At 46.8% G+C, this 67,243-nt stretch overlaps 2 protein-coding genes across 16 annotated transcripts; one reads left to right on the top strand and one right to left on the bottom strand.

The window, feature by feature from the left end:
• The first annotated feature begins 7,974 nt into the window (after positions 1–7,974).
• On the top strand, positions 7,975–42,461 carry Lca5l (lebercilin LCA5 like). Of its 12 annotated transcripts, XM_063270689.1 has the most exons (13): positions 7,992–8,087; positions 13,354–13,560; positions 14,789–14,946; positions 16,391–16,492; positions 20,483–20,558; positions 21,735–22,066; positions 23,528–24,042; positions 27,263–27,400; positions 36,658–36,742; positions 37,837–37,940; positions 38,260–38,377; positions 39,451–39,561; positions 41,033–41,980. In XM_063270689.1, exons 5-13 carry the CDS (start codon positions 20,554–20,556, stop codon positions 41,827–41,829), a joined length of 2,205 nt encoding a protein of 734 aa, XP_063126759.1. In that variant the 5' UTR covers positions 7,992–8,087; positions 13,354–13,560; positions 14,789–14,946; positions 16,391–16,492; positions 20,483–20,553; the 3' UTR covers positions 41,830–41,980. The 12 variants fall into 12 exon arrangements, with proteins under 12 accessions (XP_063126760.1, XP_063126764.1, XP_017453532.1 ...); XM_063270690.1 differs by lacking the exon at positions 13,354–13,560 and having other exon boundaries at positions 7,975–8,087; XM_063270688.1 differs by lacking the exon at positions 16,391–16,492.
• An 891-nt stretch (positions 42,462–43,352) lies between these two features.
• Positions 43,353–57,290, bottom strand: Get1 (guided entry of tail-anchored proteins factor 1). Of its 4 annotated transcripts, none has more exons than XM_039088205.2 (6): positions 57,120–57,162; positions 50,362–50,429; positions 49,354–49,519; positions 48,277–48,344; positions 46,734–46,848; positions 43,353–45,243 (listed from the first exon to the last, which is right to left on the bottom strand). In XM_039088205.2, exons 3-6 carry the CDS (start codon positions 49,475–49,477, stop codon positions 45,170–45,172), a joined length of 381 nt encoding a protein of 126 aa, XP_038944133.1. In that variant the 5' UTR covers positions 49,478–49,519; positions 50,362–50,429; positions 57,120–57,162; the 3' UTR covers positions 43,353–45,169. The 4 variants fall into 4 exon arrangements, with proteins under 4 accessions (XP_038944133.1, XP_038944132.1, XP_038944136.1 ...); XM_039088204.2 differs by having other exon boundaries at positions 50,358–50,429; positions 57,120–57,137; XM_039088208.2 differs by lacking the exons at positions 50,362–50,429; positions 57,120–57,162 and adding an exon at positions 52,633–52,657.
• Positions 57,291–67,243: the final 9,953 nt, after the last annotated feature.

Here is a 67,243-nt window from a genome sequence, read left to right as displayed (position 1 = left end):
CATTAAAAAAATCAGAGTACAAAACTAGTAAAGAAGTCCAAATGTTGAGTTTCAAAGCAAGGTCAAAGGCCCATGGGATGGTTCAGTGGATAAAGGCACTTACCTCCAAGTCTGAACATCTTCCTGAGTTTCATCCCTAGAACTTCATAGTGGAAGGAAAAAACTAATACACATACAGACTCACACACAGAGACACACAGACACACACATGTGTGCACACATATACACACAACACATACACAGACACACATGCACACTCAAATATAACCTAGAACTTCATAGTGGAAGGAAAAAAACAATACACACATATACACGCAGACAGACACATACACACACTCGTGTGTGTGCACACATATACACACAATAAAAAACTCATACATGCAGACACACGTACACACACATACACATACAAATACACACACACACACACTTGAATATGCACAGGTGCACACAGGTGCATGTGCACATATGCACACATTACATACTCATACACGCAGACACATGCACACACATACACACAAATCCACAGAGACATACATGCATGTACACATACACACAACACACACTCAGACACACATGCACACACACATACATACACACATGAATATACACAGACATACATGCATGTACACATATACATACAACACACACTCAGACACACATGCACACACACATGTGTACACACATATACACACAAAAGCACATGCACACTCATATACACAGACACACACATATATATACACAAATACACACATGCACACACAGATAAACTCATACAAACATATACACAATACATACATACACACTGACACATGCATATACACATATATAAACATACATATACACACACACAAATACACACATGCACATATGGATACACTCATACACATGTGTGTATATGTGCATGTACGCGCATATACACAATACACACAGACACATATATACACACATAAATATAGAGATACACATGCATATACACATATGAATACAAACACAGACACATACACGTGTACATATATACACACACATACACTCAGACACACATGCACACACATGTATGCACATGTATACAGACAGAATACACAGACATACAAACACATGTGTATACATATACACACAATGCACACACATACTCAGACACACATGCATACCATATACACATGTTTACACACGAATACACGCAAACACAGGCATGCACACACTGATTGAGAAATGAGATCACTAGCATTAGGGGCAAAGGCCTGTCAATTAGGAAATGCCCTGAGCATTTGCCTCCTTCTGGTACCAGACCCTCTCCTCCCTGTTATTCATCACAGAGGAGAGAGGCTGGTGTTCTAGAGCAGGGTGGGACCTCTTTGGTTCCGGCGCCTGCTCTTTTCACCAGTGTCTCAGAGATCCTGAGCCTGGTCCCTGTGCCCAAGTGGTTGTTATGATGGGAAAGAACACTCCCTAGAATACAGCTGAAAGTTAACTAATTCGCAAGTCAAAATTTAATTGAGCAGCACAAACCCATAGAAACAAACATAAATAATTTAGAAGGCAGATTGACAACATGACCATTTAGAGAGACATCATCAGTAATTTCTCCCCTAGAACCCGTGACATCCCTAGGCCCAGGACTGAACTTATTCCTGTGGAGGATGTGTCACATCCCATCAGGAGGACCAGGTCACCCCAGACACAGTCTAACCACTATTGCTAGTGAACCCCTCTTGCTGGGCATACCCATACTGTAGCATCCACGGCTCAGCGCTGGATGGACCACTGACGTCTTTTTCCCCTACAGCACCCTCCAACACTATGAAAGCTAGCTGGAAGCAGAGCACACAGTCTCCTGGTCAGCTCAACATTGATTTCCTCTGTACAAAGTGTGTGGTATCTTCAGCAAGAAAGGGAGTCTTACCAGTTACTTCTGGAACGCAAAAAGTGCATTAGCAACAGCCTGCGTTGTCTGGGGAGCCTCTTGAGTCTCTCTAACCAGTAACTCACAGGCAGGTAATCTGTGTCTGGCACTGAGGCTTTATTTATTACTTTTTATATAATGCAGTTTTATTATTTATTTATTTTACATATATAAGTACACTTTACTTCAGACACACCAGAAGAGGGCATCTCATCCCAATACAGACTGTCTTAAGGCACCTTGTGGTTGCTGGGAATTGAACTCAGGACCTCTGGAAGAGCAGTCAGTGTTCTTAACCACTGATCCATCTCTCCAGCCCCTGGAACTGAAGTTTTAATAGCCCAGATCTTCAAGGTGCAGTATGGGTCACTAATGTGGAGAACTTCTGTTCAAACTCCTTTAAAGATTATACTTTCAATCAGCTTATTAATGAATGGGGTTTCAGAAGGCTATTTCGTACATCCTTGGTTTAGATAAATAATTCCCTACCCTCCTCTCCACCCTCCTGTCCCCACCCCCCCCCTTATTTAGTTGCCAGTGGTTACCCCATTCTTTATCAGTATATAGTAACTTTGTATTATAGTGTGTACTGGCTAAATCAGAGACACATTACTGTTAAACGTGTGGAAAATGAACAACTGGGAGACTGGAACATGGCCGGAACATTTATATCGGCCATCTTGCCAAGACTTGGGGAACACGAGAGAAGAGGAAAGAGAGAGAACATCGGGGAGGATGGCTGTGAAAGGCTGTCTCTGGACTTGACATGACCGTTACTGCTGTGGCTCCCCACATAAAACTTGCACAGGACCAAGCCAGTTACAAGGTCTAGCCTGCAGGGCAGACGGGCTCCTGAGGCCCATCCTTAGCTGACGAGGGTTGGGCGGTGGTAAGGGGAAAGACACTTTTCTTTACATGGGATTCCCCATGTCCCAGTGGGTGACCCACACCCACTGCCTCAATTCAGAGGAGTGGAAAACCAGTCATAAAGTGGGAGAGATATGTGACGGGAAGTCTGGGAGGGGAGGGGGATATAATCAAGATACTTTAAATCCATGAAGGTTATAAACCAATTCTACATTCATTCTTTCCTCTGTTTTCAAAATATCTACACTGTGTATGGACTGTTTCTTTCCCTACCCACAAAAAAATACCTTTCCCACCATAAAGTCTGCTACATGAACCTTCTAGTTTTCCTCTCTCCGAGGACTATGTAAGACAGTAATAGGCTCATTTTCTGACTGCCAGGTGCACGACAAATCTAAACTGTGACTGCGTTCTTGTGTTCTGTGGAGAAGACGCAGGATGGAGCACACGTTCACTGATGGCGTTCCCTCCCGCTGTGATCTGTGTGCCCTACAGGAAAGCGAGAAAACACCTGCTGGCTAAAGGAACGGCTGCCAGGTTTTTGGAGTTCGTCATCAACCAGCTTCACTCTGGGCACTTTGCACAAACTGTGCTTTGCTCTGGACAGCCCTAACTTAGTTTCCACTCAGAGTGGGGATATTGATCCGGTTCTCTTTACATGATACAAATGAAAGTCTACAATGCTTCCCTCAAGTTCCCAGTGCTTCCTTTTGCACTGTGATTTTTTTTTTTAAGTATATTCTTGTTTTGGTTTGGGTTTTTTTTTTTTCTTTTGTTCAGAGCTGGGGACCGAACTCAGGGCCTTGTGCTTGCTAGGCAAGCGCTCTATCACTGAGCTAAATCCCCACCCCCTGGTTTGGGTTTTTGTTGTTGTTGTTGTTGCTGTTGTTGTTGTTGTTGTTTTGGTGCTGGTGCTGCTGGTAGTGGTTTGGTTTGGTTTGGTTTGGTTTGGTTTTGGTTTTTTGAGACAGGTTCTCTCTACATAGCCCTGGCTCTTCTGGAATTCTCTATAAAGACCAGGCTGGCCTGGAATTCACAGAGATACCCCTGCCTCTGCCTTCCAAGCACTGGGATTAAAGGTGTGCACTCCCACGACAGGCCCAGGTTTTTGTTTTTGTTTTTTTTTTAATAACCATTAAAATGTATAATCAGGACTCTGAAAAGTCAGGCTGAATTTATGAAACGTCCTATTGAAATTGCTGAGCTTGGAGATGACACACAGAATGGTCAGATAACCCAAATAAGTTTTAAGTTCAGTATGTTTCTGAATGAATCATTTTCCACCTCCAAAAGCAGCTGTGTGGCCAGGTAAACACTCAGGGGTGAACCACTCAGCACCTGTGCTGGATGAGAATAGCCCCCAGAGGCTTGAGTATCTGAGAATTTGACCCCCAGCTGGTGAAACTATTTGGAAAGATGAAGAGGTGTGAGGTGGCCTAGCTCTCTCTCCCTCAATCAACTCCCTCTCGCCTCCCCACCACCCCCTGCTTCCTATTTCTGCCTCAGGATGTAAGCTACCATGCTCCCTGCCATACAGTCATCACCTAACCCTCCGAGACTGTAAGCCCCTAATAAACTCTCTCTGCTATAACCTGCCGAGATCACAGTGCTTTGTCATGTGTTATGGGGTTCCTGGCCCCAGAGAATAGGCTATAGACTTACTCCAATTATAATTAAAAGATTTATGGATTAGTGTGAGCAGGGCAGCAGTCTCCGAGCCAAACTTGAACTGAGGGAAGAATTTTTAATGGTAAAAATCACAAGAAGACGTTGTCCACACAAGCAAGCCAAGGGCTGCTCTGCTCTGCCAAGACTAGGTAGTCAAGGCAACCTCAAACTAGTCCTTGAACGTCTGCATAAGCAGGTTACAGGAGCCAAAGAGCAGTTAGTCATAACATAGCAAGTATGGACATTTCTGGGTTGGGAGGGTCACTGAGTCAGAGTTACTGGGAACTTATCTTCCAGGGAAGAAGCGGTGGCTGAATACCAAGATGGACGCCCAGAATAAAATGGAGTTTGTGAGTCCAACATTTTGTTGGTGGGAAAAGAAGATCAAGAATTCAGGTTCCTGGAGGGTGGTAAATATCTCAAGATACGTCATATACAAATAGAAAATTGTCAGAGATTACATAAAATATTCTGGTTTTGTTGTTAGGTGTTCGCGTTTGTTTGTTTTGAGACAGGGTTTCCTTGTGTAGCCCTGGCTATCCTAGAACTAGCTTTGTAGACCAGGCTGGCTTTGAACTCAGAGATCTGCCTGCCTCTGCCTCCAGTGCTAGGGTTAAAGGTACATATCACGATGCCCAGCAAAAGATAAAAATATTCTTTAAGAAAACAAAAGTAACTGTGCGTTGAGGAGCCAGTTCAAGGCTACCCTGGTCTATGGAGCCGGGCCAGCCAGAGCTACATAGTAAGAGCCTGTCTCCAAACAAGTAGGCGCTGGAGAGATGGCTAAGTGGTCGAGAGTACTTGCTGCTCTCACAGGAGACCTCTACTCGAATCCCAGGTCCTTTTCACAGCTGAGAACGGTCTTTAACTCCAGTTTCAGCCTTCTTCTGGCCTTCTCAGTCACTGCATACATGCGCCTGGTACACACATACACAACACAAGGAGTAAAACACCTATTGTTGGCATTTTTGTCTAGGCTCTGCCCCACAGTTACCTGGCAACAGCCAGGTATGGCTGACACTATAAAAGGGGCTTCTTGCCCCCCTCCTCTCTTTCTTGCCTTCTTGCTCTCCGTCTGTCCTCTGGCCCTTTACCCCCCTCTCTCCGAATTCCCCTCCCCCGTCTCTCCCTCCAAGTGCTCATGGCCGACCTCTATTCCTCTACTCACCCTTTCTCTGCCTTTCTCTGTCTCTACTACCCTCTCAACTCCCTTCCCCATGCCCTGAATAAACTCTATTCTATACTACACCATCATTGTGTGGCTGGTCCCTCAGGGGGAAGGGATGCCTCAGCATGGGCCCACAGAGGTATCCTTTCCCCCATACCTGACTGCACATCCACCAAACATATTCTTTCTCTCCTTTATTTTTATAAAACACAACACCTATACACATAAAATAAATCTTCAAAAAATAAACATTTTAATTAAAAATGTAAAGAACATAAAGTTCATACTCAGCTACATAACAATTGTGGGGCCAAACTGGACTACAAGAGATCCTGTCTCAAAAAACACAGTGCTTAAGAGAATTAATAGAAATCTGCCTATTAATTTATCTTTTACCTTTAATCCCAGTACTCAGGAGACAGAGACAGGCTGATTTCTATGAGTTCAAGGCTAGCCTGGTTAGTCACTGACTGTAAAAGATATAAAAAAGTGATGGGCAACCTGAAGGAACTATTTACAGCACAAATCACAGACCAAGTTTTGATACTTCAAAAGTTCGTCCAAATCAAACTTTACAAAGACTCATACCAAGTTTAAAAGTGAGCTAAAAGGCCAGGCTTGTAAGACTCTCAGAGAGAATCTTCCCTCAGGAGGGAGATCCTCGAGCCCAATGACCAGTCCGAGTCCACAGGCTGCAATCTGCAAGAGGATTTTTATTGATCAGGATACACAGGTATCTGTGGGCGTCCCAGTCAATTCGGAAGACTGGCGTGCCTAGCAGAACCAGGGACGGGTTTTTATAGGGCATTGGGGAGCAGAAGCAGGCTTACAGAAGCAGATGTATGGTTACAGGGATGTGATTGGTGGAGTAAATGAGGCATACGTGTATGTTACCTATTTTGGCTATAATCATAACAGTGAGTTAGCAAAAAGTACATGGTGGTTAGGGCTTCCGGGGAGTCAGGGGCTGTTTCTTTTTCCTGCCAGGTGGCCCATGGAGCAATGTCCATAATTTAGTCTGGTTTCTGTATTTTGTTTTCTTTTATGGTCTGTTTCATCTAAATGATGGGTCAGCTTGTCCCACAAAGCTTGGACACATCTGAACTTTCCCAGGCTTATTTTAGTTCTGAGTCTGTGTATCTAAAAACTTACTTTTTACTTCTATAGTTGAGGGCCTTGGGTTTGTACAATTCCCTTTCTGGGAGGGGGTCTTTCAGGCTCACCCTGGTAGACCAAGTCACTTGAGAGGCTGCGTTAAGAGGATCACTTAACCCATGAAGCTGAAAGCCATGGCGTCTGGACCTCGGGGTAAACATCAAAATCCTTAGGCACTGGGGTCCACCTCTAGTGCTGCCAAAATAAAAGGTAAGTGAGGGAGAGAAATTACATAATAAAGCTAACAGGCACTGACCTGAAAGCCCAAAGAAGAAAGCCACACCCATGTAAAAGATCCTAAGATCTGATTCGCTAAATAGATTACAACATTGTGGCCAGAAGGAATGTGACCAGTTTGGAGTCAAATTACCTTGGGCTATCTCTAGTTTCCTTAGTGGACTGGCCACTGTACAGGCCCGTGGTTGATATAACATATCTGGCCATCTGGTAACTCCTTTTAGAAAGCACCAACAAATCCTCGCTTCCACCAGCCTGAAGCACCTGGGGCCTATAGATTTTCCTGGTTTGCTGTAACCTGCTTGGTATCTGACGGCCCCGCCTACATATTTTACAAGTGACTTGATTTGTGACTTATTTTGTTTTCTATTAAAACTTTATGAAACGTTTACCATGTTGGAACATGATATTAGAGGTAAGGTAACTCTGCGCTCCAGGTCATTCATATTTAGCTCCAGAATAAACTCTTCGTCCCTGGGTTGGTTTTTTTTGTTGTTGTTGTTTTGTTTTGTTTTGTTTTTTGGCTTTGTTTTGTTTGCTTGCTTTTTGCATGACACCAATAAAGCTATTACAGCTGCCTACCCTTCTTAGAAACAAGGAATTTACAATTAAAAGTGCCAGTTTTAACACTCGAACTCAAAAATATCAGCTATAATTCTACCACCTGAGTGAGTGACTCTGCCTGTTGTCGGTTTGGAAATACCGTACACCAGTTTTTGTGCTCACATTTAGTTTTAGCAAGAAACCCCACCATGTATAAAACCAAGTTAACAGGGACACTCTGTTCTCAGTCCTCTCCCTTCCTGGCACTGCGGTAAGGAGCAGGGTCAGCTGTAAATTCCTTGGTCGCCTGGGCTCCAGCTTCTCTGCCAACAAGACCTCCCGGACCCGACCTTGTCCCAAGCACGCATGCGCGCACCTGGTGCCCCGCCCCCTAGCCCCGGCCGGCCCGCCATCTTTCCCACAGTGCCAAGTACGCATGCGTATACACAAGCTAGAGGTCCCAGGAGGCCCTGCGTGGTTTCCATGGCGACGCCCGCGCTTCCTTAGGTCCCGGGTGGAGGCAGCTGCTGTAGGAGCGTGGAGCAGGTAACGGCCTTGGCGCCGCCGCCGCCCCCCCACAGCCCTGGTCCGGTCAGCCGGTGCTGGCCTCCCAGGAGCCCGGCGACGCGGGTCTCTCGGTTCACTCAGGCCTCCGACCTCGCCTTGCTTTGGCGGAGCTGGTAACGTAGCCCCGGTGCCTCCCAGCCCGGGAGCAGCGCACACCCACCCGGGAGCATGCGCCGTCGGTGGGGGTCGCTGGTCAGTGTTCCCCTCCACCTCCAAAGTGCAGAGAGCGGGAATGGGGGCCCAAGCCTCGGTGCTTCGGAACCCCGAATCTCTGTGGTGCATTCACCACCTCGCAGGTGTGCTTTTCCTTCCACCCCTGGCACCTCACCGTGCCGCCCCATGGAGCGTTTTGCATCCGTCTGAACCGCCTTACTAGTTTTCTCGCCCACAGCTCAGCCTTGGGGCTCTTGATCAACCAAGCTTACCCTGAGTGCTTTACGATTTTGTTGTTTCCCTGACAACAGTTAATTCGTTTCGGGCCAGCCTTTTTTCCGAGCGTGACTCCGAACCTGTTTTCTGTCTGCACAAACCACATAGATGGAGCCATCCCGTTCCAAAGACTCAACGCCCAAATAAATGCCGCTGAGCCCAAAAATGTGTGTATCCAGCTCACGGCCCTTCTCCGAACGCCAAACTGTGGCTCAGCAGCCTGACCCTGTCTGCCAGGTGTCTAAGGCGTTTCCATGCCAGCTTGTCCGAGAAGGTGCCTGATAACCACGCAGCCAGGCTCCTCTAAAATGCATATATAATCCACCCGGTTGCTGAAAACTCCATTTTTCTTTCACCCCACCCCACCCCCAGAAACTTTGTATCTAGTTTGACTTTATCAGCACACCCTTTCAAAATACATTCGGAGTAGATTTCGAAATACATTTCTCCCAAACTGCACGGTCACCACGTAATTACCCGGATTATTTCAGAAATGCCTTGGGTTTCCCTGATAATCCCCTTTCTCTACTTGAGCATGGTCGTTTTATACTAATAACGTTCTACAGGACTGGGAAGTCCGTGTTTATTTATACTTAAAAACTCCAGTTTTTAAGGCAAGACTACATACATAAGCCTGTGTGTAGAGTTGACAAATTAAACCTCGATCGAGTCCCTGGATTCACAGTATGGTGAGTACGGTGAAACAGACCGTGCAGAAGAACAAAAGCAGAGTTGTCTTCCAACCCTACCCTCTGATTCCATCCTCATCCCTTCTCTCCCAGGATCCTTAATAGCAGAGGCCCTCAAAGTACGGTGTGTTTCCCACTGTCTCCCTAGACCTTGACGCCAAGCGCTCATCTGTCCCAACAGCTTTACCCACAAACCATAAACACTCAGCAAAGTGATGTCACTTTTACTGTTACGGAGATACACCCAGCTCACCGTGCATGAGCAGGTACCTCGAAGCATACTGAACAGGAACCTCTTCCACTGTAATTCAGGACTCCCCTAACTGTCACACAGCACCCAGTAAACCACCCAGCCCTAGTGATGAGTCCTGAGTGTTTTTTTCTTCCTGCCGCCACCCACCTTGGTTCAAGCTGCCACTTCCTGTCATCTTACAAAAACCAAAGGTTTATTTAAAGGTTTGAGTCAATGGTCAGTTGACCCTGTTGCTTGAACCTGTGATAAGAACCCAGTCGCTACTAAAGGCAAGTTCCAGGGATCTAAATTCTTCATGGTATAACAATTTGTATCTTATCCCTTTAAGACAGAACTGTGATTAGTTTCTTGCCAGCATAGGACTTTGCCCCAGAACATGCCAATTTATTTACCTTTGTGTCCATCCTGGTTCCCTAACACATCACAGAGTGAGTTCCTGTCACATGACAGGTTGGAATAGTGAGTGGAAGGAACATCCAGTACAGACAAATTAGTGTGAACTTCCAGGTGTCCTAGTGCGACATCATTGAAACAGAATGAAATTGTCAGTAAGAAACACTAGGGGAAAGTCGGGGAGCTAGAGATACTCACCTATGATGACCTGTCAACTTCCTCTGAGCTGCAGTCCACTGCATTTCCGACCACTTAGTAGGAGCAGACAGGAAGCAGACAGGCACGGCCTCCCATCCAAAGGCAGGACTTTGCCATATCCAGGGACTGGAAACTAAGTAAATGTATGAAAATGATAAATGATCAAAACCCACAAAAGCTAGTGTGTAACCATCCAAAGGTTGGGCTGACACTTTCACATTACAACTCTTGAAGGTGTCTGTCTGTCTGTCTGTCTGTCTGTCTGACCGACTGACTCAGAAGAGAGAAATGTGTGTTTCGCTGGTGGATGTCTTTTTCTTTCTTAAGATAGAATCTCAATATATAATTCTGACTGACCTGAAACTTAATGTGTAGACAAGGACTGTGTAGACAAGGCTGGCCTCAAACTTGGACACACACACACACACACACACACACACACACACACACACACTTCTAGAGAGCTGGGATTAAAGGTGTGCTTCACTGTGTCTAGATCACTTGTAGATTTTTAGAGTAGGGCCCCAGAACTCATTGAGGAATCATCTAATTTCTCATTTAGGCAGCTGAGGCCAAATGCTGACTACACTGACAAGGTAGAGTATAAATCCAGACAGCTTGCCAGTCTCACTTTTCTTGTGCCTCTCCATCAGTGTTGATTCTTTTCGTCTCTAAACAGTGTTCTACTGTGTAGCCTGGCTGTCCTAGAACTCACTGTAGACCGTGCTAGCCTTGAATTCAGACATCTGTCTGCCTTTGCCTCGAGAGCACTGGGATTGCAGGTGTGGACTGCCCAGCCATCAGTGCTACATAATTTCCCTTTGTCAGGATTTAGAGGGGTCAAATTTCTGGGTCAGAAATTAGGTAAGTATCAGAATGCATTGTTTCGAACCGCTTTCTGTCAACCCCACACCGTCCAGTGCACATGAGCCAAGGGAAGAATGTGTCTGACTGCACTGGTTCCAGCAGGTGCTGTGCCTTCTCTCTGCCTTAGTTAGGAAAGGGCTCCAAGAGCGCTCTATAAACCTCCCTGTTTGTAACTTGGTATTCTTGTTTGTTATACAGAAGTTTTCATTTAAATACATCAGTTTTGTTCACTGTGCCTCGCCAAATCTTGTGTTTTCACCTAAGATACTTTTCTCAACACATGCATCTCAAGCCATCTGACAGCGTTTTAGAGTAAGGAATGCAGTAAGGATCCACTTTGGACTTACAGATGACCTCTGCCCCATGTGGGGTCTTCTTGTCCCTGTGTCCACCTTTATTCTGTCCCAGGCTTCTGTCTGTGTGGACCTGTGTGCACCTCTATTTCATCAAGCTTGCAGCTCTGCCTCGCCCCTGTCTGGTGGGCGTGTCTGTGGGCGTGGTTCTTGTCACCTGTTGTTTTTCAGTTTCCATCTTCTTCTATGCTTACTGCATGCACTTCGGTATCATTTTGTCCAATTTCCAAAAGTTAGCCTTGATGCTTTGCCTAGGTTATGTTAATCACATTAGGGACAGCTACATCTTTAGAATCTTTGTCATTATGATATAAGAACAAAATGATTATATAAATCTTTTAGTGATTTAAAACTCTCTTCATAGTAATCTTAGTTTACATGTAGAAAGGGTTTTATATCCACTTCATACCCTACACTTTTATTTCATTCTCTTTGGGGAGTCTGTGTGCAGGCATGTTCAGGTACATGTGGATGTGGCCGTGTGTGCAGGCCAGATTATTTTTAAAGAACTGCTGGGTTTTTTTTTTCAGTTGTATGTGCATTGTTATGTACGTGTGAATGCAGGTACTCATGGAAGCTGAAAGAGGGCATCCGATCCCCTGGAACTGGAGTACAGGAAGTGATGCACCTAGGACTCCAGTCCTCTGTAAGAATAGCAGTTGCTCTTAGCGTGAACATCTCTCCAGCCCCATCTCCACCTTAATTTCAGGAGAGGACCTTCCACTGAACAGCTAGACTCATCAACTCACCCAGACTGTCTAGCCACCACGGATCCTCCTGCCTCTGCCCTCCCGGAACTCGAGTTTCAGGCGTGAGCCGCAGGGCCAGCCATTTGAACGAGTGCCAGTGATCAGAGCTCAGGTTCTCATACACCTGTGACACATGTGACAACAGCTAAGCCACTGCCACAGCCCCATCTTTTTAGTGTCTTATGAAGTTTTCTAAGGATGCATTTGTATTCTCTGCAGTTAATAAGTAAGCTGCCTCTCATTAGTACCTTTGGTTTCCTTCTCGTGTGATGTTCTGGTTGTGAGCCTTGCCTTTAATGGTGGAACTTTCTCTCTAACCCATTTTTTCATGTCTGATTTCCTTGGCCAGTGCCAACAGTATTAGTTCCTAATAGACGGTTTCCTTATCCTTATCCTTTTAGCAGCTTGATATTTCAGCGTTAGCATGATACTTGTTCACTTTCCATGCTGAGGAGGAGTTCACTGAGAACATTCTCCACTGGGTTTAGCAGTAGTGAAAAGAATATGACAGTAATGGGCATGCATACAGAATAAGGGGCACAGAAAACTTCTCTGAGAAGAAACTTCTTGGGATCATGTTTATTGAGCACTCGGAATCCCTGTGAGTTTTTCAGAACTCTAGAGGTACATTAGACAAAGGTGTCATCATGTCAGCCACAGCGAGACATACACTCACATACAAGCTGAATGAGTAAGGTCTGAGCACTCAGCATGACAGGCGGTGCTCAGGAGGAGAGCGGTAAGGTGGGAATCTGGTCAGGAGTGGGTAAGGAGAGGAGAGGTGTGCTCATACGACGTTTCCCACTGACAGATGTGGGAGCTGAGCCACAGCAGGCTGGGCCAGGGATGCAGACCACTAGCCCCTTCCCTGGGTAGAATCCAGAGCAGTGCTCCTGCCGAGCTCACCTGCTAGGGCGTCTGACACAGGAGTCTGCAGAAAAGGCATGCAGTCCTACAGGCAGGACGGGAATCCACTCAACTCGCTGCAGGATAATCTGGGGAAGAAACACAGTCATTACCATTTAAACCATATATATGAATTAGTTATACTTCAGTGTGCAATATTTAAATTAGGAATTCCCTCACAGGGTCCTGGGTGGATCACAAGCACTGGGGAACAGAGGAGGGGTTATGACTGTAATATCAACAGTCAGAAATATTTTATGCTGTGAGACCAACTGAGGACCATGTGTAATAGTCAATATCACTGCTTAGATCTAAGATCAGGAGCCTACCCATCAGGCCCTTCCTTTTAACACTTTGTAATTTATAGTAACACATAATGCAACCACTTTATTTCTTGTGGAACACCAGAAAAAGAAAGGAAGAAAGAAGGAAGGAAGGAAGGAAAGAAAGAAAGAAAGAAAGAAAGAAAGAAAGAAAGAAAGAAAGAAAAGGCAGCTAAAACACAGGCGCTTGTACAACTCCTTCAAATCTTACTTAAGCACAGCTGTCTGACGGTCACAGCCAAGCTCTTCCACTCAATGCAGTGTTTCTAACAAGCAGCTTAAGAGAAGAGAGGTTTGTTCTGGCTCGCAGTTTGAGGGTACAGCCCTTACTGGGGAAGCTGTGGTAGCAGGGAGGGACATGAGGCTTCTTCTGTCATGCCACATACAACCAGGAAGCAGAGAGAACTGAACCGTGGTCTGTTAGCTCTCTCCTTATCCACCCCAAACCCTAACTTAGTTCTCTCCTTCTTATCCACCCCAAACCCTAACTTAGCTCTCTCCTTCTTATCCATCCCAAACCCTAACTTAGCTCTCTCCTTCTTATCCACCCCAAACTCTATCCTGTAAGATGGTGCTGCTGACAGCGAGGCTGGGTCTTCCCACCTCAGTGAACCTAATCTAGAGGCTCCCTTCCCAGTCACACCCAGCACCTTGTCACCTGTAATCACAGCACTCAGGAGGCACAGGCAGAGGCAGACAGATCTATGAGTTTATGAGCCTGGCCCACTGAAGGAGTTCTAGAACAGCCAGGGCTACAGAGAAACCCTGTCTCAAAGCAAAACAAACAAACAAAACCAGTCAAGTTGTCAATTAAGAATAATTGCAGTTGGAGACTGGACGTTAGGAACACTGGCTCCTCTAGAAGAGGACCCAGGTTCAATTCCCAGCACTTACAGGGTAGTTCACAACCATCTGTAACTCCAGTTCCAGAGGATCCCACATCCTCCAAAGGCATCATGCTCACACATGATGCAGGCAAAACATTCATACACATGACAGATTTTTAAGATAAGAGTAACTGCAACTGCCAATAGCTGACTACTCTTTGGAAGAAAAAGGGGGCCTTGGTATGTGTTGTATACAGTAATTTATATTACACACAAGCACAGTATTTTAGTTATTTCTCTGTTGCTATGAAAAGACACCATGACCAAGGCAACTTATAAAAGGAAGCATTTAATTTTGGGTCTTAACAGTTCCAGAGAGTTAGAACCCATGACCACCATGGTGGGGAACATGGCAGCAGGCAGACAGGCATGGCATTAAAGCAGTAGCTGAGACCTTACATCTGATCCACAAGTATAAGGCAGAGAAAGCTAATCTCAAAGCCCACCCTCAGTGACACCCCTCCAGTAAGGCCACACCTCCTAATCCTTCCTAAACAGTTTCACCAACCAAGTATTTGAATATATGAACCTGAGTATAAACATTCTCATTCAAACCACTGCAGATAGAGAATAAATACTGTTCTTATACAAGTGTCTCTGAGAGATTAACATTTGTCTTTTATAATACTTTAGGGTTTTTTGAAATATAGTCTTTGTGTAAAAAGAGACTAGAACATGTCAAAAAGTCTTACCTTGGAAACTTCATGAGTCCCACAGTGAAGAGTGATCCGCATGCAACATACAGTTCATCTCCAGACACCTTAGGAAATGAATTTGAGAAAAAGCAACAGGTATGCAATAACTCATCTTTAAATACATCAATATATGCTTTTTTTAAAAATCTGCCTTATTTCAAAATCAAGATTGAAAACAGGGTGTAGAATCTTGATAGATAATTCAAGTGTACACCTTGATCTAGACAATTCTTATGCCTTCCACTATAATAATAACCAAAAGAAAGGTTTGCTGTTGTTATGGGCAGCCATCCCTTAGGTCTGGTGCAATTCATGAATGACATCAACCAGACCAGATTCTCCACTGTAACAGCTGGCTGCATTCCGGACCGTGTCCCTGAGTCACGACAGCAGAGAAACAGCTGTACACCTTGCACTACAGACAAAGCTGCTGCGCTTCAAGTGAATAAAGACACCATGGTGCTGTAAGCACCAATGCTTCCAAGTGTAAACACTGCCAAAATGAACCTGAACTAGACACCACCTCAGACATGACCGACCAGAGGCTGGTGCAGGCCAGCACCGACTGACTCTATCTCAACGTCAACGATAATTTGCTTTTATAACCTGGCACCTAACAAGCACTAAAGGAAATCTCGGATGTGCGAAGTAATGAAGAACACTGAGCCAGGCCATTACATGCCACACAATGAGACATTCACATGCAGAAACAGCCTAAGTATTTGTTGAGAACTGTGAAATGCTGCCTACTCATGTTAATCCACAGATACTCTAGAACAGCTTAATCAGAACACATTCCTCCTAATATTAGCCATCAATCAACTCGTAACAGATCAAGGAAGAAATTTGAACTGCAAAATTGGAAACTGCAGAGAGCACTTGATGCTGTGCAGGGAGGGAGCCTTGGCAATATCACCACTGCCTGCGCTTGTCATGCCAGTGTCCAAGCCTGCTCTTCCTGAGTTACATTGCCCATGGGAGGTCTCAACCCTGTCTTACAACCCAAGTGAACCCAAACAGCCACATTCAGCAACAGAGGGAGAAAGTCTAGTGTAGCTCTGGGTCCTAAGCACTTCAGAATACTGGTGGGTATAATTTATGCTAAGTACAGGAAGTACTCTCCAACCAACAACAGAATTATGGTCACATAAACTTATCATCAAAATTATGTTTTGCTGCTGGGTACAGTGGTACATGCCTTTAATCCCAGTACTCAGGAGGCAGAGGTAGGAAGTTCTTGAACTCTGTGAGTTCAAGGGCAGCCTGGTCTACAAACTGAGTTCAGGACAGCCAGGGCACTGTTACACAGAGAAACCCTGTCTCCATAAATGGAAGAGAACATTACACTGTTAGCATGTAATGGGTTAATTTGAAACACCCCTGATCTCCCTGGGCAGACCTCATCATCCAGTTCAGACTGAGCTCAAAAAATAGAACTAAGTCTGTGGGGAGAGAGAAACGGTGCTGCTCTCCTTGTAGCGTCTTGTAGTGTCCAATGGGACGCCCACTGCCACAGCCTAAGTAAGAAGGGCTTTTCCAGGTGGAGTCTACAGACCTGCAGTGTGACCCATGCATGACCCTCATTCCTGACACCATCTCTGTCTGCTGAGGAGGGACTGAACCTTAGCCTCATGCCACCCAGGTAAGTGTGGTAGCACTTAGCTGTGCCATCCACTCCCTCGCTCTCCCCACTCTCCCTGCTCTCCCTCCACCGAGTTTCCACTTTTCACTAGCAGTCTCCTTAGTTCCACATCCACAATCCAACAAAGAACATCTGATATATATATATATATATATATATATATATATATATATATATATAAAGATATCTGATATAAAATCGAATATGAGAGACTTAGCTTTCCTCCTAAACCACAAAACCAGACAAGGACATCCAGTTGCCATGCTCAGAGGTTCTGCCCAATGCAACCAAGCAAGAAAAGGCATAACAATACATATAATAAGATAATTGGACTTTATGTACTGACTGGAGATCCGTGGAGATGATATGAGAGGTTGGGATGGCAGGACTGGAACGAGGGCTCAGTGGTTCGGAGCAGGATACTCTTACAGAGACCCTGGTTCAGTTCCCAGCACCCACATGTCAGCTCACAACCATGTATAACTCCACTCCTTTGAGATGTGATGCCCTATGTTAACCTGAGTGGGCACTGTACTCGTGTGGCGCCCATGCATACATGCAGAGGAAACACCCCACCCCACACAAATAAATAAATGCAGTTTTGTTTGTTTAAGAACCACAAGACACTAAAACAGTGAGTGAACTTAGAAAGGCTTCACAGGCCATGTCAGTGTGTGCTCACTGGCAGCCTGGCCACTGGCAGGGAGCCAGCAGAAAGTGAAGTTAAAGGGTGAGACCAGTCATGGCAGCCGTGCTTGTTCCTATAACAAGTGTGAAACGGAGTAAACCCAACACAACCCAAAGACTTCTTCAGACTGGCAAAAGAAACCCAGGACAACCTAAAAAGAGATGCACAGTCCCATGGATTGGATTCTCAGTGGTGGAAGGTTCCGGAATTTACCCACAGATCGTGTACAATCTACCAGACCATTTTCTAAGCATCAGCAAACCAATTTAGGAGTTCATATGGAAATTCGAAGGACAATACAGGTAGAATAGCCTTGAAAGTGGAGATGAGAGTTGGAGGATTAACATGGCCTTACTTCAAGATAAGCTTCAGTGTGCATATGTGCTGGTCAGTAGAGCAGTGTGAATACCTGAATTTTGACAAAAATGAGAGTTCTATGGAAAATATACTTTCAAAAAATGGTGCCAGGCATGGCAGCACATGGTTTTAACTCCAGCTCTCAAGGGACAGAGGCAGGTGGATCCCTGTAAGTCCAGGGCCAGCCTGATATACACAGAGTTCCAAGACAACTTTGGCTACATAGAGAAACTGTCTCAAAAAACAAAAACCAATGCTGGAACCACTGGCTGCTTATCCATGAAGAGGGAAAGTGTTCTTAGTGCTGTGACTCGCCCATCATCTCAGTGTCATGAAAGACTGAAGGGACAGTGAGTGGTCAAGCAGGCCACCCACACATGTGCACTTACATTCCACACATACTACACATGCTACATGTGCATACACCACACATAATACTGCTCTCATATACACTACACACACCACACATAAAGGCACCACATATGCATAAACTACCTCATTTTTTGAGATGAGGCCTAGAATTAGCTATGTGGACCAGGCTCGCCTCAGCTCAGAGATCTGCCTGCCTCTACCTCCCAAGTTTTGAGGTTAAAGGCCTGCCACCACATTCAACCAAATACATACAACTTTTTAACTGGATTACAAACATTTGGGAATGCCTCTTTTCATAAAAACATGTAGTTTCAGTAAGCCAAAGAAGTTGGCCTATTGAGGTTCTTCAAAATTATGTGTGTTTTAGGCCAAGCGTTGTGTTAGACTGAAAAGAACTCTAATGCAAATAGAGCTGGGTCCAAAACTCAGCTGTCCATTCTGAGCCATCAGTTCCTAAACTACAGAGCAGCGTGGATAATTACCATCTCACAGAACTGCCTCCTGACTGGGTAAACTAATGCATGCAGAGCCCCCACTTCTGCTAGACACAGAGTGGACAGGGCAGGGACAGTAACCATCAGTGGAGGCTGTCAAGTGTTGGTTATGACAGCAACTCGCTAGGCCTGAGTTACACAGGCACAAGACAGAGTTTCTGTCTTCAAGACTTTTTCAGTGCAGAGGGAATTTTCTAGCAACCTCTCCTGATAATATCAGCAGTGCTCTTGACAGTCTTTGTCCTAGAATCCCTCTTCCAGGATAGAAGCTAGTCTCTGTTGATGCACAGCATGCTGTGTTTTTACAGACACCATCAAACACACAGGCACACACGTGCACACACACGCACATGCGGACACATGGAACTGTGGATTTCTGGTGTTTGTTTCATTGTTTAGACAGCTGGGTGCAGCTTCCAGTCTGTCTACCTCGGTGCAATCTATCATGCATCGCTCCAGCACTTCCTGCAGTTACCAGACTTGGTAGGCAGTCTATGAGAGAAGCATGAAAAGTACTTTTCAACCAGGCATAACCAGTCATACTGGTGCTCCCCGGAATCTTAGCACTAGGAGATAGACACAAGGTGATCAGAGTTAAGAGTCATCATCAGCAACATATCTGAAGGCTAGCCTGTGCAACACAGGACCGTGTCTTTAAAAAAAATAAAAGCACTCACTGTTGAAATCTGAATTCAGTTTCCAGAACCCACTGTGGATGGACAGAACTCAGAACTGACTCCTAAATATAGCCTTCTGAGCCCCACCCCCAAACACACACAAAAATTGTGCACACAAAAAGATTTTTAAAGTAAAAAATTTTAGAAGTTAAACTCTGTTGAGTTCATTCTTTGTGTAACCAAACTAGTTGGAAAGATTTGTTTTCCTCCATAGAGCTGAGGGGCTCATGAATGCTAAGCACATGTTCAAGACCACCGAGCTGCATTCAAGCTCAGGGCCTCTTTAAAGAGTGTTCTAAATTGGGGGAACCTTTTTCTTAGGGGAGCCAGAGCAACAAACAGACAGACAAGACAGACACTCTGTAGCCCAAGCTAGTCTAGATCTCACTATGAAAAAGCTCATAGCAACCCTCCTGCCTTGACTTCCTGGGAGGGGGAGGCAGTTGCAAGCACAAGACACCATGCTCAGTCAGAGAAGAACTTCTGTTGAAGGGATCATCAGGGACAACTGGCCAAACATGTGTCCTCTGGATGAGCAGCCACTGTTGAGGCAATTTGGTTTTATCAAGATGGGCAAGAAGTTAGGGGCTAAGCTGTACAGCTACTGGTGGCAAGGCCAAGCAAGGCAGGAGTGAGGTTGCAGGGCTGCCAGAGTAGTTTTAGCCCTTTGGCGTGTCCTCACCAACATCTGGGATTCTTTTTTTATCATGTGCATGGGTGTTTTGCCCATGTTGGCCTCTGCACCACATGTATGCCTCGGTGTTCATGGAGGTAAGAAAAGCGTGTGTCGGATCCCCCAGAACTGGAGTTACTGAATGTTGGGAGCCTCAGTTTGGGTCCTGGCCACCGGGAAGAGCAACGAGCACCTGTAGCCTCTCCAGCCCCGACACTGGGATTCTTAATCCAGAGGCTACGGTTGAGGCTACGGTTCACAAAGCAGGACCTCTGCCTGGAGTCCTGTCCACTGCTACCCAGAAGAATATGCCTGAAAAGAGAATTCTTTGTGCTGGGACTGTGTTAAGTTCTACAATCCACATTGTGAAGACGGAAAAGGACCCAGGCCTGAGCTTCAAAGCCAGGATAGTCACCTTACTTCTGACCTGTCTGAGCCTCCCCTGTACAGTAGGGAATGCTGCTGCAGGCACGACTTGTTCATCATAAAGGCAGCAGTTAAGCAAAGCTAGTATTACTAGTCAGGTCGTGTGGCTAAGATTCTTAGTGAGAAAATACGAATTGTAGAAGACATTCCATCAGCCGAGGAGAAGGCCTAGAACACTAAGCACATGCAGCAAAAGGCAGAGACCAACTCCGGGCACTCAAAGCTCCCAGTAGAAAGTGTTATGTTGCTGTTGCAAAGGATCTTACCCCAGCTAATGTCTCTTTTGCTTTCTTGATAAACCAGAATCGAGAGCTGAATAAAAGAGCCATGCATTTAAAGACACCTGCAATGGATTGGTTTGGTTCATCCTACTGATGAGGTAAGCTACTGTGCAAGAGCTTCCCAGGGCCTGGTCTTTCCCAATGTAGAGCCTCATGAGGAAGTGTTGAGTGTATTCACGGGGGGGGGGGGGGGTTCTTGTCTGTTTCAAATAGCTCACACCCAGAGAACCCAAACATTTCTTCCTTGAATGACGTTGAGTCCACCTCTCAGGTCGCTCAGCAGCTCCTAACAAACCATATAGACCTGCCTGAGCATGGCCACATGCCTATAATCCTAGTGCTGGGGAAGCTGAGACAGGAGGATTAGAGTTTGAGGTCAGTCTGGTCAGAGATAGCAGGTTCAGTAGATAAAGAAGCTTGCGGCCAACCCAGACAACCTGAAGATGCCCAGATGAACTGGTTCTGGTAAGTTGACCACTGACTTCCATGCATGTGCACCTCCACCCCATAGATAAATACATGTAAGAAAATGTATTCTTTTTTAAATAATGCTAGACTGGTTCCAGATCCCTTCAGAACAAAGGAAACTCACTGCTTTCATTTTCCTTTTCTCTTTTTAAACATAAATTGTGTTTAAATTGTGGCCAGCTTGGGCTGTGCCTTTAAAGGGGACAGTGGCTCCGCAGGTGAAAGCACTCGCTGCCCTTGCAGAGGGCCTGGGTTAAGATGCCAACATCCCTGTGGCAGATCCAAAGTCTGTAACTCCAGTTCCAGATGATCTGATGCCCTCTTCTGGCCTCCACAAGCACTGCACACATGTGGTGCACAGACACATGCAGGCAAGCACTCACATACATAAAAATATATCAAAAAAGTTGCCAGTGTTTTTATTTGATATACTTTTATATCTCCTGTAAATATTATCAAAATTTGACCCCAAAGGTCCTATATTTCATGTAAAAAATAATATAAAACCAAATAGAGAGTGTTCCAGAAATGCCTTTTAATAATGTGTTGTTTTGAGCTGGGCATGATAGCACAGCCTTTGATCCCAGCCCTTGGGAGGCAGAAGTTGATGGATCGGTGGATCTCTATGACTTTGAGCTGGTCTACACAACAAGGTCCAGGCTAGCCAAGACTGAACAATGAAACTTTGTCCCAAACAAACAAACCAAAAAAAGTACTGTTTCCCATTCTTAATTTCCCATTATAGTAAAGCACAGCCTCATTTAACTCCAGTGACCACAGGCCAGAGTGTCCTTTTGTTTCCTCAGGTTGTGGACTATGTCTTTGGCTGACACAACAGAAGCACACACGAATGAGCATTTCCCCAGTCTGGCATTAGGAAGCAACAGGAAGTCTGCAGAAGGCAAGCATAGCCCTGGTGCTGGCGGCCTGTCACGGAACAGCCGGGCTTCCAGTGGGAGCGTGGACTACAGCAGGTCCCGGTGCTCCTGCACAAGCCTGACTTCTCGCTATGACTACTCAGAAGACTTTCTCTCTGAGTGCTCTGAGACAGCTGTCAGCAGACATCAGCCAGAGCAGCTTCTGGGGAAAGAAAAGGAGAAAAGAAAGTATAACACATGTAAATTCCCTCAGCCTAAAGGTAAGAAGCCAGACTTCCCAGCCAGGGTCACTGTAGCACTGGTCACAGTGCTGTCTTTGTTTAACACTAGTGGCCACAACCAGTTATGGGTGTGTCTTCCTGAAAAAAGAAGAAAAAATATATATATATGAAATTTTGGAAGGACTTGGAAACAAAAATTAAGGAAATCATAAAATAATAAACTGTAGCGTCATCCCCACAGAGCTGGCCCCCTAAGCCTGCTACTAGGGAGAGTTCTGTTCTAGTTAACAGGTGCTCATCAGGTACTCGGTACACAGGTACTCAGTACTTGGTTTCACCAGTTTTTTGCCATTGGCCTCAACTAAAGAATCAAAGTTTGAACTGCCAATGAAACGCCTTGTCTTGACCCCAAGAAGACAGTCTCCCAAGTCTGGTAAGGATGGTGGTGACCTCCATCACCCAAAAGGCCTTTTCTTTGTGGCCCCTTGTTTTATTCCTATTTTTCTGAGACAAGATTGCACTGTGTAACCTTTTTAGACCAGGTTGGCCTTGAAATCCACCTGTCTCTGCCTCCAGAGTGCTGGGATTAAAAGCTTATGCTTCAGCACCCAGCTGAAGGCATTTTCTTATTTGAGGTTCACTCCTCTCAAAAATGACTTTAACTTCTGTCAAGTTGACATAAAACTATCCAGAACAATGGGTTTTAATATAACTTGTTGTATTAGAGTTCATTGCTGTGAAGAGACACCATGACCAAGGCAAGTCTTATAAAGAAAAACTTTAACTGGGGCTGGTTTACTCTTTCCCAGGGTCAGTCCATTATCATGGAGGGAAGCATGGCAGCGTGCAGGCAGACGTGGTGCTGGGACAGCCAGAGTTCTGCATCCTGATCAGAAGGCAGCCAGGAAGAGACCGATTCTACACTAGGCAGAGTTTAAGCCTAAGAGACCTCAAAGCCCACCTACACAATTACACATTTCTCCAACAAGGCCACACCTCCTAATAGTGCCACTGCCCATGGGTTAAGCATATTCAAACCACACCAGTGTTCTGTTGTGTTTGAAGCAGGGTCTCATTTAATCCAGGCTATCCTTGGACTCCTAATCCTCTGCCTCTGCTTCCCCAGTGTAAGGATACAGGAATGCGCCTCCACACCAGGCATGATTCTCAGAGTAACTTTTATAGCAGATATCTAAACACAGGCTTTAGACTTCCAAAGAAGTAGTGTATAGTCCGTTCTGTGTCACCTGATGGCTCTCTAGCCTTGGATGACTTAAAATGACTCTCAGATGTAAGGCAGATGAGCCTGGGCTGAAGAGCTGTGTCTGGGAGACAGTTGTGTGTGCAGTGCCTACGTGCAGCAGGCACGTCCAGTGAGCCGCCTCGGCCTCTCAGTTTCACGGCATTTATGTTTATGTGTGTACTGGGGGTTGCTACACACGTGCATAGTTGCATGCCTCTGTGCACTGCTGTAACAGCCTGCACTGTCTGTCCATGCAGGCCAGAAGGACATCCCAGCTGAGAAAAGGCACATCTGGAACGCTTCATTTTTCAGTTCTCAAATCCAAACGATTGCCAAGAGAAGAGACACCATGACACACCGGATACTGTCAGCCAGGCTCCATAAGATCAAAGAGCTGAAGAATGAGCTGGCCGATATACACCGGAAGCTGGAAGCCACTATCCTAGAAAACCAGTTTCTGAAGCAGCTTCAGCTCAGGCACCTGAAAGCCATAGGGACATACGTGAACTCTCAGAACAATCTACCTCAGATTACAGTCAAGCACCAGAATGAGGTGAAGAACCTTCGACAGCTCCTCCGGAAATCCCAGGAGAAGGAGCGAGCTGTGTCCAGGAAACTCCGAGAAACCGACAGCGAGTTACTGAGGACCAAAGATGCCTTGCAAGCCCTGCAGAGACTCTCAGAAGACAAAAACCTTGCAGAGAGAGAAGAATTGACTCACAGGTTGACCGATCTTACAGCCAAAATGGAAGCAAATGACAAAAAAATACAGGTTTGTGTCTCAGGAGTTCCAGTACTGGGTCCATGGGCTGTGCCCAGCTCAGCACACAGAGTAACTGTGTTGAGTAGCGAGTGGGCAGATGGGGGCTGGAAGGAGGCAAACAAGTGTCAGAGCTGGGAGTCTGCCCTGGAGTGGGCAAGACTGCCCTGCAGCAAGAGTGCCCAGCCTGTCTGGAAGCAGCTGGTCCAGTGGCCACATGGGCATGTCCTGTGAGTCAGAGGTCGCCAGTGTGTTGTGGGCGTCTTCCTTTGAAATGATCACCTGCTTTCAGCTTCTACTGAAAGGCCACCTCCTCTTGCCAGAGTATTGTGTCTGTCATTCCAGCCCCTTTTCTTGTATTGTCTCTCTCCTCAATCTGACAGATTAGACTTGTTTCCACACAGTTTTCGTTATTTAAAAATAATGTTTTCTGGGAAGAAGAAAGAAAAGGGAAAGGAAAGGGAGGAGAAGACAGGGGAGAGAGGGAGGGAGGGGAGGGGGGAAGGAGAGAGGGGAGAAGAGAAGGGAGGGGAGAGGGAAGGGAAGGAGGGAAGAAGAGAAGGGGGAGGGGGAAAGGAGGGAGCAGAGAAGAGAAGGGGGAGGGTAAAAATGGAATTAAAATATCTGAAGAGATGGATAGATTTTTCCTCAACAGACCTTGGTTGTTCATTAAAAGGGGGAAAAGCTTCACAGTAGGGGAGCGGGCACTAATCCCACAGACTTCTGACTGTTTTACATGATCCTGATGGACATAAATACAAATGGACTGTTTAATTCTCTGATACTTGGTGACAAATATTTTCTGATAAATATTCGATGGTTTCACCTGAATTTTCATGATAATATTTGTTATGGGTACCTGGGGGTCACGCCAAGGAGTCCCCTGAGAAATTATTCTATGGAACAGATCTGGTACAAGGCAGTTTATTTGGGGACAGGATGGGGAGTGGGGACGTGGAGAGGAGATAGAGGCAGACATGTAGTCAGCAGACAGTTGGGAGCAGAGCCATCAGGGTAGAGAAGAGGGACAGGAAAGGACAGAAAGGAAGAGAGACCAGCAGGAACACTTGGAACAGAGAGAGAGCAGGAGTGCTGGGCGGGCATTTTACATACAGCCCACAGCTGATGCACCTGATGGCAGATGCTGACATAAGCTCCTGTAGGTCCCTGAGTGTAGGCCCCTGTAGGTCCCTGGGAGTGTAAGCCCCTGTAGGTCCCTGGGAGTGTAGGCCCCTGTAGGTCCCTGGGAGTAAGCCCCTGTAGGTCCCTGGGAGTGTAGGCCCCTGTAGGTCCCTGGGAGTGTAGGCTCCTGTAGGTCCCTGGGAGTGTAGGCCCCTGTAGGTCCCTGGGAGTGTAGGCCCCTGTAGGTCCCTGGGAGTGTAGGCCCCTGTAGGTCCCTGGGAGTGTAGGCCCCTGTAGGTCCCTGGGAGTGTAGGCCCCTGTAGGTCCCTGGGAGTGTAAGCCCCTGTAGGTCCCTGGGAGTGTAGGCACCTGTAGGTCCCTGGGAGTGTAAGCCCCTGTAGGTCCCTGGAAGTGGCCTAGTGGAATAGCTTGTAAAACAATTCTGCAGGAAAATCTCTACTGTTCAAGAAAATTGTCTTCCATAGAATAGGCAGTAGACACTAATAATACCGGAAGCCCCTGTCACACTGACACCTAAGTCAGCACTGGGTGCTGGTGTGTCTGGCCTGGCTAAGTCAGCACTGGATGCTGGTGTGTCTGTTCTCACCTAAGTCAGCACTGGATGCTGGTGTGTCTGGCCTGGCTAAGTCAGCACTGGATGCTGGTGTGTCTGGCCTGGCTAAGTCAGCACTGGATGCTGGTGTGTCTGGCCTGTCTAAGTCAGCACTGGATGCTGGTGTGTCTGGCCTGTCTAAGTTAGCACCGGATGCTGGTGTGTCTGGCCTGTCTAAGTTAGCACTGGATGCTGGTGTGTCTGGCCTGTCTAAGTCAGCACTGGATGCTGGTGTGTCTGGCCTGTCTAAGTCAGCACTGGATGCTGGTGTGTCTGGCCTGTCTAAGTCAGCACCGGATGCTGCTGTGTCTGTGTGTCTGACCTGTGTAAGTCAGCACTGGATGCTGCTGTGTCTGTGTGTCTGACCTGTCTAAGTCAGCACTGGATGCTGCTGTGTCTGTGTGTCTGGCCTGTCTAAGTCAGCACTGGAAGCTGCTGTGTCTGTGTGTCTGACCTGTCTAAGTCAGCACTGGATGCTGCTGTGTCTGTGTGTCTGGCCTGTCTAAGTCAGCACTGGAAGCTGCTGTGTCTGTGTGTCTGACCTGTCTAAGTCAGCACTGGATGCTGCTGTGTCTGTGTGTCTGACCTGTCTAAGTCAGCACTGGATGCTGCTGTGTCTGTGTGTCTGGCCTGTCTAAGTCAGCACTGGAAGCTGCTGTGTCTGTGTGTCTGACCTGTCTAAGTCAGCACTGGATGCTGCTGTGTCTGTGTGTCTGACCTGTCTAAGTCAGCACTGGATGCTGCTGTGTCTGTGTGTCTGGCCTGTCTAAGTCAGCACTGGAAGCTGCTGTGTCTGTGTGTCTGACCTGTCTAAGTCAGCACTGGATGCTGCTGTGTCTGTGTGTCTGGCCTGTCTAAGTCAGCACTGGAAGCTGCTGTGTCTGTGTGTCTGACCTGTCTAAGTCAGCACTGGATGCTGCTGTGTCTGTGTGTCTGGCCTGTCTAAGTCAGCACTGGATGCTGCTGTGTCTGTGTGTCTGGCCTGTCTAAGTCAGCACTGGATGCTGGTGTGTCTGGCCTGTCTAAGTCAGCACTGGAAGCTGCTGTGTCTGTATGTCTGGCCTGTCTGTTCTCCCGTCTTACGGTCCACCACTGTGGAGGGGCGGCATGAAGCCCATTACAGCCTTCCTGTGTGCTCTCTGGGGATCCCCATCCTCATGGCCTGTACTGAGGCTGGGCCCTTCCTCTAGGGAAAGGAGCCAGAAGATTTACTATCTGCAAAGACAGCAGAGTAATGCATTCGGATCCCACCATTATGCATGCCCCTGGTTGTACTTACTGGTTTTTCAGGATGCATTTGAATATTTGTTATCAGGGTCCAGGGTTTGTAAAGAACACTGGGGCACTGGGCTGGAAAGATTTATTTACTCTCTAGACCTGAACTCTGGGACTTTTTGGCTGTGGTTTCCTTTTAGCATAAATGTAACTTGCTTCATCATAGTTAAGCTTGTTTCATCATGCTGGCTACAGAGTAGTTGAAATATATACTGTTTTCAGAACTTGGAAAAGCAGCTGCGGCTGAACAATCGGTCCTTTAGTCGGCAGCTGGCCAAAGAAAATCGGAAGACGTTAGCAGCTCAAACAGCAACCAAGGCCCTGCAGGCAGAAGTGCGACAGCTGCAGCAGAAGCTGAAGGTATCTCCCCCAGGCCAGTGTCCCAGACACAGAGCTGCTCACACATGATGTCTTCAGGCGGTGTCTTTGCACAGTTATGCAGATGCAGTGTCTGTAGTTAGCAGAGACTGAGCAGCCGGGCCATAAGTTTTCATTGTTATCTCCCAACAGCGAGCAGCAGTGCATTCTGACAGCAGCATTTCAGTGCAACTCAGAATCCATTTGTAAACTTAGGAGTCGAAGCCTGGTAACCTCCAGAGTACATTCCAGTAGCCCGTAATTACTTAAGGTCTTACTTGTGACTTGAGAGCAGTCCCGACCCAATTCATTTGTACTGTATGAACGAGGCTGCAGATTCATACACTGACAGATGCGAAACACATAGTTTGACTTGCACAGCCAGGCGTGTTAGAGACAGGGGGTCAGTAGATGAAAGTCACCCTTGGCTATAGAGCAATTTTGAGGCCAGCCTAGGCTATGTGGGACTGTCTCCAAAAGTAAGGACTAGCATAGAGAACCCTGGGAGCCATATAGCCAAAGGGGAAAACCAACTCCCCCAAGTGGTCTTCTGACCACCACATGCATACAATGTCATACATACATACATACATACATACATACATACATACATACATACATACACACACACACAAAAAAACATACACATGAAAAAAGGTGGTGGCACATACCTTTTATGCCAGCACTCACTCGGGAGGCAGAGGCAGAGAGATTTCTGAGTTAGAAGCCAACCTGGTCTACAGAGACCCTGGCTGGGAAAACTGGGAGAGAGAAGGGGGGAGAGAGAGGGAAAGAGAGGGGGAGGAGTCGGGGGGGAGAGATGCAAAGTACCAGGGGGTTCCACTCAACCCAGTTAGAATGGCTGTTTCCACAGGACAATGCTGTTAAAGATGTGGAAAGAGAAGATCACCGGTGGGAGTGGGAGTTAGTTGAGCCACATGTGAAGCTGCATGATGGTTCCTCAAAAAGCTAAAATTACACAACTGCATGACAACACTGATCCATGCCTGAAGAATATGAAGTTGACATACAAAAAGCATGCATATACACATGAGGGCCACCCCACTGTGTCATGTACATATTCACAGAGGGCCATTCAACTGTAAAAATGAATGGAATCCTGTCGTTTGCAGTAGCACAGATAGAAATGGCAGGCAACATGTAAGGCACCATGACCCAGACCCAGATAGCAAGTACTGCATGTTTACTCTTGTATGTAAAGGGAAGAGATGAGAAAGAGGGACTGCGAGGGCCTTGGAACGGGGCAGGGCTGCAGGAAGAGAGGAGGGAGGGAGGGAATGGAAGAGCAGGTATGAGTGGCCAGTGTGTGGAAACATCATAAAATAGCGAGTCGTATTACTTTCTACATTACTCTGTTACAGTATTATAACAAAGTTTTTTAAAGATTTGTTTTTATTCATTTTAATTGTGTGTGTGCATACACACATGCACATGTGCCCATAAATGCAGTGTTCATGGAGGCTACAGGTATCAGATGCCCCGGATCTGAGTTATAAGTGGTTGGTTGTAAACTGCCTGACTTGTTGGGAACTGAACTCAGTCCTCTGACAGAAGCCAGAAAAGTGGTGAGTGAAAAAGAGGCAGAGTAGCTTTATATGCTGTGACCACCTTAGAGGAGGATGCAGAACAAACTACATGTTGGTTAATATTTACAGACGGAAATGGCCAGATATGGTGGCTAACATGGTGGTGTTGGCACGTGGAAGGCAGAGCAGGAAGGTCATGGGTTCAAGGCCACAGCTGAGCTAGATAGGATGATATATGCCAACTGGGCTACACACGCCACACACACGCATGCACGCACACACGTACGCACATACACACACTCCAGTGTGCAGAAGACAGAGCAGAAGGGCTGACTGCAGAACCACATCTGGAACCACAGAACTGTTGTGTGTCATTATACAGCAGGGTTGAGTATAAAAAAAAATCCTGAAAAGTCACTGAAAACCCAAACTAAGATTTTTAAAAAGAACCAACTATATATTCCACTGATGATATAAGGTTATGGGGAAAAAGCCATTTTAGGTGACTTAGCACAGTATTTCGGTTAACTCTAGCCAGTCACCTGCCAAGGATGGAATGACTTCACACACAAATGTAAATGGTTCCAGAAGTGATATATATTTTGTGTGTGTGTGTGTGTGTGTGTGTGTGTGTGTGTGTGTGTGTGTGTGTGTGTGTAGGGGGAGGTAATAGGGTGCTTTGTGATGTGGTGCTTTGAATACATTGTGTATAATGTCGGTGCCCTTCTGAACAGGGTTCTAGGGGGATGGTAAAAAGAAAATACACAGGTAAGACAAGGTGAAATAAGTCCACAGGCCTGATTTTGATCTGAAGTAGAACTATGACTTCACGCAACATACTTTATTTTAAAAGCTAAATATTGTCAATGTGACTGAGAACAGTGGACACCTCTAATGTCCCCTGGTTCAAAAAGAAACAAGACATCTTAAAGAATCATACAAGAGAAACTATCACCTTGTAGGAACATTCAGAACCAGTTCTTACTGGCCAAAAATGATCAAAAAAGATAGTCAGGCATGATAGATACTCCTGTAATCCCAGCACTCAAGAAGCTGAGACAGGAAATTCAAGACGAGGACTGCCTAGGATCTATATATAGCAAGACCCTAACTTGAAATTAGTAATAAAAATAAATAAATAAATAAATAAATGAATAAATGAATAAATGAATAAAGGAAAATATATGAGAGTAGAATGGGGTGAATATGATGGTCAAAATACATTATATATGTATATGTGTATATTATAGTATATATATACATGTGTATATGTATGTGTATTATATATCTATATGTGTATAAATTGTATGTGTATGTATGTATATTATATGTGTATATGTATGTGTGTATGTTATATGTGTATGTGTGTATATTAAATATGTGAGTTATGTATATATGTGTATTGTATATGTGTGTATTATGTGTGTATGTATATATTATATATGTATGTATATGTATATATATGAAATTGTCAAAAATTGGCTTTTTAAAGATTTATTTTATTTATATGAGTACACTGTCGCTGTCTTCAGACACACCAGAAGAGGGCATCAGATCCCATTACAGATGGTTGTGAACCACTATGTGGTTGCTGGGAATTGAACTCAGGACCTCTGAAGAGCAGCCAGTGCTTTTAACTGCTGAGCCATCTCTCCAGCCCCAAAGAATAGTATTTTTATATAAAGAAAAGTAATAATAAAATTTGTAGTTCTTAGACAAAACACTTTACCTGGAGAGATGGACAGCAAGAACATTTGATGTGCAATCTTGAAAACGGGCTCAGATCCACGTAACAGGCTAGGAGCCCCATGCACACCTCAGCTCTGAGGGAGACAGGGACAAGAGGATTGCTGGGGCTTGCTGGTTTCCAGCCCAGAAAACAGAAGCCTCAGGTTCAGAGAGAGACTCTGCCTCAAAGTAATAGGCAGAGAGTGCTTGAGGGGAACCGTCCTAGGTGGGTCTGAGTTGGTTGTTGCCAGGTATGGAGATCAGAATCTGCTCTAGACCACTCCACGTTGTAGAGCACAGTGGCTTTAGGCTGTACCTCATTCTGGGTGGCTCCCCTTTACTAAGCAAAAGTTAAGCATGTCCCATAACACACAGAGTGATGATACTTACTGCCACGGCTAAGTTATTGGTGAGGAGTGCATGGGCATTCATGTGTGCATAATAAAATCAGTCATGAAGCCATGCCTAAGAACATCAACACAGGAGACCAATGAAGGGCATGAGAGCCTCACCATAATGAGAAGTACAGCAGTCTGTAGAACCCCACAATGAAGGATACCTGCCCTCAATCCACTGGCTGCCCATCAGGAGATGATGGAAACCCTGTCTGTCACTTTCATTGGGGCTTTAGTTTAATACTACCTACAGATTCCCAATGCTTGACACATCCCTCTCAAATTATGTCCACCTGTCCAGCCAGCCCTCCAGACACAGCCCTGGACCCTGACCCACTGGTCCTGTGTCTTGGTGGTGGCTTGCTTGACTCTGCAAGCTTCCAGCTGGTCTCCTCTTGGATTCATTAATATACAAACAACCACCTGTAGTGACTGCCAACCTCTGAATTAACTCTGTCTTTGCCTTAAGATTTCTGCACTGGCGTGCATGCACACACACAAATGGGAGCAGAGACCAGAGTTCAACACTGGGTGCCATTCTCTATCTCTACCCATCTCTACCTTATTTTGGGACAAGGTTTCTCACTGAACCTGAGGCTTGTCTAGACTGGCTTGGTCAGTGAGCTCTAGGGTCCTCCTGTCTCTGCCTCCCAGTGCTAGGGTTACAGGCTGTACCACTGTGCCTGGCTTTGTGTGTGCTGCACACACACACACACACACACACACACACACACACACACACACGTTTGAAGTGTGATGTGTGACCTGAGAGTCAAACTAATAATTAAGACGGCAAAAAGGACCCATGAGTGTCAGCAGCCATGATATCCAGAGGAATGTAGATAATGTGGTAAACCACAAAGCAAGGATAGCTAGCTTGTGGAGTCACCAGTAGCTGATACATTCTGACACTGACGAGATACTTTCTGTTCTGTAGCTGATACATTCTGACACTGACGAGATACTTTCTGTTCTGTTCTAATGGAGTGGTGCTTGTTGATAGGTCATTTCTGCACTGGCGAAATGAGCCAATATGGAGAGGGAGGTAGGGAAAGAGGAGAAAGAGAGAAAGGGTGCACACAGAGAAGAGGAGGGAGGGAGGGAGGGAGGGAAGGAGGGAGAGCACAAAATGCCTAGATTATAGAAAAAGGAGCCTCTGGGGGAAGGGCAGCCCAGGCCCTGGGCTGGAAAGTTCAGGGTTGGGGATAGGATATGCCAAGTAGGGACTGAGGGATGCTGGGAGAACCTGGAGGCCAGGTCTGCTTCGATATGTAAAATATGCACCTCAGTCCCTTGTCCTGGGGTCTGAAGCCAAACACTCATGACCCTTGGTCACTACCAGTGGCAATCACTGGTGATTCCTCCTGCATCTGGGATCATCTCCCCACTGTAGATAAAATTTCGTATAAGCATCACCTGTCAATAAAAAGCTATGGCCAATGAATTGAAGCAGGAAGTAGGAGGTGGGACATCCAGCAGGGATAGAGAGAATTCTGGGAAATAGTCATAGGCACAAAGTACTCACCATGAAACACTGAGGAGATGGACTAGCAGGTAGCTGAACTCAGGATAAAGGGGAGATTTGCCCCAGGAGCCCCGGGGAGACAGACGAAAGAAAACGAGGGGAAACCAGCCATGTAGCTGAACCCAAGTTAGAATAAAAGGGAAAATAAGTTAGGAGCAAATCTGAGAACAAGTCAAAGCTCGTGGCCTAGGAATTTATTAATAATTAGTCTCAGAGTCATCATTCTGGGAGCATGGGCTGGGAGGAAAACCTGGATGTATTTTTTACAGCCACCAATACAAACATCTGGACAAGTGAGTTTGATCTGTAGGCTTCTCCACTGTAGCCATCCCTGATAATGAACCAAGGGCAACAGAACAGAAATTTTAAGAGTGTTATATTCTAGACCATTCTCGTTATGATGTTGAATAAAATTACTTTCAGGCACTAGAGAGATGGCTCAGGGGTTAAGAGCACTGGCTGCTCTTACAGAGGTCCAGAGTTCAATTCCCAGCAACCACATGGTGGCTCACAACCACCTGTAATGGGATCTAATGCCCTCTCTAGCATGAAGGTGTACATGCAGATAGAGCACTCATATACATAAAATAAATTACAAAATCATTTCTAAAAATTATTTTTAAAAATTACTTTCAAGCACCAATGACTGAAGGAATGACATAAATGTTGTTTACAGATCTATAGTTTAGGCAGGACTTGTCAGACAGCACATCTGTGCCCCTCCTGGCCTGAGTAAGGACGGTTCCTAGGCTGGAGGATAAGCATGCCAGAGGGCTCTCTCCTGTGTCTGCAGCGAGTGCCAGTTAGCAGCCAACACCCTTGGTGGTTGGTGGGATCGCGCCAGCGGCCTTCCTCACAAGTTAGTGGCTGAGAGAAGAGGGATGGAGGTGTGGGGAGGGACGACATGCCATTCTGCCCATATGAAGTAGCCTCAAGGTCACAGAGCCTTCCATCTGCCTCCATCCATGAGTTGAGATGGGTAGCAAACTCCTGCTGTGGAAGAACTTAGGGACCAGGAAGTGTGCCAATTTCAGGGCACTATAATGTACCACATAAACCCAAGTTCATATTGTCTGGTCCTAAGATCCTGGGATATCTGTTTCTGTACATTAGCCTCATTGGCAGAGTCATTTCCACAGATCAAAGCCCATCACTGCAGTGTGGGACTAACTGTGAAGACAGAGGCCAGTCTCCACAGCTCCCAAGTGAGATGCTGTAGCCTGGGCTTACAGATAAGCCCCAGGGAGCACCGACCAAGACACTGCCTCCTCCTTTCACCCTTAGTTGACAGGATTCCCTGTGAGCTCAGGATAATCTTTGCTGTGAATTCATCCATGGGCCCCTTGTGCTCTGTGGTCTGTTGCATGATCACACTGTGAACCCCAAGATTGTGTATAGTGCGGTTCAGCCCTTAGCACACACCTTTAATCTCAAACAATAAGGGTAAAGTTTAGTTTGTAGAAGGAAGCACCCATGTTTGAAAGTGATGTCTAATTGAGTGGCAAGCAAAGTGACGAATCAGAGAAAGATTTGACAGAATAGGATCTACTTAAGGAGCAGTACAGAGAGGGGTTCAGTTTTACTGTGAAGTTCTGCAGAGACAGGTTGCAGAGAGGACTTGCTAGACACAGGTGAAGACAGAATGAACCAGAGAATGAGAAGGAGCCAGAAGATTAGAAGAGATTGCCAAAGTTAGTATGAAGCCAAGCAAAACAATTCAGTCAGAGGCTGAGAGAGAAGCCAGATTGAATCAGTCAGATTGGAAAGGAGTTTGAGCCACAACAGGTGAGTTAACCAGCCAGCTAGAATTCAGAAAGAGCTAGAAAGGGAAACTTACTAATTCAGCAGGAAGTCTCAGAGGCTGAGAACATACTAGGTCTAGATAAGATTGAATAGAGGCTAAAAGCTTCCAGGACTAGGCCTAAGTTAGCAGATGGAGACAATAGGTCTCAGAGAGGACAGTTATATCAGGTGAATAAAAGTTATTTTAGGTCTTCCTGTAAGCTGCCAGAGGTGACCTGTGAAGATGGTTCACTACTCTTTTGACCCACAAAATTCCATAAAATCATGCAAATCAAGATGTTCAAACCTTCCTGTTCACTTTAAGAACACCCAGGAAACTGCTCAGGACATCAAGGATAGTCAGAACAGCAAAGCCACCGAGTATCTGAAGGATGTCACTTTAAAGAAGCAATGTGTGCCATATTCCAGCGATATAATGGTGGAGTTGGTAGGTGCACCGAAGCCGAACAGTGGTGCTGGACACAGGGACAGTGGCCAAAAGAATGCTGAATTTTTGCAGCACATGCTTAAAAATGCAGAGAATAATGCTAAATTAAGGATTTAGACATAGATTCTCTAGCCATTGAACCCATCAGGCCGGATTAACCCATACATGAGTTCCCTTACCACACTGAGATGATCCTCACTGTGACAGAACTGATTGTTCCCACGCCGAGAGAGGAGGTTGCACAGAAGGAAAAGATATCCCAGAAGAAACTGAGGAAATAAAAACTCATGGCACGGGAATGAGTTGAACATAAAATAAATGCAGATAAAGTAAAAAACAAAAAGTTATTTCAACGGTGGCCCATCTTTCTGTTTCTCTTGACTAACCACACACATGCCCTGTATTGTTACAAACTGTTACCTTAGCCCCCTTTGGCCCAGCCCAAGCTCTGTTCTATGCTCAAAGGAGGTTCTTCCTCATGCTGCTTCCTTCCCACCCACTCAGCCCTGCATCCGCTGTCAGCAACCACTCTATCTGCTGCTGAGCCAAATACCAAACCACAGGCCAGGACTAAACTTTACAGCAACCAAAACACATCCTTGTAAACCCTGAAGTCTTCATTGAAAACAGTGTGAGCGACAGTCAGCCGGGCTGGAGAGGCGGCCCAGACGCTGTGTGAGTCAGGTTTGGCTCCCAGCACCCACGTGGCAGCTCTCAGCCATCTTAACTGGCTCTATATCTGGTACCTTCTCCTGGCCCCCAAGGCCTTGGAATGTTATAGTCACAAACTGTCAGCGTTTCTAGTCTCTGAGCTAAATGTTAAAATATGACAAAGCCGGAAGGGGCAATGGGAACCACAATGCTTTGTTTCTGGAAACATATTCTAGAAAAGACACTTCTCATCCACATCCATACATCTCAAAATAAAATTATGATTAAATGAAGCATAAAAAATAAAGGACAGGAGGTAGGGAGGACTGACAGCTCTTCTAGAGGTCCTGAGTTCAATTCCCAGCACCCACCCACATGGTGGCTCACAACCATCTGTAATGGGATCTGATGCCCTCTTCTGTGTGTCTGAAGACAGCTACAGTGTACTCATATAAATAAAATAAATTTTTTAAATATAAATAAAGGACTGGTTTGATTCCTGAAAGGTTAGCAGCACCAGCTGCTCTTACACAGGACCCAGGGACCCAGGTTCAACCCAGCACCCACTTGGAGCTCACACTATCTAAACTCCACTTCTAGGGATCTGATGCCGTGTGTGTGTGTGTGTGTGTGTGTGTGTGTGTGTGTGTGTGTGTGTGTCCAACAAAACACTCTTAGGGATAATTTCTAAAATTTCTTTAAGAATATAAAGCCCTCCCTCTACAGCTCAGACGCCAAGGGGTCTGTAATGTTTCCTTCAGTGACACAGAGATGACCTCAGAGACAGCAGTGGAGCCCAGAAGCCCAGTAGGCCTGTCTCCATGTAGAATGCCAGGATTACGGCTTAGTCCTTTTCTACCACCCAACAAGTTAAGACCTTCGAAGCTTTTGTTTTGTCATGACTTAAAACCATTATTGTCAGGGTTTAAAGCAGAGTAGTGGCCTTGTTGTCCGCCTTACCCGTGAGTGTTGCCTGAGTGGCAGGTGCCAGGATAAAGGGCTTGATCTCTGTTATCCAGTGCTGTGGTCACTAGGTTGTGGCCAGAGTGACTGAGGACTGGATTTTGATGTTATTTCACTTTTCCATTACAGCCTGTGACCATTGGCTTCCTCTTAAATTGCTCTTTTAAGTCTAGGTTTATAAAGCAATTGTTCCTGGGGAACTGACGTAGTGCTCTTTTTAGGAGAAGGATCGTGAGCTGGAAATCAAAAACATCTACACTAATCGAATACTTAAAAACTTACATGATAAGGAAGATTACCCGAAAGGTACGTCTTAGTCCCTTTTGCTCAAAATCTATTTTTAAGTGTCTGCAGATATTTTCCTAACTTACACAGGCAAAGCGGTGGGATCCTGAACAGGTCCTTGACTAGGCACGGGCGTGCGTTCTGTGACTGTAGAATTATGGAGCTGTAACACTGTCACAAAGAACTGAGCTCCTGCTGGGCTCAGTCCCTTCTGCCCCACCCCAGGTGAAAGAGCCACAAAATGACCGCCGAACGGAGCTCTCTGAGGAGATCTGTAAGCCAATGTGCAGCTTCTGAATATGAACGTTGTCTGAGGTGCACTATATACATCAGCCTTCAGGGTCAGTGGATTTAGGCAAATGCTTACAGCCATGTAATCATCACTCTGGTCAAGAGAGCACCTCCCACCCACATAGCCCATACCCAAGAAGTCCCCTCAGGCCCTGTCCAGCTGCCTAAGCAGTCTCTGGCCTCCTTGTACAATGGCACAGTTGTCACTGTAGACCCCAACACAGCCCTGCTCTGTCCTAGCCAACATTGTTCAGCACGGTGGCTCCAGGCTGGTGCTCCAGTCCTGCATTTTGCCCTATAAGATAACAGGTACCCATATTCACTGCGCCCCTCCCAGCCACAGGGTCTTCCCAGGTAAGGCACAGCAGAACCCTCATGGCTAACACAGTAGGAGTAGCCAGGTCTGCTTTCAGGGGCATCGGCCCCCAACTTCTTGGCCTCCACTGACTCTGAATTATAATCCTGAGCAACGCCCAGCAGACAAGATAGTGACTGCCATGGACAAGACCGTTTTGGTGGTCACACTGTGCTGCCGTGGATGTGAGACCGTTTCGGCAGTCACGGCTCTTGTTCACGTCATGGACCACCTCCTCACCAGGCCTCTGGAGCTCTGGCATTGTGTGGCAGCAGCTTAGTCTCATAACTCTGCAATCATGTGCTCATGATCTCTGAGACTGATGAAGGAAGGTAGGAAGGAGAACTCTGGCCGTGCATGGCCTGTTTAGAATGCTCCCATACAGGGCATCGTCTGTTAGTGTGTGCTTGAGAGCAGTAAAGCCTCTGAACACAAAAGGTCTCTCACATATAATCTACCTATCTTACAGTTTCTTCCACAAAATCAGTCCAAGCAGACAGAAAAAGTTTGCCATTTGTAAATGTGAGACACCAGGAAACCCAAAAGTCAGACGTCCCATTTTGGATAACTAAGGTATGAGAACTCTGAAATCTTGCATTGTCTAAAAAATATCTTAAGGAAAATAAAGTGTCTGGCTGTGTGTGGTGGTGCATCCCTTTACTCCCAGCTCTTGGGAGGTAGAGACAGGTGGATCTCTGAGTTCAAGCCAGAATATTCTACAAAGTAAGTTTCAGAACAGTCAGGGCTATTACCTGAGAAACCCAGGGGGTCGGAGGTTGGGGGGTGACTAAAAACTGTCACTTGTTGTATACAAAAAGCATTGATATCTATTTAAAGTTTAAAATTATCCACAGCTCAAAAACATGCTTTTTACTGTTTTTGTAAATTACAGGATAAAAAGGCAAAAGGAAACATTGTTCATAAAGAAAAGTCAACAGAAATAAACCATGATATTTCTTACCATGTGCGTAAACTGCCAAGGCAAGAGGAGTCTAAGAGAAAATGTGAAGGTAATGGAACAGCTTTAAAAGTCTCCTGTTGTTGGGGATTTAGCTCAGTGGTAGAGCGCTTGCCTAGCAAGTGCAAGGCCCTGGGTTCAGTCCCCAGCTCCGAAAAAAAGAAAAGAAAAAAAAAAGTCTCCTGTTAAGGGGTCAACACAGTCACCACCTTGGCGGAGAACAAGAAGGCTCAGCTGGTGGTGATTGCCCATGATGTAGACCCCATTGAGCTGGTGGTTTCCCTGCCTGCCCTGTGTCGAAAGATGGGGGTGCCCTATTGCATCATCAAGGGAAAGGCCAGGCTGGGGCGCCTGGTCCACAGGAAGACATGTGCTGCTGTTGCCTTCACACAGGTGAACTCGGAAGACAAGGGTGCTCTGGCTAAGCTGGTGGAAGCTATTAGGACCAATTACAATGACAGATATGACGAGATTCGCTGCCACTAGGGAGGCAACGTCCTGGGTCCTAAGTCTGTGGCTCACATTGCCAAGCTGGAAAAGGCAAAGGCTCAAGGACTGACCACCAAACTGGGTTGAATGTGCACTTAAGTTTTCTGTACATAAATATAATTACTTTACCGGCAATCCCAGCACAGGGTGGGGGACACTGAGGCAAGGAAAGGACCACCAGTCCTGGGTCCAGTCACCTGGCAAGCTCAAGAGTTATCTTGGTAGACACAGAGTCATTAGCTCTACAGCCAGGGCTCCCGGGGGTAGATCCAAGACAGGCAGAGGTCAGAGAATATTGGAAAGGGCTGCTCAGAGCTCCAAACCTAAGATCACCAAGCTGACTTTCAACTCGAGAGCAGGTCAAGGCCAGGCTTCTGTGGGTGTTGAGGTGGAGCCTCAGTCGGCCCAGGCTGCAACTGCCTGAGGAAAGTCAGCCCCCCAGGCCACAGGCCGGGCAGGCCAAATCTCTAGCTCCAGGTTAGAGGAGCCTGCAGGAGAAAGGGATGGGGTGGGCATGTGGGATGGCCCCAGTCTGCCTGCTGCTGGTGTACAGCTGGGGTCTCCCTCCATTCCCTTGCAGGCTCCCTTCACCACTGAATCTTCTGCTTACTAAACCATGTCCTCATTTCTGCGCAGCAAACCTCACGGTCTTAAAGAACATGCCATCCCCTCGAGTGTCCTGGGAACAGGTGGCCACTGAGCAGATCTGTGCCTTCCATCTAGAATGTCACTCCTGTACCCAGACAGGTGATTGATAATTGTTACGCAGGTAAAAATTCTAGGTTACCGCTTCCCTTCAGCATCTTGAAGATTGGCCACATTGTTTTCTAGTTCACTGTTGCTGACAGGTGAGCTGGGAACACGGCAAGGCTGAGCAGGAGGTGAGCCAGCCAAACTTCCATGCATTTCCTCAGGCCTGACAGGAGGGCCAAACTCTGACTGTGAAGTCAACAATGTTGAAATAGCAGCTTTAGCCGTGTCCCCCATGAGGCCACTCACTCACTGTGTGGTGCGGTTTGCTGGAAACATCACCAAATGGGCACTTCCTGTGGCAATGTTCACTTAACTTGCCCGTTTGGGAAATTTATGTGTTCATTGGACAAATTCTATTTGAGCATATACTGTGGTGAGGCATGGTCCTAGGCATTCACACGCATGCACAGACAGACACACACACACAGATGCATGCACAGACTGGCAGCAGCACCAGGGGCAGCAGCAGGAACAAGTGCGAATACCTTGAGCTCCTTCCTGTTCTAGAGTAGGATTCCCACGAGGCCTCTTGCCCACAGCTGCCCAGAGCCCACAGCAGCAGCTGTCTCTCACCTGCTGTATATTTGCAGGGTTTGAACTAAAGCATGTCTGCTGCATACACAGCCCCTCAGCTCTGGTTATGTAGATCTGTTCCTAGAGATGAGAGTGCTGGACCTAAGAATGTATTCGCTTAAATTCTACTAGAAACTGCCAAACTGCTGGAAAAGCAAAACAGAATAATAAATAAAAATTGCCGAGTTATATACTCCCATTAGTGGGCCGTTTCCTCAGCCTCTGAGTATTGAAAACGGTGGTTGTTTGAATTGATGCTTGACATGTTTTAATAACCTCGAGAGAGGATTTCCATGGTACATTACACGAATAGCCTTTTCCTTCTTTTCTGAATTCCCACTTACTTGGGACAGTCTAGGAAAGGTTAGCAGTGCCTGCTGCTGTGTATTAGTGCGCTGAGAGTCTGCCACTTCTGTCGATGCAGTGGCTTATCTGGTGGTGTGGACACACCACCCTGAAATGGGAATCCCCTGAGGATTTTCTGCTGGGGCTGGTTGGTTGGTCTTATGGAGCCGGGGTATCAAACCTGAAGACACACTGTCAGCCCTGAATCCACTGATTTTTTTTTTGTACGGTGTGTGTAAGTGCAGCGAGCACACTGGTGGAGACCAGGATAGGACACTGTGTCTTTCTCCACCACGCTGGGCCTCGTTGTCCCAAGGCTGGGCTCTCACTGAGGGAAGCTTCCCTTTAGCCCAGCAGCAATACTCAGGATCTGCCTGTGCTGGGGGTAGAGTCGCGCACAGCCACGGGCTCTTCAGGAGTTTGCTTTCTAGTGGGCACCCCGGGCAGGAACTCAAGGCCCTCACTTTGCACCTTGATGGGGGAAGGGAAGCCTCCTAAAATCCACTTCTTGTTTGAGGGCACTCAATGCTCCATCTTTCTAACGCAGATTTATCAAAGGAGGTCGAACACCCGAAACCACAAACCTCCCTGGAAACTCCTAGGAGACCGAAAGAGAGAAAGGAAGACCAAGAAAAGAGAGCCATCCCAGAAGAAGCAGAGCCAACTGCAAAGGGGAGCGAGGTCCCCGAGGATGCTGAGGATAAGGCCCTGGCCAGGGCGGCCTGCGATGTAGGAGATGCGGGCGATGCAGGTGATGCAGGAGATGCGGACCATGCAAGTGATGCCGGCGATGTCCGCGATGTCGTCGAGGACAGCGAGGTGATTGGGGCGCACGAGCTGCCCGGGGCGAACCAGGCAGGCGAGGTGCATGGGGCGAGCGAGGCCGGTGATGTGGAGCCCGGACGCGGCCGGAGGAAGACCCCGCGGTCACGTAAGCACTACTCCTTCACCGAGGCCACCGAGAACCTGCACCACGGGCTGCCCACCTCCTGCAGACAAGCCTCGGGTAGCCCGCACTGCCGCTGCCGCCACTGCACGGGCAAGCACCGCAGCGAGCAGGAGCTGCGGCTGGAGCCTGCTGGCTACGAGCCCTCATTCGGCAAGGCGGCCAGGACCAGGGCCAGGGCGACGGCATTCCGCGACAGAAAGAGCAGCCTCATGGAGGAGCTGTTCGGCTCCGGCTTCGCGGGCAGGGCGGGCCCCAACGACGGCGAGGCGCCCAGCAAGTCCCCGCAGCCCGGGCCCCAGGCCTCGGCCGGCAACGCCTTCGGGGACTCCAAAGCCACCGTGGCGCGCTCCATCCAGGCCTCGCCCCCCGAAGCCAACAGGAAGACTGCTGTTTAAATGCAGCAGTCGCCTGTTACATTCTGGTTTATATACTAGTTATGTGCCTTAATCTTATTTACCATAGTGTCTGTTTTAGTACTTGGGTGGACTGTGGGTAATTTGGGTAATTTGTGTGATTGCTATCTAATAAAAAAAAAAATCCACTGTACCTTGGTCATATGGTGACATTTTAAATACAAAACTACATCTTTATTATGAAGGCGGAACATCCATACCCACTCTTTTTAGTAAGACTGGGTTTATTACGTAATCCGGGACTCACAGTTGATTCTTGGCCAGCCTAAGGTGCATACATTCTGTCAGCAAGACTGCAGTCGTCACAACTATATGGAAGAGGTCTGATCAACAAGCTGGCCAGCAGACACAGACACCCCAAGGGTTCAGGCTTAGCCTGTCATTGCTGGTAGTCTCTTGTCAGCTGAGCTGAGAGCACCTATGCCGCCTGCCTCTCTGAGCCTGTATAGAAGTCTGTATTTTTTGTTATTGTTGCAATTTATTATTTCTTTTTGTTACACAATGACCGTTTCTCTTAATCTTGTTCTAAAACAACTGTATGTCCAAGCTGGCTGCTCAGGTCTAATTCTAACAGTATTTTGTTGGGACTATAAAGGGTCTGTATTCCCAGTCTACATTGTGTAACTTGCCTTCATTTAGCTACTAGAGCAACTTAATCATTATCTAGAATTCATCCTACCATCTCCAAATGTTTATGGGCCAGTGTATATTAACACTTTAACAACTGAGATCAAGAGCTGTGTGTGGCCCAATGGTAAAATGCCTGCTGAGGGATGGCAATGGTGGTGGAGGTGATGGTGGTGGAGGTGATAGTGGTGGAGGTGATGGTGGTGGGGGTGGTGGTGATGGTGGAGGTGATGGCGATGGCAGTGGTGATGGCAGTGGTGGTGGTGGTGGTGATGGGATAGAAGCTATGTGTAAAGCTTCTACCCAAATCCCAGCACTCAGGAGGCAGAGGCAAACTGATCTCTTAGTTTGGGCCAGCCTGGTCTTTATGGTGAGTTCCAGGCTAGCCAGGGCTGCACAGTGAGACCCTGTCTCAAAAAAATTAAAATTTAAATTAAAAAAAATAAAGATTCTGTTTTTTCAGATGTTTCCTTTTATAAAAAATTTTAAAGGCTTTAAATGTATACACACCAACATTCATAAACATGGACCATCTTGGAGAACCCTAAGAAGCAGGTAACAGTGGAGCCTGGGAAACTGCCAAGGCAGGAGGGGACAGAAACAAGCTTCCCACGACACCTAGTCCCTTTTTTTTTTTTTTTTTTTGTTTTGTTTTTTTGTTTTTTTTTTTGGTTTTTTTTGTTTTTTTTTTGTTTTTAACCACAAAAATGTGTTTTATTTTATAACACACTATATCTATTCCAAACAACAATAACAAATTAAAAGGAAAGACAACCCCCCCCAAAAAAAACCTAACCCAATCCTACAGCATTATGCAGACTCTTACAATGAAGACTAAAGATCATACTGGAAATTGGAATGAGGGTCATGACAAAATCTGCTGTGATGTTGACCTAGTCCCTTTTTAACTCAATGTTTATTACCCATTTTTAAACAAATACAATTTGGGGGTAAAACACACTGATGTCCCCTACTTGGTGTTACATACACTGCATACATGGGAACATAACACACATTACGCATGTGGAAGTGCTGACATCCATGTTATACACACACAGGAACACTAACAGTCGCTTGTTCCTTCAGATCGGCTGAAATGATGAGTTCTGTGAGAGGCATCTGGTCTGGGCACCCTTTCAGTGGTGAAAGCCAGATACTGACCCTGGCTACCTAAATGACATGGGCAAAAAGCACCACCTCAGACTGCAGTTCACTACCACACACCCTCCCCACACCAAGGGCTGGGTCCCTGGAGGGAACCCAGATGCTGCAGCCAACCTCCTCAGGTCCTGAACTAATCTTGTGTAGACCAAGTGCTTCCTTGGGGTGAGCATGCTGGAGCTAGTGGGCAGGTTCTCCTGGCATTGCTAGCTGTGCCTACTGCTGTATCCCATTCGTGCCCATTACAAGTACAGCCAAGTAACCTTGGTACCACGTGGATCTATCTGCAGCATCTGGTGAGTTTAAATCAGTGGACTGCTCTGGTGGCACTCAGCCTACAACCAACCCAAGGGCCATGCACTTCACAGTACATGCATTCACAGTACAGTCAAAGTAACAAAGAGCTACTTAGGAGGTCTTAGATTAGGAAACGCAGGAATATAAATACGATCCTTCGAAACCCAGTGCATGCCTTTAATCCCGGCAGCTCTGAGGCAGAGGCAAGAGGGCTTCTGTAAATTCCAGGTCATCCTGGTCTACATTGTAATTCCAGGGCAGCCAGAGCTGTGCAGACATGCAGTGCTGGCAGGTGGATTTTCTATGCTATGCTTCCCTAGAGGCAATCCCACAGCTTGCAGCCCAGACGACTCCTGCAGTATGGCTACTGGAACAGTCACGCTAGCACTGGCAAACACTGTAAGTAGCAAAAGTGCTTCAAAACCACCTGGTGCAGCACACACCTGTAATCCGGCCATCTCGGAGACAGAGGCAGGTGGATCTCTGAGGGTTTGAGACAAGCCTGGTCTACACAGAGGATTTCAGGACAGCCACAGCTACACTGAGAGACCTTGTCTCAAAAAAGCAAAACAAAAACAACCAGACTTGGCAGAATTCTTCATGAGTCTGGAGTCTCAGATGAACTGGATCAGACCGCACCTTGCTTAACCCTATTCCACTCTGCACAGCACAAACGCCCAATGCTTTAAAGACAGACTTCATTGAAATGCTTTAAATAAAATATACGTAGGCTCGTGAACACATGTAGGAGCAACTATGAAAAATTAACAAGCTTAGACAAACGTCGATACTTTTCACACACTGAAGTGTGGCATTTCAACAGGGTACAGCAGAGTGACATCCACTAGTATGTGTCACTCTCGGCAACTGTGAGATAAAAAGGAGGTTTAGTAGTGGTACAAAAGTGTGGGTTTTTCTAAAGTTAGAAACGGCACTATCGGAGCTGTTACAAGTGTGACTTTCACTGCGGAACAAGCACCAGCAGATGCCACGTGGTGGTTCCCAGTCGGTAAGGATCCAGAGTTACGTCAGACGTCAGACAGTGCGGGAATGCCGTACGTAACTGGTCTTTCTGGCTCAATGGCGAGTATAGGAAATCCTGACTTCAACAAGAATCCCAGGTGACACACAAAAGCAATCGTACTCCAGAACACAAAAAACAACAATCTGTGGCCTTGTGCGCAATCCGCTCTTCACCTAACAGAATTCTCGGGTAAAGGCTGTGGCTGGCCTCCCCTCAGCTGAAAGGGTGGAGAATGATAGCCACGACTTTGTTGCAGACTAAAATCCAGCAGGTGACTCCGATTCCACCTGAAAAGAAAGAAAGAAGCCCGGGTCAGGCACAGTAGGCAAGGATTTGTACCGTCCACCCACAGGGAGGTGACACCCAGGTCCCCGGGACAAGAGAAGGAGCTCCTCAGACAGGCCACACTGTGCATTCCATCAGCAGGCTGGAAGAACATTCCCTCTTCAGTTCTCAAAGAGCACTATAAATAAATTCGTGTTTTCTGAGGCCTAAAGTGAAGACAGCCCCACTCTCCCTGCCCAGGCTGGAAGGCCAGCCCTCAGCAGCATGCTGCCAACGGTGGCTGCTGCTCAGGCCTGAGCCCGACAGTGGGGAGGGCAGGGGAGGGCGAGAACAGCACAGTTAAAATGTAGGTCCTCGAAACTGCTCCCTTTCAGTGACGTGTTTCCCTACAGTATGAACAATATTCACCACACATCAGAACCCATGACTGGCAAGAATATGCAGGTTGTTTTTATAGGCTTTTACAGTGTAGTCTACGAAGGCCTTGAGGCTGCAGCAATCCATCCTCCTCTTCCTCCTAGGGCTAGGATTACAGGCCTGTGCTGCCGCACCCAGCAGTATTACTCCTATCGCAAAGATCAGGACCCATGAAAAGCATCCTCAGAGGACAATTCAGAGAACAAGCAGCTACTGCAATGGAGTGCTGTGACCTGCAAGCATGGACGCCAATCCATACACTGAAGACCTACCCTGGGCACAGCGGGAGGCCAGGCCCCTGAGAGACTGAGATCACAGGGCAGCCTTAGAAGAAGCCTACAAGGTGCAGTCTGACCTTCCTCCTTCTCCCCAAGGACCCTTGAAAGGGTGCCATTTATGAACCACAAAACAGGTCCTAGTGATACCCAGTCTGTCTGTGTGTTTAAGCTGTGCACTGGGGTATTTTACTGGAGCAGCCTGAAAATAAGACACGAAAGAGTGGGCTCAGATCGTCAAAGGAAGCGGAGTGTAAGAAAGGTTAGAAGAAACAGACCATGACAGTGAGGGCTTATCTGTAACTAGATGGATTTGGTAGGGAGGGAGATCCGCCCGCTTGCCTCCCAAGTGCTAGACTGAAAGCATGCCAACTGGCATGGTCTTTAAAAACAGTTCCTATGTTGCCAGTACTGGGAAGGCAGAAGTCAGATGTCTGTGAGCTTGAGGCCAGCCTGCTCTACAAATCTAGTTCCGGGCCAGTCAGAGCCACACAGTGAGACCCTGTCTCAAGAGCCCCTGACCCGGAAAAGTATTCCTACATCTGCTCACTCTTCAGTGATATGAACAACCGTTAACATCCAAAGGAACTTTCAACACTCAAAAGCAGCAGCCGAGGGCAGCAAGCTACTCAGAGAGGGAGCCACAGGGAGGAGAAGTGGCCTCTGGGTGTCAGGGATGTAAGCAGCTTCTCCAGACCACAGAAGGCTGGGAGAAGAGGTGCAGCTTGCTGAGGGGACAGTGAGGATGAAGTCGCCAGGTCATCTAATGTCCCGCCACCGTATTTCCGGAAAACAATTACCTGCTACTCGAGTAGGAAAGGCCACCAGCCGGTCTAGTGGGGTGATCCACTTGCTGGGCACCACAGCCACAGGGACAGAGTAATACTTCCAGATGAGTGAGATCATCAACGCTGCCTGCAAGAAGCTTGTGGTGAGTGGAGGCCTCAGTCCTTGCAGTAACACAGATGTCGCACACCCACTATTTAAGAGAGCTGAGTCTGCCCCACAGTCTCTGAATAGCTGAACTACATGCCAGCACAAAAGTGGCCAGGACTCCACAATCCCTCTGTCAACCCAATCAGCTCCAAGCTGGTGAAAACTAGTGTTGCACTTCTTGTCCTTTCCCAGGAGCGCCGTCTGTGGTCCTCAACACTCTGCTGAAATGCTCAGACTGAACAGGACAGGATGCTTGAGTCTCTCTCTGTGGATGAGTCTCTGTGGGGTACCCTCCAGAAGGCAAAGAACACGAACCCCCCCAGGTAAGAATGCCAGGCTCAAGTAATGAGAAAAATGAGGCAGAGTGGAGAATGAGAGAGATGGCTGGCTCTGCTTTTAAGAGTACTGCCTGCTCTTCCAGAAGATTCAGGTTCAATTCCCAGCACCCACTGGGTGACTCACATCTCAACTCCAGTCCCAGGAAATCTAATATCCTCTTCTGACCCCTAAGGACAACAGGCACATATTTGATGTACAAACATTTATGCAAGCAAAACACCTGTATACAGAAATGAGTAAATTTAGAAAAGAAAAGAAAGACCAGTGTCAAGTCAGTGCACACATTTAATCCCAGCACTGGGGAGGTAGAAGCAGACTGAGATTTAAGCCAGCCTGGTCTACAGAGCTAGTTCAGGGTAGTCAGGACTACACAAAGAAGCCTTGTCTTGAAAGAAAGAAGGAAAGAAAGAAAGAGAGAGAGAGAGGGAGGGAGGGAGGGAGGGAAGGAGGGAAGGAGGGAGAGAGAGAGAGAGAGAGAATGATGAATAAATCTGTCTGCTGGTTTCCCCCTGGAGGCTGTAAGCACCACCTTACACTACCTGGGAGCACGGAGCACCAGCTTCAGGGTAAGGCAAGGCAACAGCTCTGAAGTCATGTCTCTGGCTGAAAAACTTTTTTATTTTCAGTCTTAGGACTCTGCAGCTGGAGGGTGGATAAATGGCTCAGAAGATAAAGAACTTGCCAGGGTTGGGGATTTAGCTCAGTGGTAGAGTGCTTGCCTAGCAAGCGCAAGGCCCTGGGTTCGGTCCCCAGCTCCGAAAAAAAGAAGAAAAAAAAAAAAAAAAGAACTTGCCATCCCACAGAGGCTGTGTCTCAGCGCCCATAGCAGGCCCTAAGCAAACTGACTAGATTACAGGTGGCAAGTTTTATGCTTAAGTGAGAGACCCTGCCTTGGGATAAAAGACGGAGAGTAATCAAGAAAAAAACACCACAGCCAACTCTGGCCTCTGTACACATGTGCACACATGTGCATAAGCACACAGAGGAAAATGCCTACACACATGTGCACATACGTAAGCAGACAAAGGGAAAAGAACCACAGCTGTGCAGAGACCAGGCAACACTCACTTGTAGTACGTAGAAAGCAACACTTATAAACCACTTGATCTTGGCCAACTGAGCTGTCCGTGCCTTCACTGAAAAGCAAAAACAAAAACGAGGAGAAGCATGAATTAGTCCTGCAAACCTGAGAATACACCTAAGCACTGGAAATATCGATGCCTTACTAAACACTTTCTAATCATTAGTAATCAACATACTTAGAAATATCAACCAGGGGTTGGGGATTTAGCTCAGTGGTAGAGCACTTGCCTAGCAAGCGCGAGGCCCTGGGTTCGGTCCCCAGCTCCGAAAAAAAAAGAAAAGAAAAAAAAAAAAAAAAAAAAAAAAGAAATATCAACCAGGACACCAGACAATGTGTAAGTGTGATAACCTCTTAACTCTGCTGCCAATTTACAAAATTTAAAGTTGGACACCGTGCTGTTATTTGAGTAGAAGCCTACTCAGACTGCATCCTCAAGTCACTGCAAGCCCCTCAGAGACCCTCCTCCCAACACACTTGCCGCTCATCAGCAGGACTCAATACCACCGCCATTTTCTAACCTATGCCCTCTCTGAGCCTCCAGCAGGAGCACAGCTCTCCCAGGCTGCTGCACCTGTTCTACATAGCCTGCTCCTCCACCTTACACAGTCCAGCAGGGCCTTTCAGGACACACTGCTCCCCGGAGGTCTCACTGTGTAGCCCTGAGAGACGGACAGACAGACACTATGAAGCCCTGGCTAGTGAGCTCCCTTACTCTGCCACAGAACACAGGGACCCAAGTGTGCACTGTCCTTCACCTGCACAGGAGCTGCCCCTTGCCATTTACACACTGTGTGCAGGCCCCTGAGAGTGCCAAGTACCCTGAGGACCCACTGTGTGCTCCTTGTCTGGACTTCCCTCAGCAAAGGGCCAACCTCAAAACTGAAAATCTACAGAGGACGGATTGGCTCTGAAGAAAAGTCTACAATGATTTCTGGATCTAGAAAGCAAAGAGTTTACCAGCAAATAAGAAGTAACGCATGTACCTCAAATCCACACACAAAGTCAGCCCCCCATCCCCACCCCACCCCCACCCCCGCCACCAGTGGCTGCGAGACAAGTACCGTGAGTTTTGAGTTTGTCTGTCATTTTGTTGATTTTTCTCTCCAGCCTGGCGTATCTGGCAAACTCATCCATCATGTTGACGGTGGACAGCTCCTGCTTCATGCTCTGGATCTCTGCTCTCATCTGTGACTCCTGCTCTGCATCCTTCTGCAGCACCCTGGAAATCTGCAGGGAGGAGGCGGGCGGGCATCAGTGTCCTTCCTCAGGAAAGCCAGACACTTTTCTCTATGTTCCCGACAATACAGGCTTGAATCCAAGACCGGCCTTTGAACGCCCTGGCAACTGCGGCCACCAGGTGGCGCCCACCAGCTATTGGCTTGTCAGGGTCCCAGGACTAGGTGATCACTGGAAGGTGGGATGCAGAAAGGTTCAGGCCGGGCCAGTGGCCGCAGTCAATCAATCAATCAGAGACCTGCCTCACCAACAAATGGAAGCACTACCCCAATGGATGAGCAGGAACACAGCACCTTCCAGGACGGTCCAAACACTGCACAGCTGGAAAGAGCCCTCTTCTCGTAGAGGGAACCAAAGAAGGCCTTCCAACTGGACATCAGTGACATTTGTCACCAAGATTATAGCCAAGACCTTTGCTCACGCACCAAAGTACAGCACAGCAGAGGACTGTCAACTTACCTTCCAGGATCCAGGGGAAAAACTGCTCTTTCGTATACTGTATGCCTACCTCCTGAATGTGTGTGTTTGCCCAAACTTTAAAACAACAGCTCTGTTGGTATTAAAGATGAAAAGTGGCAGTGTATAAAGTTTAGCTGGCCCACAGCAATGGCACCACACCCAGCTCAGACAACCCCCCTACTAGCCACAAAGTAAGGCAACTTCAGTTACAGCCAGAGCCAAACCCTTGATCCCAGCAGTGATGGTACACACACAGTCCAGGCACACAGCTGAGACCCCATGAACCCACACGTTAAAGACCCTAGGCTGGGGCCAGCACTGTGAGTCACCGTGGCAGCAACACAGCAGACAAGGAACAGGGTTTGCAAACCTGCCTCTCTCTATTGCCCACTGTTCTCCACTCAAGGGAGAGTTACTCCAGCCTGGTCCAGCCTGGTCCACCCTGGAATAAAAAAAAAAATAGGAATGGACCAAAGTCTCTAATGGTCACAGGGACAGAAACCTCAGTGGTTAAGAACGCTTGTCTTGGTTGGGGATTTAGCTCAGTGGTAGAGCGCTTGCCTAGCAAGCGCAAGGCCCTGAGTTCGGTCCCCAGCTCAGAAAAAAAAAAAAAAAAAAAAAAAAAAAGAACGCTTGTCTTTAGAGGATTAAGGTACAGTGTGTCACATGGTAGTTCACAACCATCTGTAACTCCAGTTCTAGGGGATCCACGGGCACCAGGCATGCAGGTGATACACAGACCCATACATGCAGGCCAAACATCATTCACATAAAAAACCATTTTAAAGGCCAAAATAATTTTTTAAAAACTCACAGAGCTATCATTCAAAATCAGAGAACCAACGCCCCTCCCTCTCCACACCCCTCACTGCCTGGAATTGGCCCTGCCCCTTGCCAGCTGTAGCGTTCAGGAGGGCTACTCGGGTCAGTATTGGAGACCCTGCCCTGGTGGTATGGGTGCAGGAGAGCTGGCAGGCTGACCAACTCAGCTATCCCCAAGGCCCAGATCCAGGACTTTGAGATGGCCCACCCCAACATCTACTCCATCTATGAACTTTGGGAACATGTGAAGGGGCTGGTCCTGCAAACCCAAAGCTGCAGGGTCTCCACGACACAGAGCAAACAGGATATCCAAGAAGAGCCCTGGTGAGGATCCAACATTAGTTTAGAGGAAGCCAGAGGCCTCAAACCAGACCAGTGACTCACTGCAACAAACATTTACAGTGCTCGCTGGACAAAGATGTGTGAACAAAGGGTATACTGTGGGACAATTGCCAGGACAAGATATTTTGATTTTTTTTTCTTTTGTGGGGGTTACAAGGGCAGAAGGCAGATATATGAAGGGACAGGGAAATGAATGGGATTGGGGAACATGATGTGAAAATCACAATCGGTAAAGTTTTGAAAAATTTTGAGGGGCTGGAGAGATGGCTCAGCAGTTAAGAGCACTGACTGTTCTTCCAGAGGTCCTGAGTTCTATTCTTAGCAACCACATGGTGGCTCACAACTGTCTGTAACTCCAGTTCCAGGGAATCTGACACACGCAGACATACATGCAGGCAAACACCAATGCACACTAAAAACATACATAAATACAAAAGCTTTACATTTAAAAACATCAGGGACGGGGCTGGAGAGATGGTCAGCGGTTAAGAGCCCTGACTGCTCTTCCAGAGGTCCTGAGTTCAATTCCCAGCAATCACATGGTGGCTCACAACCATCTGTAAAGAGATCCGATGCCCTCTTCTGGTGTGTCTGAAGACAGCCACAGTGTACTTATATATAATAAATGAATAAATCTTTAAAAAAAAAAAAACCATCAGGGACTCTATAAAGGATGCTTAAACCTAAACAGGAAGGGGTTGGGGATTTAGCTCAGTGGTAGAGCACTTGCCTAGCAAGCGCAAGATCCTGGGTTCAGTCCGCAGCTCCGAAAAAAAAAAGAAAAAAAAAAAAGGGTTCTACTCCCCCACCCCCACCCCCAGGAGCAAGACCTGTGGTCACAAGCAGCAGATCCTGAAGGGGAAGGGGGTAGAAGGACAAGGTAGAAACAGCCAGAGATGGAAACCTCACGTAGAGAGAATGCTCTCAGGAGCCAAGCTTCGGGGAGACAGCTTGCTTAATTGGGAGAACAACGGCTATTACTAAACCCTTAGGGCATGTGCAGGGGTCTTCTGGGAGAGTGCACATCACTGGCTGGGGCCAGGGTGCTGCGGATGCCTCATGCATAGGGAGGAACTTCAGACATTGCTGGACATAACCTTATAAGGAGATGAAGACCATTGTGCTTGCTGGGCTCCGTGACCTCCTCTGAGGGGCAGAGGGTACGAGCAGATCTTACTCCTACTCAGGAGTCTGGACACGCCACAACCCCAGTCTTGCTCCAGGCTGGCTCCCCATGGCTCCCCAGCTCCCGGCCACACCCCAGGCCCCACAGAAACAGGAGGAAGCTAGGCCTGGAGATGCTCCTGTCACCCCATCATTTGGGAAGCTGCAGCAGGAGAGGTCCAAAGCCAGCCAACTGCAACCCAACATGATGGGCGCAGTGGGTACATCTCGGAAGAAAGGCAGATGATTCAAACCCACAAAGGCCCTGGGGACAGAATCACTCACAATCTGAGGCACTAACTTCGTGAAATATTTACCCAGATGACTCAGGCAAAGGAGCAAAATGACAAGAGCTCAGCTTCCTTCTTCCCGCACTGTGCTCCGGCCTGCAGTGCTTCAGTCCTGTTTGGACAGGACACACTCTGCCGATAGATAAGCTTGTCCAGGACTGAACTTGTGGTCATGTCGCCACTGCCAACCCAGAAGCCAACAGGTCTGAAAGCTATTGGCATAACGTGCACAGTCCGGCTCCTCCCTCCTGGGATTCCTCAGGCAAGCTCAAAAATGACCAACCCAGGTCACCAGCATGAAGAGATCAAAACCCAAACACAGAAAGTCCTGAAACCTGCACAGGCTCTCAACTAGTACCAGGGTCATCTGGCATAACTCCCTGTGAGAGGCCAGCCTCCTCCGGAAATGCTTGTTCCTTGCTTGTGCACCCTGCAGGGCCCTGTCAGCCAAGCATTCTACCCATCACCCAGAACACACCTCTCCCTCAAGGCCCCAGGAGTTATCCTGTTGGGTTGCTATGTCATCGTAACACTTGGAAGCCGCATAAAATCCTGTCCCAACCAGGCATGGTGGTGCACGCCTTTAATCCCATTTAATCTCATAAATAAGAGGCAGGCAATCTCTGAGTCTGAGGCCAGCCTGGTCTAGAGAGTTGCGTTTCCAGATAGCCAAGAAACCTTGTCTCAAAAATACATACATACATACATACATACATACATACATACATACATACATACATACATATTCCCAAGGAAGGACTTTGCTAAGAGTATGGTCTGTGGAAAGTGAGAACCCAATTAAGGCTTGGAGCAAAGAGCAAAGGGGAAACTTCAAAACTGCTGAACTACTTCACAGAGGGAAGTAGGCTACACCAGCCAGGCCCCAGAAGCGCGTGTATACATGGCCACTGCCAGGATCTGTCAGGAACTTGGCACAGACACCTGCACACTGCAAGTCTAAGACCCTCACCCCGTGCCAGCCGTGCCAGTACTGGGAATTCATCTGTACATGTCAGTTCAGGGACACCTGAGCTCCCCATGTATGAGCACACATTGTGTCCAATGTCTCCTTCCCTAAGACAACAATGAATCCCTAACTTTATAAATTAGACAGCCTCAACTATGTATATTGTGAGCAACCTAAAGGAAAGGACCCTCAGAAAAATTCCATCCAGGCCAACCACAGGCACCAGACACAGCCATCTAGGGAAGGCTATGGCAAGCGAGTTTTCTGGAGATGGTCCACCATTTTTGCATGGCTGCAATGGGTGCACTCTGAGAGGCAGAATCCCAGGATTGCTTCTCTCTGCTGATCTGCCTTTCCTGTCACTAGGACATAGCCTAATGATCCCGGGGCTTCAGCCCGCCCTGCCGGGCAGATTTCCTGCAGACCAACATGAACACATACTTCATGTAGTGACGCTGTTTAGAAGAACTGATGATTTCATAATTCCTCATCATGATTTTATAGGACTCCTAAATTGATACAAGTGAACTCAAGCCCCCTATAGAATACAAGCTGCAGACAGAGCTCTGTAAACCTTCATGTGTCACGGGCTAATTGAACAAGGAAAAGAAAGCAGGCCGGGAACAAATGTATAATCAAGGAAAACATCCTTCAGGGTTAGGAACGAAGCTGCTATCTGGTAACTGAAGGTCATAAACTGGGGAATGGGCAATTGCTGTAGGTGCAGGGACAGAAAATAAATGATGGACTAGTTTTATCTACGCAAGACTTCCAAATAGTAAGACATGAGGCAGATGGTCTGTCTCTTGACAAAATTGTGCTGACTTACAACATAAAAACTATTGCTTTAGGGGTTGGGGATTTAGCTCAGTGGTAGAGCGCTTGCCTAGCAAACGCAAGGCCCTGGGCCCTGGGTTCGGTCCCCAGCTCCGAAAAAAAAAAAAAAGAAAAAAGAAAAAAAAAAAACAAACTATTGCTTTAAACTTACAATAAACCTGTGGGCTGGTAACACATAATAATGAATGCTGACTCGGGTACGAGCCTTAATGGAAAGACATGTAAGCAATCTGCTGTAACTCCTTAAGCCTTATCAATCTATGGCATGAACTATTACTTTAAACTTACTGTGAACCTATGGAATGCAAAACTGTTTCAAAAACCACATAATCAAATATCCTGAGAAGGTATAAAAACTAAGAATAATAATCAAACAGTGGTGTCACCCTTTTCTGCTTCATCCAGTGTACGTGTGCCTGTGTGTGTGCCTGACTTTCTTTTCCTTCCTCTCTTGCTCACAAAGAGTTAATGAACTCAGAACCCCTGGCCTGGCCATCTAGAAGCCCAGTAACTAAGTTTCTTTTCTTAATATCCTGCAGCTATCACCAGGAGTTAACTGCCAGAAGCCATCAGCTTTTGGCCCCAGAACAGCAAGAGAATTAAATAGCCAAGAGTCAACAGCTTTTGGCCCCCACTGACAATGCTGCTCACTGCCTTCCTCAGTGTACCTGGGTGCCCAGCGGTCGGCCCATATGGCCTCCCAGCACCTCATCTGCCTTTCTGCTGCACTGAGGGTGTGCACTCCTCCTGACTGCACCAATGCTCAGGAACACAGTGCAGAAGGCTACACTCTGCAGCCTCAACCCAACCTTCTTGTCATTGATTTGTCATTGCTGGTCCTTCAAATCAGAGGCTTGCTGGGGAGGGGTGCTCTAAGCATTGTGGGGAGGTATTCTGGCCTCCTTACATTCCCAAAGGCTCCCTCGCTGGAAACCCAGCAACCAGGCAAACTGGATCTCTTATTCATCTTCCCTGTTCTAAACATGAATTTCAGACAGGCTCCTCTCCCTGATGGTAAAAAGCATACATTGTTTTTCTGAACCCAGCCACCTCCCCAAGTGTCACTGCCAAAGGGTTTTTTAGTTCAGTGGGTTCAAGACAGAGGCTACACATCCTTCAGGAACACCACAGGTCTTGGTCCAGGCCCAGGTCAAGTCCTGGCACTTCCTCCAAACAATGATGGCTGTGTACAGAGAGCAAACACTCGCACATGTGAATCTGCGGTGCCCATACTTTGTGACAAGGGACTAATACGGAACACACACATCTGGTAAACACGTACTGGAGAGCCCTGAGTTGATGACAGGATCTGTATGTCCTCCTGACCTGCTAGCTCATGACCAATTCCGGGAGGACAGTCCAACGCAGCCTCCCTGAACATCTGAGTTCCGCTTCCTTAGCTCCACTGTGAGGTGAAAGGGAAGGATGGGAAACGGGACAGAAGAAGGTGGAACCCCAAGGCAGGGATCTGGCTCTGTGGTTAAAGCTCCTGCTGTACAAACATGAGGAACCACCTGAGAGGAGGAGCCAGGGTGCCTGCAGCAAGCTAGCCCTGTCAGTGTACTCTGGGCTTTACTGAATGACCCTGCCTCAATGAATAAGGCATAAGAGTGGCCAAGGACTGTCCTTGAGACCAACTGACCTCACTCTTACACACACACACACACACACACACACACACACACGATGAAAAAAACTACACAAGAAACCAGGATGAAGGCCAAGTACGGATGGCTCAGTGGTTAAGAGCACTGACTGTTCTGAGTCCAAATCCCAGCAACCACAAGGTGACTCACAACCATCTGTAATGAGATCTGATGCCCTATTCTGGTGTGTCTGAAGGCAGCTACAGTGTACTCATATACAATAAATAAAATCTTTATTAAAAAAAAGTAGTTTTTAAAAAAGGTTTAAACAAGGGGTTGGGGATTTAGCTCAGTGGTAGAGCACTTGCCTAGCAAGCACAAGGCCCTGGGTTCGGTCCCCAGCTCCGAAAAAAAAAAAAAAAAAAAAAAAAGGTTTAAACAAGACAGAGGAAACATGCAGGCAGGCCAGGAAGGCCACTGGGTGTGGGACCATCCACCCCTAGTTAGAAGCCCCCCAACCCCTCTCCTGGTACATAGAAAAATCTTTATTCACCTTCCTGCATGCAGTCCTTTGGGGAATTATACAGGCATGAGTGAAATATGGAAAGTCATGTAGAAATATGTTGGGCTGGAGATGGTTCAGTGAGTAAGAGAGGGCCTGGGTTCTGTTCCCAGCAACTACATAGCAGGTACCTAAGATCTGTAACCCTGATTCCAGAGAATCCAGCGCTCTCTTCTGGACTCTGCTGGCAATGAAAGCACACGGTGCGCATATATTCACGCAAGCAAAACACCCAAAAATAAACAGAAACTTGAGTGAGCAAGAACGATATGGCCTGCATAGATTGCTCTGTCGTGCTCCTTATTCTAGAGCAGAAGGGGGCTGCCTGCAGCCGGGGATCAGTCGCTCCAGGCCTAGGCACCGATGAGGATGCTTGGCCCGTGCTGCTCTTCTGCCGGGAAGTGTGGCTTGGGATCCCCCACCCTCCAAAGCGCAGTAAGAGCAGCTGGTTGCAACCTCGTGATCTGTGAAAAGCTCGGAGCCATCTGAAGGAAGAGAGCTTGCAGCATGGACCGCGCAAGGCCCCGCGCTCGGCCGGTCTCCGCCCCCTACAACTACTTACAAACGAGGACAAGGTCGGCAGAAGGATGCGCAGCACGTTGCACCCGAACACGAAGCACAGCACCAGCAACCACGCCCAGCGATCTGTCTCGGACGCGCTCATTCTGGATCCCAGGCACCTGCACCGCTACAGCAGCGCCATGGAGACCGCGCCTCCGCGCTCGCCTACGCCTGCGCACTGCAGCCCTGCTACGCTACGACAGCGCCTGGGAGACAGCGTCGTCAACTGCGCCTGCGCCGGCGCACTGCGACTACGGCAACACCGCAAGGACGCAGCACCCAGTGCCGGCGGTGCGCGCTCGCTACACCTCCTCTAGGGGGCGGCACGGGGTGTTACTTAGCACCCAGCTTCGCCTTTCGCCTTCCGGGCTTCCTTCCGTAGCCGGTTGATACCTATCCCACTCCTGGAGGCTTAACAACTTTTAGCGAACTGTGATTGATTGTAGTAACCGATAACTACTTACATTCTTACTGAGTTAACTAACACACCTTTATTCTTAAATTTATTTTAGAATAAGCCTCGGCGTGAACAGAAAATTACTTTATCGTAGCAGGTAAATAAAAATGTTTTTTTTTTTGGTTCTTTTTTTTCGGAGCTGGGATAAAAAATAAAAAATGTTTTTTAACCCGTTGTCGCATGTAAAATGGCTCACCTACATTTTAAAACTAAGCACTAATAAACACAAGCAATATAGAAAGTTGTAATCCTAAAAGATAAGTTTATTAATCAAAAGCACCACTTAGTGACTGGTAGAGACTTGCCAAGCATGTGGGAAATCTTGGGTACCAGCCGTCCTCAGCGCGCTCAAAGAAAAAGTTTACAGTGAGCTTTTAATACAATGTTCTAAATTTAGGCAATAATGAATACTCATAACAAAAGAGCCCCGGTTCATTTATATGTGGTAAATAAAGTGAAAGATAGTTGGCTGTCTTTTCTGCCTTGTTAGTCTGAGAACCTTACTTATAGAATTGCTGCCTGTGGCTCTACCAGCAGCGGTGGAATGAATTCTCTCCATGAATGGGCATACTGACAGTGACTACCACTCCATAAGCTTCCCTTCCAGCTGGACTACCCCAGGCTGTAGGCAGACTGCCAGGTCCTGTACACACTGAAGATTTAGATGGGTTAAGTAAGAGCAGCCTCATGAAAAATTATGGCAGAGTGTCAGAGTCTCTCCCTTCCCACAAAACCACCTTGACTCCCCCATACCGTCTTGCTCTTCAGTCCCAAGTGTCTGCTTTTTAGAATGAAGAGGAAAGTATCAACCAGTCCCCACCCCATCCATGCATCACACCTGCACAGGAGGACCACTCCGTTCTTAGTAAGTCAAGATGCTAACAAAATTACTGGTGAGTATCCTATAACGTATATACAGCTGGGGTGGCTAGGAGAAACTCTTCCTGGCTCTCAGGAGCAGCTCAGTTTGACTGAGTCAGCTCAGCTCCTAGTTCCTGTTGACCACTCTCAGAAACAGTTCTCAGTTGAAGACTGAGTTCTAACATATAAAGGAAGTGTGAAATATCAGTCAAGGTATGGTACAGAGCTCGTAACAAGCGCGTGTTTGTGTTTTGATTCTGCTATTGTGACAGGGTGTGGCAGCTCTGAGGTTCCTCCATCTTGTATTCTTGCTGAGGCCATTTTGTGTTTAATGAAAAATTCATCTCCTTGATGGAGAATCCTGTGGAAAATTGCCCAGCTCTACTCTAGGGACACAAGGTCAAGATGCCCCACATTATCTTCTCTTAAACTATCTGCTTGTGCAAATCTTCCACTCCTGAACAGCAAGAGATGACAGAGTGTGGTTCTTGCTTTCTAAAACACTGTGCTCTGAACACTTGGTGCTTCACTCGAGTCCCAAATACCTGAGTGTAGTCCCAGCTGGCTGGAATAAAGACTTTCAGTTGACTATAAACTGTCTGAGTGGTCATCTCTGGTGAGCTTCACATAACGCTGTAATTAATAGTCACACATTTAGTGGCTTGGGATTTCGTAAATTTGTTATCTTATAGTCTGAGAGTTCAAAATGTGAAGTGCATCTCACTGGGCTAAAAATAGACTGTCTTCCTTCTGGAATCCCTCAGGCAGAGTCCAGCATCTGAGGCCAGCATTCTGACCTCACGGCTCTCTTCTGTCTTCAAGGTTGGCATCACAGCACACTGCTTGGGCTTTCAATCCACCATCCTTCCTGCCTCTCAACTCTCTCTTTCACCATTGGAAGCCTTATGATTACACTGGGTCCGCGTGGGTGATCAAAGATGATCTCCCAGGTTCCAGGAGGCCTATGCCTATATAATACCAGCACTCAAGATGTGGAAGGAGAGAGATCATCCTTGCGGTACACAGAGACTCGAGGCCAGTCTATGATATGTGAGACCCTGTCTCAAAAAAAAAAAAAAAAAAGAAGTGTACAAAGTCGTCTGCGGTTGACATATTTTACTAGCTGCGAGACAGAGTATGATAATAAACCCAAAGTCCCAGTCTGTTTCTTCCTGGTGCTTAAGTAAATAAAAATGAGTACTACAGATGATTGCTACCAGACAAAAGACTATAGAGACACAGGCTTAGACAAGCATTCTAAGTTGGATGAGGTGTTCGGGAACGTTTGTGGCATGTATTAGTAAGTGGTAGAAAATAAAGGAGAGCTAGGTCAAAAAGGGGGGGGGGAGAGATGTTGTGTGACAAAACTTTTCCTGGGGGGTCACAACACATGTCTACTCACCCTAGATAGGAATCACACAATAGATCAAAGTACAAATACCACCTGTGGTGTTTCGAATAAAAAGTGGCCCCCATAAGCTCAGATAGTCAAATGCATAATCAGGGAGTGTGGCACTACTTCAGAAGGATTAGAAGGTGTGGCCATTTTGGAGGAAGTATGTCACTGGAGGTGGGCTTTGAAGTTTCAGAAGCCAAGCCAGGTCCACTGTCTCTGTCTTCCTCCAGCTTGCATATCCAGATGTAGAACTCTCAGCCACTGCTCCAATACTGTGTCCATCTTGCCACCTAAGACACCACCAGGGCTGGAGAGATGGCTCATGGTTAAGAGCACTGACTGCTTTTCCAGAGGTCTGAGTTCAATTCCCAGCAACCACATGGTGGCTCACAACCATCTGTAATGGGATCTGATGCCCGCTTCTGGTGTGTGTGTCAAGACAGCGACTTATATTAAATAAATAAATCTTTAAAAAGAAGGGGGGGTGGGGATTTAGCTCAGTGGTAGAGCACTTGCCTAGCAAGCGCAAGGCCCTGGGTTTGGTCCCCAGCTCCGAAAAAAAGAATAAATAAAAAAAAAAAAAGACACCACCAAAGTCCAAGTTGGTGAACCATGAACTTTATTGGGGTTACTTACAGAAATATGGGTGAGGGGTTAGTTACAGGAGCAGAAATGACTCAAAGACAGCTGTCTCACCAAAGCCCAGCCCAGCAAGAGTGACCCCTAAGGAGTTTCCCTGCAAGATGGAATGTTTCAATCTCTGAGGAATCTGTTACACAACAGATCAGTATGTGGCTAATTTAGTAGTTTTTCTTTTTTCATTAAAGCTGTTAAGTAAATCTAATGTAGAACTTGGGCTTGTAAAGCCTAACAAAGGTTTTCTTTTCTTTCTTTTTGTTGTTGTTTTGTTTCATTCCATTTTGTTTTGTTTTGCTTTTGATACAGAGTCTCACTTTATAGCCTCGCCTGTCCTAGAACTCACTATGTAGACCTGGATGGCCTCAGAACCTCACAGAGATCTGCCTGCTTCTACTTCCCAAGTGCTGAGCTTTAAGCATATGCTGCTGGGCTAACAAAAGGTTTTTATACAGTTCAGATTACTCAGATGGAAAAAAAATACACTTGGCAAGACCAATTAATGGGTCCGTTAGGAAAAATGAAGAGCTGGGAAATGCTTCTTTGGGGAGAATTCTTGCCATACAAACATAAGGACCTAAGTATGGTCCTCTGTGCCATGTCAAGCACCCACTGTGGGGGTGAACATTCGTAATCTCAGTGCTGAGAAAGCAGAAACAGGATACAATGATTTGTATAGGCTTGGCCCAGGGAGTGGCACTATTAGAAGGTGTGGCCCTGTTGAAGTAGATTTGCCCTTGTTGGAGTGGTTATGGCCTATGTAGGTGTGTCACTGTGGGTATGGGCTTTAAGACCCTTATCCTAGATGCCTGGAAGTCAGTCTTCTCCTAGTGGCCTTCAGATGAAGATGTAGAACTCTCAGCTCCTTCTGCACCATGTCTGCCTGGATGTTGCCATGTTCCTGCCTTGATGGACTAAATTTCTGCACCTGTAAGCAAGCCCCAATTAAATGTTGTCCTTATAAGAGTTGCCTTGGGGGGTTGGAGATTTAGCTCAGTGGTAGAGCGCTTTCCTAGCAAGCTCAAGGCCCTGGTTCAGTCCCCAGCTCCAAAAAAAAAAAAAAAAAAAAAAAAAAAAAAAGAGTTGCCTTGTCATGGTGTCTATTCAGAGCAGTAAAACCCTAACTAAGACACAGGGTTTCTGGGGTTCCCTGGCCAGCAAGCCTGGTTGAATTAGCGAGTCCAGATCCCAGTGAGTTAAGACACCCAACAACAACCTCTGGGCTTGCACATGCATGTGCATATGCACACACACACACATGTGCATGTGTATACACAAGCACAAATAATTAAAAGATGTTAAAAATTCAAGATTAATGGCTGGAGACATGGTTCAGTGGTTAAGAGCACTGACTGCTCTTCCAGAGGTCCTGAGTTCAATTCCCAGAAACCACATGGTGGCTCATAACCATTTGTGATTGGATTCCATGCCCTTTCTGGTGTATCTGAAGACAGCAACAGTGTATTTGTATGCATACAATAAATAAATAAACCTTTTTCAAAAATCAAGATTGAAACAAAACAAAAACCAAAACAACAACAACAACAACAACGACAAAAAATACAGCCTCTAACTCCCTTTGCATCCAGTACATCCTAAAACTCAGTCATTCAGAAATGAGAAAGTGTTCTACTGCAGTGTGGATTTAAACGTTTGTAATACGAGAAAGCAAAACGGACTAATCTCCCAGGTTAAGACCTCACATCTTAGTAGAGTCGTTGATGGGAAGAGGACTTTGGTAGGTCCAACTAACCGACAGGTGCATTTACATAACAAGACAGCCCTTCTAATACAAACCTCAATGTATGGTGTTCATGCACACGCAATTACGGCTAGCAGAGCACATAGCCTGGCGCTGCTGAAACACGAAATTACCCCAAAACAAAGAACAGGAGTGTTTCCCGAAGTACATGTAATATGAATGGCTTTAAGTCACAAGTGAAAGAGGTTGCACTTACATTCAATTAGCAGGAAAAACTATGTGTTACATATCTGTCTACTGATTAAACAGTGATTTTATTTCTTTTTAAAAATATTTACTTTTGGGGTTGGATATTTAGCTCAGTGGTAGAGCGCTTGCCTAGCAAGCGCAAGGCCCTGGGTTCGGTCCCCAGCTCCGAAAAAAAAAAAAAAAAGAAAAAAGAAAAAAAATATTTACTTTTGTTATTGTAGCTATGTGTATGTGTGAGGGTGGTAGGTGCACATGAAGGCAAGTGCCCAAAGAGGTCAGAGGTGTGTGATCTCTCAGGAGATGGAGTTACCAGGAGTTTTAAGCCACCTGCTGTGGATGCTGGGAATCAAACTCAGGTCCTCAGGAAGAGCAGTATGTGCTCTTAACCACTGAGCCATCTCTCCAGACCCCTTGGTTGTTTGTTTGTTTGTTTGTTTGTTTTCTTAGTCTATTGTTTTATGGAGGCTGGAGAGTTGGTTCAGCAGTTAAAAGTACCTGTTGTTCTTCCACAGGACCCAGATTCAATGCCAAGCTCCCACCGAATGGTGCACTACCATATGTAGCTCTAATCCCAAGGGATCTGATGGCTGCTTCTGACCTCTGTGGGCATGTACAGGGTACATAAACACATATGCAGGCAAAACTCTCAGACAAACAATACATAGGTTTTTAAAAGTTGTTGCTTTATGTGTATGTGTGAGTGTTGGTATGTGAACTCCATGTGTGCTGGCAGAAGCCAGACAGGAACTGTGTTCTACATCCCTTCACTGTAAGGGAGGATTGTTTGCGTCCTTTTGTTTTGTTAGCTTTCATTATACCGAAGCGAGGTCTCCATCACTTAAAACAGTTCCAAGAGAGGATTCAAAGGACGTTTGCCTTTTCTCTGTACAGAAGTAAGAGTATTGCTCTTAATAGAACACTCTGCTGCCACACATGGTGGTCGGTGCCTAGAAGCCCAGCATTCAAAAGACTGACTCTGAGACATCCTGGGCTACAACACAAGACCCTGTCTCACAACAGCAAGAAGAAAGTTCCACTTTTGCTATTCTAGTCAAGGCTGAGAAGTCACAGCTGTGGCTTAATCAAACTCAAAGCAGCTACGTGCTCTAGGTTTAGCTGGACCATCATCCCTTAAACCACCTCAGGTAAACACGTCTATGTCCTGCCTCTGACTTTACAGTCAGTTTACAGGAGGCAACAAGACCCACGCTTGTTCCCAGGCTCTCCGGAAGCAGGCAGAGCAAGCTCCTCTAACATCAGAATGGGTATCTTTCATTTCCCTTGAGTATTAAATACTGTTCCTTTGAGCCACGTTGGGTAGAAACAAGGAATGAAAGGAATCCTTCCATCCTGTATTCGGAGGCAGGACAGAACAATTTGATCGAAGTCTGGCAGGCTTAGTGTTCTAAAATAACCATAAGTGAGCTGGACTGTTTAGAAGAAAAGGTTCACCATAAAAATAGATTTTTTTTAAAAAGAAAAGAGACCAGTGTGGTAGCACATACCTTTAATTCCAGCACTTAGGACGCAGAATCAGGTGGATCTCTGTAAATTAAGGCGAGCTTGGTGTACATAATAAGTTCATGTCATCAAATAAATAAATAATAAATAAATAAATAAATAAATGGATGAACAAATGAATAAATGAAAAAAGAAAGTAAGAAGGGAGTAGAAACGGGGGGGGGGGGCGAGAAGAGGCAAGATGAGGCCAGGCAGGAACATATGGAGAAGGGGGGGTAGGGAGAAAAGGGGGAAAGAGAAAAGGGGGGAGGGAGAAAGGAAGAGAGAGAGAGAGAGAGGGAAGAGAGGGAAGGAGGGAGGGAGGTACAGAGGGAGACAAGGGGGAGAAAGAGGAGACTGGCCTGGAACAGGTGGAGAGGGAAGACAGAGAGAGAACAGAAAGAGGCCAGAGGAGAAGGAAGGAGAAAGGGAAAGAGGAAGGGAGGGAGGGAGAGAGGCAGGGAGGCAGGGAGGGAGGAAGGAAAAGAGGAAGGGAGGTCAGAGGGAACCAAACAGGCTGTTGCTTGGTAACTATTGCTATCAGGTTTGTTAGCAACTGTATTTATCTGATAAGTCTCTTGCCAGCCCTTAATTTATTAGCGTGTGTGTGTGTGTGTGTGTGTGTGTGTGTGTGTGTGTGTGTGTGTGTGTGTGTGTGCGCGCGCGCGCGCGCGCGCGCGCGCGTGCGCACTCAAGCCTACTGCAGGAACATGCTTGCTGTAGCGCGTTGCGGTCAAAGGGTAGTTTTTGGGAATCAGTTCTCACTTCCATCTTGTTGAGACAGGGTGTCTCTATCTGTTTCTCTCACTTTGTACGCCAGGCTAACTGGCCTGTGAGCATGGACTGATTCTGTGGCTGCCTCCTCTCTTACCTAGGAGCGCTGAGATGACACGTGTGCCACCACACCCAGTTTCTGGCATGGATCCCGGGCCTGAACTCATCTTGATAGCTTGCACTACAAGCACTTTTACTCAGGAACCGTCTGGCCCTGGGGGTTTCACTCTCCTTTGCATCCCTAGCTTCTCGAAGTTCTGCGCAGCTGAGCTATGAGAGCGAAGTCAGCATTCAAGCCCTGAGCTACACCTCCCTTCAAGTCCTTCTTTTACACACAGGCTTGACTTGACTCGTTCCTACCATTGTTTATCTGCAGCCTCCACTACAGGCACTTAGGATTTCGCACTGGCAATAATGCTGTAGCACAGAAGATACTGGAACTATTTCCAGTCTTCACTTCAGCCTTGCTGTACGTGGTGTTTTGATAGTACTATTAGGAGGTGTGGCCTTGTTGGAGTGGGTGTGACTGTGTCCCTGGAAGCTAGCGTTCTGTTTGCCTTCAGAGCAAGAGGTAGAACCCTCAGCTCCTTCTCCTGCACTGTGTCTGCCTGAATGCTGCCATTCTTCCCACCATGATGATAATAGACTGAACCTCTGAACCTTTAAGCCAGACCCAATTAAATGTTGTCCTTATAAGAGTTGCCTTGGTCATGATGTCTGTTCACAGCAGTGGAAACCCTAACTCAGACACTGCCCATGAAGCTATCCCATCATTACTTGTCCTCGGCATGTTACTGTCTCCACTGGACCCTGAATGCTCTGTTTTCAACTCAGTGTATGAACTCAAACCTGTTGCGTGAAATAAAAATTAAAGTCACCATCCCACGCCATCGCGGGCTACTCTCTGGTCTCACTGCCTCCATGGCTAGGCCCATGTAGCAAAAGCCCAACTCTTGGTTCTCCTGCTACAGATTCTGGTCGTATTCCCAGCCATCTGCCCCCCGTGGTTAGCTGTCACAAATCCTTGTGACCTGGTAAAATCAAAACTCTAGAGGCTTGTAATTTATCCATCAGATTTGTATTAGTAAATTCTCAACCCACAAAATGCTCGCACAATGAACTCAAAACTCAGTTGATATAAACACAAGTGCACACCTAGATGGGGCAGACATACCTTGCTTACTACTTCATCATCTACCTAAGAAATCCCCAATACTTATGGCTCCCAGGACGATGTGGCTCCCGCTCCTCTTCCTCCCCCATAGGTTCCATCTTGTCTCTTCCTCTCCTTCCCTCCCTCTGTCTCCCTATACTCTCTGTGCTGGTTTCTAAAATTCTCAGCCCACCTTCCTTTTCCACTGCCCAATCACAGGCTCTCACCTGTGCCTGCCCTCGTCTGCATCTAGACAGCATCCCACACACACCCACTTGCCTCCCCTGAAATCCTAGTGTCTTTCGCTGGTTCCCCTTCCGTCCTGCTGAGCCAACACTGCTGACAGCAGCCATCAACCCCACTCCTGCCCTTTCTGACAGAAGGCTCCATTGGTTCAAATGTGCACTTCCTTCACTTTTGGTCCAGGTCCAGGGGCGAGCCTATTTAGATTGTGTCCTGTTCTCCTTGAATGTGGCTGGATTTGGAACAGTGAGTCAGGACAATAGACTACTGAGGTTCTGGGAAGAGAAATTCTATATTCACATGTTGTAACCTGGGTATGACAAAGAGTTCCCCTTCCAGCCTGAAGATGAAGCCATCAAACAGGAAAGAGGGCATGCAGGGCATGGTGGCGCTCGAGTGCACACACACACACACACACACACACACACACACATACACACACACACGCACACACACGCGCACGCGCACACACACCCCACACTTGCTGTCCCAAACATTCAAGAAGCTCAGTGAGGGAAATCATTACATGAACCTAGGAGTCTGAGACACATGTAGGCAACACTTAACAGCCATGTCTTTAAGAAAGGACTTGGAGGGATGGCTCATTTTTTTAAAAGAATTATCTATTTTATATATATGAGTACACTGTAGCTGTCTTGAGACATATCAGAAGAGGGCTTCAGATTCCATTACAGATAGTTGTAAGCCACCATGTGGTTGCTGGGATTTGAATTCAGGCACTCTGGAAGAGCAGTCAGTTCGCTTAACCGCTGAGCCATCTGTCCAGTCCGGATGGCTCAGTTTTTAAAGCATGTGCTGCTCTTCCATAGGACCTGAATTCAGTTCCTACCCCCCACATTGGGTGGCTCACAAACATCTATAACCCCAGCTCCAGACGATCTGACATTCTCTTCCAGTGCCTCTGAGAATCTACACTCTGAGAGTCTGCACAAACCTACAGACAGACACACATATGCTTACTTATAATTAAAAGGAAAGTGCTTGGGAACCCAGGACTGCATTCCTGCTCCAAACTCTGAACCCAGTAGTCTTGGAACACTTTCCTGTTGGAGCTGACCCATTTCTTGTTGTTGGCCTTAATTTGAGTTCTATGACTCACAGCCAAACACTTCTCTCTTCTCCCTCACATCCAC

This window comes from Rattus norvegicus, chromosome 11 (assembly GCF_036323735.1).
Source record: "Rattus norvegicus strain BN/NHsdMcwi chromosome 11, GRCr8, whole genome shotgun sequence".
NCBI lineage: Eukaryota > Metazoa > Chordata > Mammalia > Rodentia > Muridae > Rattus > Rattus norvegicus.
This window is presented reverse-complemented; position numbering and strand designations above follow the sequence as displayed.

Excerpts from the sequence above, each read along its gene's own strand:
- Lca5l (NM_001415728.1), top strand. Across the intron at positions 22,067-23,527 it reads TAAATTCCCTCAGCCTAAAG|GCCAGAAGGACATCCCAGCT; the intron begins GTAAGAAGCCAG and ends CTGTCCATGCAG. Across the intron at positions 39,562-41,032 it reads TCACTCCTGTACCCAGACAG|ATTTATCAAAGGAGGTCGAA; the intron begins GTGATTGATAAT and ends TTTCTAACGCAG.
- Get1 (NM_199373.1), bottom strand. The coding sequence starts at position 57,221 with ATGAGCGCGTCCGAGACAGATCGCTGGGCGTGGTTGCTGGTGCTGTGC. Across the intron at positions 49,520-57,119 it reads TGCCGACCTTGTCCTCGTTT|ATTTCCAGGGTGCTGCAGAA; the intron begins GTAAGTAGTTGT and ends TCCTCCCTGCAG. Across the intron at positions 45,244-46,733 it reads CTTTCCTACTCGAGTAGCAG|GTGGAATCGGAGTCACCTGC; the intron begins GTAATTGTTTTC and ends CTTTCTTTTCAG.